This window comes from Coffea eugenioides, chromosome 1 (assembly GCF_003713205.1).
Source record: "Coffea eugenioides isolate CCC68of chromosome 1, Ceug_1.0, whole genome shotgun sequence".
Lineage (NCBI taxonomy): Eukaryota > Viridiplantae > Streptophyta > Magnoliopsida > Gentianales > Rubiaceae > Coffea > Coffea eugenioides.
This window is the reverse complement of record NC_040035.1, coordinates 38,774,858-38,846,946: the sequence shown is the minus strand read 5'-3', so window position 1 is coordinate 38,846,946 and position 72,089 is coordinate 38,774,858. Positions and strand designations below refer to the sequence as shown.

The 72,089-nt window shown below is 35.5% G+C and overlaps 4 protein-coding genes and 1 non-coding gene across 5 annotated transcripts in view; 3 read left to right on the top strand and 2 right to left on the bottom strand.

Annotated features, from left to right (window-relative positions):
• Window positions 1-317, top strand: part of LOC113772090 — a 1,721-nt gene extending 1,404 nt beyond the window's left edge. The window contains exon 2 of the mRNA XM_027316637.1: window positions 1-317. This exon is cut by the window's left edge and continues 144 nt beyond it. Within this exon, the coding sequence (XP_027172438.1) occupies window positions 1-317 (317 nt within the window).
• Window positions 318-19,583: 19,266 nt separating this feature from the next.
• On the top strand, window positions 19,584-19,690 carry LOC113752809. The gene has a single exon (XR_003464912.1). It is a non-coding gene; the product is annotated as a small nucleolar RNA R71 (small nucleolar RNA).
• Window positions 19,691-37,789: 18,099 nt separating this feature from the next.
• On the top strand, window positions 37,790-42,638 carry LOC113772083. Its single transcript, XM_027316626.1, has 3 exons — window positions 37,790-37,813; window positions 37,895-38,356; window positions 38,829-42,638. Exons 1-3 carry the CDS (start codon window positions 37,790-37,792, stop codon window positions 42,636-42,638), a joined length of 4,296 nt encoding a protein of 1,431 aa, XP_027172427.1.
• A 1,961-nt stretch (window positions 42,639-44,599) lies between these two features.
• On the bottom strand, window positions 44,600-46,193 carry LOC113772074 (spermidine hydroxycinnamoyl transferase-like). Its single transcript, XM_027316614.1, has 2 exons — window positions 44,812-46,193; window positions 44,600-44,703 (listed from the first exon to the last, which is right to left on the bottom strand). The coding sequence occupies exon 1, from the start codon at window positions 46,191-46,193 to the stop codon at window positions 44,829-44,831; it is 1,365 nt and encodes a 454-aa protein (XP_027172415.1). The 3' UTR covers window positions 44,600-44,703; window positions 44,812-44,828.
• Window positions 46,194-53,154: 6,961 nt separating this feature from the next.
• LOC113775944 (spermidine hydroxycinnamoyl transferase-like) lies at window positions 53,155-70,723 on the bottom strand. The gene is made up of 3 exons (XM_027321006.1): window positions 70,611-70,723; window positions 53,429-54,752; window positions 53,155-53,319 (listed from the first exon to the last, which is right to left on the bottom strand). The coding sequence occupies exons 1-2, from the start codon at window positions 70,654-70,656 to the stop codon at window positions 53,446-53,448; spliced, it is 1,353 nt and encodes a 450-aa protein (XP_027176807.1). The 5' UTR covers window positions 70,657-70,723; the 3' UTR covers window positions 53,155-53,319; window positions 53,429-53,445.
• Window positions 70,724-72,089: the final 1,366 nt, after the last annotated feature.

Genomic DNA, 72,089 nt, shown 5'->3' with positions numbered 1-72,089 from the left:
ATCCGAAGCTGCCTTTCAATTGGAAAAAGAGGAGTATTTTCTTTGACTTGCCATATTGGAAAGATAATGTCTTAAGACACAATCTTGACTTCATGCACATTGAGAAGAATGTTTGTGAAAATATTTGGGGGACATTGCTGGATATTGAGGATAAAGCAAAGGACCATTATAATTCCCGCCGTGATTTGAGAGAAATGGGAATAAGAAAAGAGCTGCATCCCATTGAGACAGAACCTGGAAAGGTGTACTTACCTCCATCTTCCTTTGCAATGGATAAAAAACAGAAAACTATGTTTTGCAATGTGCTAAAAAAGTGAAAGTTCCAGATGGTTATGCAGCTAATGTCTCAAGATGCGTTCGAGTAAAATCACCAAGAATTTCAGGGCTTAAAAGTCATGATAATCATATCCTAATGCAGCAATTGATGCCTATAGCTTTGAAAAAGACTTTGCCAAAATCAGTGCGCTATCCTTTGATTCGATTGAGTAGATACTTCAGGCAGCTTTGTTCTAAAGTTATTTGTCCTCAAGATGTGGTTCGTTTGGAAAGTGAAATTGCCGTCATACTCTGCGATCTTGAGAAATGCTTCCCACCAACCTTCTTCGATGTCATGGTGCATTTAGTTGTTCATTTGGCAACTGAAGTGAAATTAGGTGGGCCGGTGTATTATCGTTGGATGTATCCTATAGAGAGGTACTGCTTGTAATTCTCATTATGCCTTAAATGTTTATTCCTTTTTTGCTTTCTTTGATTTGTGGAACTAATTAGAGAGGTTGGAATGATGATACTTTAGGTACTTAGGAACATTAAAATCTTATGTTCGAAATAAAAGTAGGCCTGAAGGTTCGATTGCTCAAGGGTACTTGGCAGAAGAATGCATTAACTTTTGCTCATTGTATCTTGCGGACTATGTTGAGACAAAATTCAATCGTCCAAGCAGAAATGAAGAAGTACATAAGGAAATTGAAGATGGTTTAGATATATTCTCTGAATCAGGACATCCTTTGGGGAGGGGCAAGCCAACAGTCTTTGATGCTCATATCTTGAGTAAAGCACATCAGTATATTTTATTTAATTGTGATGCTGTCACACCTTACATAGAGTAAGTTCAACTACAACTTGATGCATTAAAATTTTATTGTAGAATTCAATGCATGATTACAATTTTGACTCATGTACTTCTAGGCAGCATCGTATATTGATAGAAGAATGACATCCTCAAATTCCACAGCATCTAAAAGAGCGCTTGCACAGCGAAAATTTTGCATGTTGGTTTGCTGAACATGTAAGTAAAATTCTGAATATTAAGTACAATTTGAATTGTAGGACTTCAAATATAGTTTCATCTTTTTTTTATTTATTTATTTACTCTTTTTTTTTTTACAGATTGACAAGTTAGAACTTCCTCAAAATGTTTCGGTGTTGAGAGAGTTGAGGTTCCTTGCTAAAGGTCCAGATGTTGTTGGAATCCAACATGACAGGTTTGTTGTTAATGGATTTCGGTTTCACACCAAAGAAGTTGAGAAGAAAAGAAAAACGCAGAATAGTGGTGTTACAGTCAATGCAACAACATCCAGTTTTGCAAGTATAAGGGATCAAAATCCAGTTTTGAGTGAACTAGTTTACTTCGGCGTCTTGAAAAATATGATTGAATTAATTTACGGAGGTCATCGGGTGGTGTTATTCGAATGTGATTGGATATCAAATGGTTCGAGAATGAAACAAGATGCTAATGGGTTTACTTTAGTCAATTTTGCAAACGTGAGGCCTCATGTTGAGCCATTTATACTCGCTTCACAAGCATCACAAGTTTTTTATGTGGAAGATCCAACTGATAAGGATTGGCAAGTGGTTATCTCTACCACTGCAAGAGCTGGATATAACATGGGCACAACTATGGATGTTGACACATATTTGCAAAGTGATGTTGGCAATCCTGTTGTTGAGAATGAAAATGAGGAAATTAGTTGGGTTCGTAAGAATGGACTTGGGATTGAAGTTGATTTGTCCCAATATAATTTGATTTAGAATCTTTTATAGCTTTGAAGCTTACTGGCCCTATTCTTCTCTGTTTTAATTGCTAGGCCTAGGCTTTATTTCCTTTTGTCGATGGTTTTAATCATTTTTTTTTGTATTTTACTAATATGACCGACATTCTTAGTTTTGAAGGCATTTACAAAGCTTTGAGTTTAGTGCTCTCGGTGTCATGTTAAGCCTTCTGACAGATGTGATAAAAGACTTGGTGCTATTAGTTAAAACTAGTGTATTAATTTGTCTCTTTAAGGCCTTTCTTTCATTGATACTCCTATGGTCTAGTTTTTGGATTTCTAGTCTTGGTTAGTAATCGTCAGTCTTATTCATAAAAATGGTATTGGAATGATTTTTCTTTTAATGGCATGACAACAATTGGCAATCGAGGCTATGATTTGGGGAGAAGAAGATGATTGGCAACGTACGGAATGTGCAAATCATTTCAGACCAAACATAAAACTATCCAACTTTCCAAGGAACCCATTACTCATTTTAAGAGCCCAATGGGCTGCATAAATACTGGTCATTATTTTATAAGCAATTCCATTAATTGTAAGCTGTAATATTACATTTGTGAATCATTATATTATGGCCAATTCTTTTTCCCAATAACCCGAGGTCTAATTTTTTATCAATAGAAATATTTTGAAACTTTAATCTATAAATTTCTTAAATAATTTTTTAATACCATGAAAAAATTATTTTTAAAACCAATAACAATACAAAAAGTTAATTCCGATTGAGCTTTCTAATCCAACTGATCTTTGATCGAATTTAATCGGTTTAGTCACAATTTTAGATTATCCTTCAAAGTGAAAAGGAGACACGATCGAACCGATCAAGCACGATCAAATCGATCAAACCGATCAATACGTTAACACAAAGTTCAATGGCAATTGCTTAGGAAAATTGAAAACATTGAATATATATATATATATATATATGTTTATGTTCAATCAATGCGTTGTAAGTGTAAGCCTAAGGTTAATTATTGAAAAATTCAATATTAAGATCTTGTAAGTGATAGGAAGTTTCGCTTGTTAACACAAAGTTCAATGGCAATTGCTTAGGAATTGAAAACATTGAATATATATATATATATATATGTTTATGTTCAATCAATGCGTTGTAAGTGTAAGCCTAAGGTTAATTATTGAAAAGTTCAATATTAAGATCTTGTAAGTGATAGGAAATTAGGAATTCTTACAGTTCTCCATATGATAGAGGGCACTGGTCTGGGAGGCAATCTAATTTTTCCAGTTCGTTTGAAAGAAGCAGAAGCGGGCGATCTTGGCATGACACATGGAGATCATATGATAATTCACATTCTAGATGGTAAAAATGCAGTGAAAGGCATCTTTGTGTTATCTCTATATTAAGATCTTGTAAGTGATAGGAAGTTTCTAATTAATACAAAGTTCAATGGCAATTGCTTAGGAATTGAAAACATTGAATATATATATATATATGTTTATGTTCAATCAATGCGTTGTAAGTGTAAGCCTAAGGTTAATTATTGAAAAGTTCAATATTAAGATCTTGTAAGTGATAGGAAGTTTCTAATTAACACAAAGTTCAATGGCATTGCTTAGGAATTGAAAACATTGAATATATATATATATGTTTATGTTCAATCAATGCGTTGTAAGTGTAAGCCTAAGGTTAATCATTGAAAAGTTTAATATTAAGATCTTGTAAGTGATAGTAAGTTCTAATTAACACAAAGTTCAATGGCAATTGCTTTGAATTGAAAACATTGAATATATATATATATTCAATGTTTATGTTCAATCAATTCTAATCCCAATGTTTGTCAATGGAAACTTCATGTATTCACAAGTTAATTTTCTTGTTTCATAAACTAATTCGATCCTTCCAATGGCTTGTTAGACTACAAGCCATACATAATTGCTAGCAGCATAAAATAAATTGAGTAAGCGAAAACATTTTGATTAAAAGAATGTTTTTTGTTAGCTTCTTTTGAATTTTTAATTATTTTTATATTTTTAGTTGTTATATTACACTATATATAGCTTTAACAAAATTTTTATTTGTTATATTTTTAGTTGTTATATAGTTGTAACAAAATTTTTGATTGTTATATTATATTGTATATAGCTCTTGCAAAATTTTTATTTGTTACATTTTTAGTTGTTATATAGCTTTAACAAAATTTTTAGCTGTTATATTATATTGTATATAGCTTTAACAAGATTTTTAGTTGTTATATAGCTTTAACGAAATTTTGCCCAAGCACACAAAAATTGCTATTAGTAGCGCGGCAAATTGAAAAATTCAAGAGGCTTGACTAATTTACTTTGGCGTCATTAGTACCGCCTTTATTTCAGACATCTTCTCCCTCTCTTGTTGTCCTCTGCCTTTGTCCTCTCTCTCTGTTTCAAGCTCGCACCACCAATTTGAGTCAATTGCCGTCCATGAACTCGCACCCATTTGGGTAACTTGGTTGAGCTCGCACCAGGCAAATCCCTAATTCGGCTGTTGTGTTGGCTTGGTGGCAACAAATCAGAAATTAGGGCTTCAAAGCTTGGGTGGTGGGTGGAGTTCAGATCTTGAAGCTTGGGGAAACCGAGAAGTTAGGGATTCAAGCCATAGTTTGAGGTAATTTCAGTATTTTGTGTCTAATTTTGCATTGCATGGTAGACATGTTCTTGCATTGCATGGTAGATTTAGTTTTTAGGCTATTCGATTCCCATCTCTGACAAGCATCTTCTCCATTTCTGAGAAGCACATTTCTAGGTAGAGTGTTTGCTTTGGGGGGTGGTGGTGGTATATTCATTATCTGGAATTGCATGTGAAATTCATGGTGAAAAATCTAATTTTAATGGCTGGAGTTTTGAGTAGGAAATCGCATGACTGTCATAACACTTTCCAGCTTAACCGATGGAATTTCTTGGAGTTGAGTGGATATTTTGGTATAAAGTTTGCTGGAAAATGCTGGTTTTATACTTATTTTGTCTGTTATGAGCCTGTGGGTGTGATTTGTGGCTGGAACTGAAATTTAAAATGATTAAAAGTTGAAGGGAAAAGAAAACTGTGATAACCGAGAGTTGTTACTTGAGTTACAGCTTGTTATCTGAATTTTCTATGGAGAATTATGCTAGGATTGCATGGAATATGTTTATCTCTGATCTTATAGAATATTTACTTGCAAAACTAGTCGGATAATTACTCCCTGCATGTTGAGTTAGGAGGAGGAAAGTAAGGAAGTTAGGGGGGGGAGGAAAACAGTCTTGTACTTGACTGTTTAGCTACTGAAAATCTGCATTTAGCTGAGGACTGAATTACGGTTGCTTTTGCTGGAATTATGTGTTGAAGGTACATATTGTTTGATCCAGATTAAGCAAGGATAGAATAAATACTGAGTGCTTAGTGTTTTCATCCAATAAAAGATGAAATGTTAATGAAACTTAGGAGGTATATTGCTGGAATTTTGTTTGCTCGCTGAAGTGACAATGAGTTGGGTTTGATATGGTGTATTTGGAAACTCTAAGGCAATCTGGTATATAACATCTTGACCCTGTCATTCATGATTCATTTTAGTAAACTTGAGACCTGAAAAGCTAGTGAATTTTGAGAGAAATTAAACAACAAAGGTGAATAAAAGTTGAGTTGGCCGAGAAGGAAGAAATGAAAAGTTTAACCAGCTTTACTCTTTGAGTTGGGTTGGAAATGATTTAATCTTAGTTTATATATCTCACAAGACTTTAAGTTTGGTGTGTGTGTGTATTTGTTGGTAGAATACATTATCCTTAAATCCTTAAGCTGCAGAGGTTGAAACAACCCTCAATTATAACTACTTAAGTGCCTCAAATCCTTAAATTCAGAGTTTACCTACTCAGTTTTGTAGAAAAATTGGTATTAAAAAAAAAGAAAATTTACATATCTCAGATCATCGGCAACTTAGTTGCTGCATTGAATCATATATTCTCCATTTGTTTCTCTGTTCTGTTGATAGCTCCATAGTCTTCCCCTGGTTTATTCTTGAAGAATGCCATTTGTTACTTGTCATGCCAGTTTATTGTTCAAGTAGTACTTCTTTATAATAGCATTTGTAAGTTAAAGAAACTATAGGTAGAGTGTTTGCTTCAATAAATTTTAAACATTTACATTTGTCCCTTTCTTCACTCAAATATTATGCAGGTATGGCCCGTAGAGGTCGAAAATGTAAGCGCGCTGCAAATGGATTGAGAGATGAACCAATTGAGCAACCTCTCTTATGTTATGAAACAAGGCAGCAGCCTCCACTTGGAACAAGCCATGAAAATGTAATTGAACAAGTGCAAGGAGAAGCTGCTCGGGCACCTCAATCTGCAATTCAGAATTCTACATTGGGAATAATGCATGAATCAGGTGACCAAGTTACTCAACAAGCTGATGGAGGTTCGCAGTCACATGAGCAGTGCCAGAACTCTCCAATTCAACAATCTCCACTTGGAACAAGGCATGAAGCAACTGAAGAAAGTCCAAATTAGGATTCTCGAGGTCCACATTCCAGTGACACCACCTTCATGTCATGCAACTCGGACAATGCAGGTATTACTAACTATTTTGAACCAATTCCAGAAATGCATTTTGTTATGTTCATAACTTGCACCTTTTTCTTAATTTATACAGGAAAAGAAACTACAAATGATTCAAGTGAAGTACATCTGAAAACCCGAGGCCCTACATTTATGAAAGAAATTTGGGGTCGGCCTAAGGAACTTCCACGAATTGAGATTAAACTCGATGACAATGGGATCCCAATAAGTGAGAAAACCTCTTTCTCTGAATTCTTGGGTAGTTTGGCTAGGAATGGTATGTATTGTCCAATAGATGTTGAAACATGGCTTAAGATGCCAAGGAAACTTAAAATGGACATGTTAGAAGTGATAAAGGTAATGGTAGCTTTTGTATTATGTATGCTTTGTACAAAAATTACTGTGAAGTTGTGTTGATTTTCTTGTTGCTAACTACGTTTCAGGAAAGGTTTGCTTTGCCTATGGGACTGGAAGCTTGGACCTTAAGATCTATTGGCAAAAAATGGAGAAGCTGGAAGACAGATTTAAAGGCTAACTATTTTGATCCTGCCGTGCCAAATGCTGAAGCTCGGTTTCAAAAGGACATAAGGGTACGGGAAGAGCAATGGATCAAACTTTGGGCTTATTGGAAAAGTGAAGAAGCAAAGGTACAAATCAGTTACAACATTCTTCATAAAGTTGTGTTTATTCAATGCTGTAATCTTGCTTTTGATTTTGAAATTTAGAAACTAAGTGAGAGGAACAAAAAAGCTAGAGGGGAGAAGAAGATGAACCACACAACCGGAAAAAAATCATTTGCTCATCTTCGGAACCACTTGGTGATACCTCATCAACTTTTTAGTTGCTAATCTTTTTGCTCGTACATGTTTCATTATGTTAGCTTGTTTTTTAATTATATGCTAAATGCTAAAACTATAATTAAAACGATTCAATTTCTTATAGTCCAAACAGTTGGGAAGACCTCCTACTAGAGTAGAAATGTTCAATAAGTTTTATACCCATGCCGATGGAACTCCATCAAGTACCATAGTTGCTGAGAATTTGGTAAGGATCCCAGAACACAAGCCTATCAATTCTACCATGGATGTTTTCAGACAGTTTTTTGCAATAACAAGTGTTTTCCTTTATTATGTAGGAAAAAATGACTGAGCTGAAAAATCAGCTTCCATCGGATTCGCAAGATCCAGTTGGTCGTGATGATATATTTGCCCAGGTGGTTGGGCAAGACAAACATGGTCATGTTCGCTTGTTTAGTGACGGTGTGAATCCAACGGACTTATGGGAAGACATTCCTAGTCGTAACACATGCTACCGTATAAGTGTTCAACAACAGTCATCATTGGTCCGTTTGGAGGAAAGGCTTCAGCGACAAGATGATGAAATAGCCAGCTTGAAGAAAATGGTTTTAGTTCAACACGGAAGGGGCTCTCCAATTGACAGCCCGAGACATCCTTCATCATCATCTAACAATGTGTCAAGCCATGCTCCATCGCGAGCCACACGACCTATTCGAGTAAATATTTACAACTTCTAAACTTTTGTATTTGTAATCTGGAATTTGGCATGAGTTTGATTCTTGTACTTGTTGGATGTTTGCTAGGTAGGGAATATGGTTTCACTAAAAAGTTTGTTTGACCCAACAAAAATCGTGGCAAAGGGATATTTACGGAGTCTGAATCCATTGGATGAGGTCGGGGGACAACCTCTTGGGCCAAACTGGTGTGAAATACAGATACAAGTTGCAATGAGTCCACGTGAGCAATTGATTAGACCGTATGATTTGCAGCAAACAATTCAAGATGCACTTGGTGCACCAGTTGCTTGGCCTTGTCATTTGGTGAGATATGCACTTAAATACATAGCAGATTTTCTGGAATTTTAGTTCTAGCTATGATGATCTAATGATCCCCTTGGTCTTTTGTGCACAGGTGGAAACAGCTGAAGAATGATGGGGACTTCATGGTTATGACTGAGGAGTCTCAACAAAATGGAAAATTTGGAAGCTACTTCTACTTCTTTCAACTTGTTAGGGATGAGAGTCTTTTAGTTTGTGCACAAGAAAGTCTTTCAAGTTATTGTAAATGACAATCTTTTGGTACTTGTTTGGAATTTTAGTACTTGCTTTTAGCACTTGTTTGCGATTTTAGTACTTGTTATCGACTTTTAATTCAATGAATTATATTTCAGTAGCGACTTCTTCTTTTACATTGCTATATGCATTCTGCTCTTTGGGATAAATTTACAAGTCCCTTGGGATTCTGGTTGATGGAATGTATAGCAGGGAGGACTAATTGCAGGTTGCTTCTATAAAAAAAAAAAAACAGAGAAAATTCTCCTGACAATTAAAAGTGTCAGCATAGCTTAAGATCCGAAATACACTAACAACAAATGGGCATGTCGTCCAACACATTGTAGATTCACATGGCTATGTGTCCTTAAAGCCATATATTAAGACAACTCAAGATGCCTTCATAAATTTGATATCCAACTGATTCCCTACTGATGTGCTACGCTATACAGACACTTTCTATTATCACAAAAAAAGGATTTTGTTGGCAGAGGTAAAGATATAGCAGCATGGTTTGCCTGACACATTTGAATGCTGCTAAAGATTTGAGGCTATCCCCACATTGGAAGGGACAACACTCGCCCTGGGTGTCAGGATAGAGAAAGTGTCAGGTTAGATATTATATACTGACACCTTTAAATGCCGCTAAAGGCCTTTTTTGTTGTAGTGTGTGTAGTTTCTTTGTAAGTTAATATCAAGATTAGCCTTTAAAGCAGCAAGTTACAAGTAATATTAGAGATGGCAACGTTACATGCGACATACGTGATACCAAACTAGTATGTTTTAGTAAATATATTATTGTTTACAAACTTCACATGAAATTACAAAAGAAAAACTATAAAGAAACATATAAGAATCACTTGACTCTTACTTGAGTTCCTTTGCAGTCATCACAAAAGATTCAACAAGGAACAAAATTCAAGTAAATATAGGTTTCTTTATCTCCGCTGTGAATGGTACTCCCAACAGGGGCAGCTGTAGTTTTGATGTTTTTTTCTGGAGTGGTCTATGGTATGTTTTAGACTCTGAGTCTAGTATCACGTGACTGTAAGAATTTTATGAATCTTAGGTAATTTTGACGATGGTCTATTAATGCTTGTTTGGTTGCTTTATGTGCTGCTGCTCTATGTTTTGCTCTTGTAGTACTAATCCGTGTCAATGAAAGACAATTAGTATGAAAATTACCCTCAAGCCATGGATGTAGGGCACAGGTAAACACTTCAAACAAACCAGTCTCAAAGAAGGTACCTCATCGTTGTATAATTGATTTTTTCTTTAGTTCAACCCTAGTTTTATTTTTTTCTCTTATATCCACCAGGTCCTTATCACAATTCACATGGAATACCAAAGGTGAAGGTGGATATCAAAACCCTAATGATCAAATATCTTTTTTTTTTTCATAAGTATTTCTAATTTTACCTCTTAGAGGTATACCTACTTACTGCTACCTCTCCTTCTTTGCCTACTTTCCAATATTAAGCTACATACTCATGAGGGTGGTGATGGGTATTTTACATACGTGCAAGCTAAAAAATACCGAATTACACCCGTTCACTGCAAGTATACAGATCAACTAGTAGTTTAGGGTATATATCGGGTCGATCCCACAAGGAAGAGTGAACAATTACCGGTATTACTAAAGCTTCTCTATTATTTAGACTATCAATGAATGATAAGAAATTTAACCTACTGCACTTATACAAGAAATTAACAAATAAAAGCTCCTTAGGTTGTGGTATCCCTAACTACTCATGCACATGTTATATTTGGATCATTGATTACTACATCTAGGCTAATTATGGTGTAATTTCCTTATGCATTTGAATCCTACTTTCGTAATGAATCAATTATACTTATAACTAATCCATACCTATTCTCATGGTTATGAAATTAGTTACAAGTTCATTTCTGCAGTGAAATTACATGAAATGAATCACTAAAAACCACATAGGTGCACCTCTACTTTCGTGAGTGTACTCCCTATGTTTAGCACTTCTTGAACTAATGTTAAATCTCAATTTTCATTGTAGAAATAACACCTTAGATAATCACAATTAATGGTACCAGATTAATCATGATTTAAAGAGCCAAAGTGCTAAATAACTTGCTCAAATCATAGCAGTTAAATAGCCAAATGATAAACACTAACACTCATAGAAAGTTCAACCAAACCCAAGGCATAAACTTTAGAAACACATAAATAACATAAATTCCAGAACTTGTATATTAACTATATTTAAGAATCCAATACAAAAGATAAAGAGTTGGAGAAGAGATAACCCATGTCACTTGAGCTTCAACTTCTCTTTCTTCATCTCCATTTTCATCCTAATCTAGCCATTATACAAGAATGGATGAACTACACTTACTACACTATCCTACACTAAGGAAATGGAAGAACTACATTTCTGCACTCTTCAAGCTTCTCCCGTATGATTTTTTTGGTCTTCCCAAATGTCTCTGCATATAAGCTGATGAAAATCTCCTCTCTAGTCCAAAATTTCTGCTCTAATGATTCTTCAAATCTCCTTTTGTTAAGATAGTCAAAAACCATTGTTTTTGACTTGAAAATAAGCCACCTTGTCTGCCCTTTTGTCTTCTGAAGCATGTGCATCGAATTCTCTTGTAGATTGTAGCTGGAAAGTAGTCAGAGCACAAGAGAATTGACTGAGCAAAATTGCAGAATTGCGGCCGGAAAACGCGCCTACACAAAACGCGGTTACAAGTCACGTTTTGTGTACTCGCGTATTCACTTTGTCCTTACTTCAGCTGCGATTTTCTCTATCATAAAGGCTGAACTGGATTTTTTGTAAAACATCAAAGTTGTAGCCATTTGAGTTAGCTTTCCAATGCTTCAAGAATCATCCAAATCTGAGCTTTGTAGCCTGAGATATGATCGAAATACTAAACACTGGTCAGAGCTCTGTTTTCCACTTTGGACAGCTGAGTTGAATTTCGGTATTTCAACTTTTGGACTATGAAAACGGCTGAATTGGACTTTGATGTCTTCATACCAAATGTAGATATATCTCTTAGCTTCAAAATAGTACCAAGATCATCTTGATCCGATCAGTGTAGCTCCAGATATAGTCAAAATACCAAAACGTGTCAAAGTTGTCAAAACCTGACTTTTCTTGATTCAAATTGCATTTTTCCTTTTTACACTTCATATTTTATTTTCACCATTTTAATCCATCTTCAATCATCCAAATATCTTCTCAATGCACTTCATTTGATGATTGAATCATTAAACCTACAAAATATGAAGTTTTTCCCATAAAAATCCATAAAATGCAATGTTTAGCCATTTTAACATAAAATGTAGTTTTTTACCAAAACCTTAGTTATTTTAGTTATTAAACTAAATAATCAAACCAAAATTAACTAATAAAACACACTAAAAATACGTAAAATAAACTCTTATCAGGTGGGCAATTGCATCCCCTCAAACTTTTAGAAACCTCTTTTTTATGATATAAATAATATTGTGGTGTCTTAAACTAGTTATATTATAATATTTTTCGTCCACTCAGACTACAAGACTTATATATTGCCCTCCCTCAAGAAAAATAAAAGTTTACTGATGCCTGGAGAGAAGGGAACATGAGTGCAGATTGTTTGGCCAAGGAAAGCTCGAGTCAAGGACCAGGATTATATAATGGGGGTGGCAACACCCGTTTAGTTTCAATGTGAAGAGCCTGGAGGCTCTCCAATGCATCCAAAAATAAAATTAGATCAATCAATACCCAATTTTTCAATGAGAAACAATTGGAACAGAATAAAAAAAGAAGAAAAAAGGTAATAGATGCATAAAAGGTCAAAAAATACCATGTTAGACTTAGAGTTATATGGAAGCATTAGCCAAATACAACTGGCATATCTAAGGAAGAAACAAGCTAGTTAAAAATGAACAGCGAGAAAAGACTTATAGTGTTTCTTTTTTAGCTAAATTTGATTTATTTCTTTTTGTGTTTGGTTGATTATCAACTAATTTACTCTTGTATGATTTGCAATTGTGTAACTTCTGTGACATGCACCTATGAGGGTAAAGATGAAAAGGTTGGAAGGAAAAATTGTAGCATGACTCTAATTTAGGGATGGTAAAAATGTAAAACATGATATTGACAATAATATGGAGGGAGTTTAACTGATTTTGATCATTTGTTTAGTTTCTTCGTAAATTAATATCAAGATTAGCTTTTAAAATAGCAAATTATAGATAACATTTAGATGGCAATGTCACGTGCGACATACGTGGTATTAAACTATTACGTTTTAGAAAATATATTCTTGTTTACCAAATTCACATGAAATTACAAAAGAAAAACTATAATGAAACATATAAGAATCATTTGAGTTTCTCTCAATAGACACAACAAGAAAGACCCTTACTTGAGTTCCTTTGCAGTCACCACAAAAGACAATAAGGAACAAAATTCAAGTAAATAGAGGAGGCTTCCTTGTCTCTGCATTGAATGGTACTCACAATAAGGGCAACTGTTGTTTTGATGTTTTGTCCTTGAGTGGTCTATGGTACATTTTAGACTCTTTAGTCTAGTATCGATCTAAGGTAATTTTGACGATGGTCTATTGATAGCTATTGTCAGCTATTGTTTTTTTTTTTAATGCTTTTTTGGTTGCTTTATGTGCTGCTGCTCCCTGTTTTGTTCTTGTGGTGCTAAACTGTGACAATGAAAGATAATTAGTATGAAAATTACCCTCGAGCCATGAATATTGTGCGCAGGTAAACACTTAAGCAAACCTCATCATTGTATAATTGGTATTTTCTTTAGTTCAACCTTCTTTGACAACTTAATTTCCAGCAAACTTGATTTCTAGTTTAGACCGAGTTGAATAGAAAATACAAAACTACTATGGGTAACTTCTTCATCCTTTGCACCTTTAATCATTGACTTTTTTACAGCCTTCATAGCCTTTGCATTCAACTTCATGCTGAACAAGTAAATATTGATGCTGTCATTTTTTCTCCACCTAAAATAAGGCTTATCCACAAAATTCCAATTACCAAACAGGCCATTAGCTTGTCTCACACTGGATTCTTCCAGTTTTTCCCTCTTCAATTTTCATAAACTGCAACATTAACAATTTCAGCTCCACAATTGGAGTCCACCTTGCCATTTTTCTCTTATATCCACCAGGTCCTTATCACATGGAATACCATAAGTGAAGGAGGATATCAAAACCTTAAGGATCAAATATCTTTTTTTCCCCATCTGTATTCCTAATTTTACCTCTTACAGGAACACGTACTCACTACTCCTTCTCTGCCTACTTTCGAGTATTAACTGATTCCTTTTGATCAGAAGTAGAGCCACATACTCAGGAGGGTGGCAATTGCATCCCTTCAAATTTTTAGAAACCTCTTTTTTACCTTATAAATAATATTATGGTGTCTTAAACAAGGTATATTATAATAGTTTGCACCCACTCAAACTACAAGACTTATATATAGCACTCCCTCAAGAAAAATAGAAGTTTACACTTACCTGGAGAGAAGGGAATATGAGCGCAGATTGTTTGGCCAAGGAAAGATTGAATCAAGGCCTAGGAAGTTCTTGAACCAGGATATAATGGGGGTGGCACCACCCCGTTTAGCCTCAATGTAACGAGCCTGGAGACTCTCCAAAGTATGCAGGACTGTTGAATGGGCAATAAGCATGATCATGCCCGAAGGCCGACAAAAATTGAAGACTGAAGCTACATGACTTTAATCATTGATTTAGATATTTTGACGAAATTATTAAGGATCCAGGGCTTCTGTAGTAACCAGTAGCAATTGCACTATATAGTTTAGACTCGGATAACAAATGTAAGTACTAAACAAATTAATGTAGACATTAAGACAACAACATGCAAAAGAACAACAATTTTTGTCAGTTATTGAAATTGTCCTTACAAATTCAATTCCAATAATCTAATTTTAAATCACTACATTTTTTACAATGAACTATTCCTTGCAATCGCCATTGTGATTTTGATTGTAGAGGATCTTGATCCCACAAGTTAGGGAGTGAAGAGATGGGATTCAGAAAGTTTGAGCCGCTTTTCTGCACTGGCTTGATTACCAAATCAATTAAATATCTGTGGAACTAAGAATTCGAATTCTTTTTTCTAACCATTTTCATATTCTTTTTTTTTTAAAAAAGGACATGTATAATGTCAAGTTGTTTGCCCAGTATAGTGATCTAGATCATACATTTAACGTAAATGAACATTAATAAATCATGCAACTATGCAATTTGACAAGTTGTTAATAGTTAATTAAACAAGATGACTTTAAATTAGTATTCAATCTTCTTTTTTTTTCTTTCTTTTTTTTGGATGAAAGCACGTTTGTTGCATGACGTAGAAATGTTCACTAAATTCTGTACTATAAAGAACATTATTTTAAATAAGAAACTATTTAAACACCTAATAATTTTCCCAAGTCAAACAAGAGCAAACATGGCATTACTTGTTTAAAACTTTCACCAATTTTGTACATTTTTTGTTGAATCTCATCTGTGACTTCTACGGCATTGAGCTACTGACAATGACAAAATTCAAGTGAATATCGAATCCAAAGTGTACTTCACAATGCAAGTAAATTGGACAGGAGTTTCATGAAAATTACTTCAAACCTCGAGTTTTGCGCACAGGTAAATGCATGGTCCCGTGCTGCTTCCCCCAGGTAAATATGGTTATTCCCGTTCCAATGCAAGTACCCAACCTGCTGTGGAAGCTGGTCCTGTTTATGGAATAACTCAAATGTCTCCTTCGGCTCCAGCTGCTGGTCCTTCAGGAAGCAGCCAGAAGGAACATGCATTTCCCCAGACACCTGGCCAACCTGAATGCCTGTATTATATATATGGAAACTGGGGACTGTAAAGTTGGGGGTTTTTGTAGATTTCATCACCCACCTGAATGTAGTGCACAGAAGGCAAATCTTGTCCTTAGCCTCAAGGGTCTGCCTCTACAGTCGATCTGCATCTTCACTTGCTGCTATGCCTTGCTCCTTTCCGAGTTGGATCTTCAAGGCTACTTTGGCTCCATCATCGGACTTGAGGACTGAACTTTTTTTTTGTATCCAGCAAGGATGCCTTCTCCAATCGAATGTCTTCTGTGAGCGGTTCCTGTGGTTCTGTTGGTTCATTGTTTTCAAAGAGAAGTATAGTCCCTCAAGCGCTCAGCAGCTTGGATAGCATGCTTGGCCGTTGCAGGTTGCGGTCACGGTTGTTCCATGTCCGTCATCGCATATAAGATTAGATATCGGATGATACACATATTACAGCACATAAAAATTTTTAAAATTCTGAAAAATTACTAAAAATAGAAAATATCATAAAATACACCATCTGAACAAATATCCAAATCGACTCCGAGTTAACTCGAATATTTTGGCCGATTTCATGTATCACGAATTCGAATCGGTTAATATTGGTCGAGTCAAAGTGAGTCGCTACAGATATAAAATTATTCATAATTCAGGAATCGGTATTGTATTGCTCGCCTCTATTTCCAGTTATGACTCGGTCGAATCGTATCGAACTCGGCCGAGATGGCTAATCATGCTGGATGGGGAATCTCTACTTCAAATGGCAGCAGTAGTACAGATGTGGAAGCGAGGTTCGCACATAGCAAAGTGAACATAAGCTACTTCAATCTTTTTGTGGATAACTCTCATGGACCCAGAGATATATTTTTTATGCAAATCACTTCCAAGGAGGCTGTTTCTCATCAGTCATCATGTTCCGTCAATCAGGTCTAGGAGATTGTAGCTCTGTTAATCTGTCCTCATAAATCATTACATGGCCACCATTTCCGTTTTCAATAAGCCATGCGCACCTCAAATGATCCAACAAACCCGGTACAGCTGGATGCTGGTTCTGAATAACAAGAAAATACCCACCTCACATTCAGAAATTCTACACCCCAGCCCAAATTTTGGAGCTTCTTGTCAGTTGTCCCCATTTATATTGGAATCTTTTTCGAAAACAAATTTGACTGTCTTCAAGGCCATTCGTCAAATTTGGAAGCAAGCTTCCAACTTGACTAAGGAATGAACAAAAATATCTCCTTGTTACTCACTTTTCTATTTTGTATGGGGCGTTTTTGTGCAAATTATTACAAAAGGGAACTGCAAGAAGGCATTTGGAGAACTGCCTTGATATGTATAATTATTACATAAACCAGTATCAAAGAAGGTACCTCATCATTCTATAGTTGGTATTTTGTTTACCTCAACTTTCTTTGACAACTTGATTTCTAGCCAACTTGATTTCCAGTTTAGACAAAGTAGAATAGAAAAATACAAAATTACTATGGGTAACATTTCATCCTTTACACAATTAATCCTCAACTGTTTCACAACCTTCACAGCCTTTACGTTCAACTTCTTGCTGAACAAGTAAATATTGGTGCTGCCATTTTTTCTCCACCTAAAACAAGGCTTATCCACAAAATTCCGATTACCCAACAGGCCATTAGCTTGTCTCACATTGGATCCTTCCAGTTTTTCCCTCTTAAATTTTAATAAACTGCAATGTTAACAATTTCAGCGCCACAATTGGATTCCATCGTGTTCTTTCTTCTCTTATATCTACCAGGTCCTTATCAGATGGAATACCCTAATGATCAAATCTCTTTTTTTTTTTCCGTATGTATTATAAATTTTACCTCTTAAAGGAATACCTACTTACTACTACCTCTCCATCTCTGCCTAGTTTCGAGTATTAACTGATTAATTTTGATCAGGGTAAGAGCCGCATACTCATGAGGGTGGGCAATTGCTTCCCCTCAAAATTTTAAAAACTTCTTTTTTACGCTATAAATAATATTGTGGTGTCCTAATTTAGTCCTCAATGTTTTAAAAGGTGAAAGTGTTGGGGGGATCATTTAGTATCCGCCCCAATGGGGCGAAAGCCTTGAGGTGTGAGGCATAAGCCCCGCGAATTTTTTTTAAAAATATATATAAATATGATATGTATTATAAAAAAGTCATTTGAAGATATAAATAAACAGAATAATTAACTGCATGTTCATCAAAGTTAATATTCAAGCACTTAAATTACAAACACATAAAGCAGAATAATTAAAATTACAAAAAGTTCAATTTTAGAAATGAACTAGTCAAAATTCAAAAGTCACCCACATTATGGAGCACTTAAATTACAAACAGATAAATTGAAGTAAACACAAACTTCAAAGGCTAATTGTTTCAATAAACACACTTAACTAGTATCAAAAGTACCAAATTAGCAACCATATTACTTATAATACATAGCAAGGAATAGCAACAATAATTAGAAATAAACTGACAAATAAAATAATACTATTCATCAAAGTCAATATCATTCATGTCATCATCTTCATATAGTGTATATATACTAGGTAATTTTCTTCCAATAGTTGATGGTAATTCTGGAATTTCCATCCCATCATAGGATCCAATCTATAGGTAACAATCTCTTTTCCTTTACCTTGCTTGCCTAACCATATATTTATATTTCAAATAAATTAATATCAAATTCACTCAATGTCTCAATATAAAAGATAGTAAATTAGTAATAAAATTGAATATTAAAAAGTTAAAAATTTAATTGATAAAGTTAAATCTTTTTTTTTTAACTTCTTTTAGTGGCCCTAGATTTAGGGACGTATAAATAGTTTTTGGCATCACATTGATTGACGCCCCTACATCCAACATGGCCTTCCTGATCAGCGTATTTCCAATCTTGCAGGGAATTGTGAACATACCTGAGTCTCCACATTTTGGTGTGAGTTTCCTTTGAAGCATAGCTGACACATTTTCTCCCACGGCCACTCGCTCATCTCCTCTTAACTTCCTTTTATGTGTGCACAGATCTTTCAGAAACTTGGCGTACTTAGGTATCTGCTTGAATGCATCCAGTAAGGGGATGTTAATCTCCACTCTTCGAAATACATCCAAAAGCTCTTTTTCCTTCTCTACTTTTTTTGTCTTTTCCAACCTGCAAGAAAAATGAGGTAAGTTAGATTTAATAGTGGATGGAGAAGTGAAGGTTACCTTAGGATTCTCGCGAATACGTCCTTCCTCTTCGATTTCCTTTTCTATCTCCTCCTCACTTTTGTTTTTTGGATTTTCCACTTTAGGCCCTTCCAGTTCCTTGCCACTCCTCAGTGTCATGGCACTTACATTCCTGAGATTTACCTCGGGTTACGATAGCAATTTCCCATAAACGTGGGACTCCAAGCGGTTGATGGCAGTTGCCAGTTGGCTTATCCGAGCATCTTGGTCCTTCATGCCCGCTTTGGTGTCCTGCTGGAGCTGAGCGGTATTCGCGGTCAAGGATCTGATCTCCTGTTGAAGTTGGGTAGTAGTCGTGGCCAGGCTTTTGACAATATCCTCCAGGGAGCTTCCTGAATTGGAGGACGAGAGTTGAGATTTTGTTTGCCATGACTGGTGGAATCCTGGTGAACGATTCGGGAATGGATTTTGTTACCTGTTCCCATAACTGAGATTGGGATGGTCCCTCCAACCCGAGTTGTACGTATTGGAGTACGGGTCACACTGCGTGCGGGGCGCGGGCACGCCTCCGGCTATGTTTACCTGTTTCGTCCCGTCCTCTTGCAAAATGGGGCACGTGTCCGTGCAATGGTCCATACTCGTGCAAATTCCACATACTTTCGCTCGCGGCGTGTCTCTCATAACTAATTGCCTAACAACAGACGTCAACTCTGACAGTTGTTGCTGTATGGATGAAGTCTCTACCTCGTTGACTCTACGGGTAGGGTTGCTCTCACGGAAGCCAAATTGCTGGGAGTTCTCTGCCATGACTTCGATAAGCTCCCACGCTTTCTTCGGTGTCTTGTTTGCCAGAGCTCCCCCACTCGCAGCGTCAATGATACTCCTATCAGTTGATTGGAGTCCTTCATAGAAGTATTGGATTAACAATTGTTCACTAATTTGATGCTGCGGGCATCTAGTCCACAACTTGTTAAATCTTTCTCACTATTCATACAAGGACTCCCCGGGATACTGTTTAATACTGTAGATCTCCTTCCTCAAACTAGCAGCCCGAAATGCAGGGAAGAATTTTTCCAAAAACTTCTTTTTCAACTGTGTCCATGTGGTAATACTACCTGCTGGTAGGTAGTACAGCCAATCTTTAGCTGCATCCTTAAGAGAAAACGGAAAGACTCTCAGTCTAATTTGCTCTTCAGTGACCCCAGGAGGTTTCATACTAGAGCAAACCATCTCGAACTCCTTAACGTGTTTGTGGGGTTTTTCACCAGAGAGACCATGGAAAGAAGGTAAGGGGTGAATCAACCCCGACTTCAGTTCGAAAGCAGTATTCTCAGCCAAAGTGGGGAATGTGATGCATAAGGGCTAGTGAGTCAGCTCCGGGGCAGCCGCTCCTTTAATGTTTGGGTGTTGGCCATGCTTACTCCGTCTTCTATTGACTCGTTTGTAATAAATAAGTGCCCTTCTTTTCGTCTCTTGGTCTCTTGCCTCCGCTTACGTACTGTCTTCTCAACCTCATGATCGTATACCAATTCACCTGTGCGAAAAGAACGAGGCATAAATTAGTAAAAATACCAAGAAGAATAGAATAAAATAAAATAAAAACTGAATTTGAAAAGAAACAAATAATCCAAACGCACGCTCCCCGGCAACGGCGCCAAAAATTGACATGTGCCAAACCTGTGCAATAATAATTACTAAAAAGTCCTAATTACCACCACAATTAATTATAGAACAAATCCAAGTACTGGAGCAGGGACCTTAGGTGAGCAATGGGTTACTTGATTCACCCTGTTCCCGAAGAGTTTGCTTGATCCGATATACCAGATTTGTCTATACAATTATTAATTTTGCGTACAATGGCAAGTAGGGTCGATTCCACAGGGAGCGGGTAGGAAATTATTTCTTTCCAAGTCAATAGAATGAAATCGGGGGATAATTAATGGGATAAAAATAAAAATGAAATAAATAAAATTCAAGAGTTAACTCAACAAGTACAATTTACTAAAAATAGCAATTAAATAAATTCTACCCAAATGATCAACTATTCAAGCACGGTCCAATTAAATGATCATCGATGTAAAGATATTTCGTCCATTCATCACTAGATTGGTTATAGTTATCAACAAGCTCTGACAACCAATTCTTCCTTACTTTTTCGACAGTCAAGGTACGACTATTGACCGCTTTTCTAATCAGATAACAATTCTAGATACGACCGTAGGAATTTAGTTACCCAATTGCATTAAAGTTAGAAGAATCCAACCCTAACCAATAAATACGCCAAGAGGGTTTATTTAAATTAGATCTTGCGTTTTCCCAACATAAAACCAATTATGGTGGTTGCCACTAGTCGTCAACTAAATGAACAATTACGGATTCAATTTAATTAACGTGGCAGTGGGCTATTATATTAAATTAAATATCCGACCGTTGATATCCAATTAATACAATACCCATGAACAATTAATTCAGGAAACGCATGAATAGTAACGAATTGAAAGAAATAATAAAGATTCGGTTAGATTTCACAGATGTTATGGACCGCGCTCTCGCGTCGACCTTTGGGTAGAGGGGAAAATTAGCCGCTTCTCATCATGTCAATCCCACGTGATTTAATTGAGTTCATTCAATTAATTGCCGAAGAATTGGGAAGGTGAATTAATTGAAGGAACAACCGAGGGGGGCCCTGACTTCACATTCGTTTTGGAGCCGCAATTACAAAGCAAAAAGCCACGAAGAAATTGTCTAGCAAAAGAGTTAAAAGTCAAAAGGAAAATAGCCGTCTGGCCTATGCTAATTGCTATTGAAGAGGAGAAAGAAAAAGGGAAAAAGCGTCTGACACCCTCAAGCAAAAAAACTAATCTAATTGATTTCTACCTAAAAGAAAGCCAACGTCTGATACTACAATCTGGGAAAAGAAAACTAAAGCTAAGGTCTTTTTTTTTTAAACTGGTTTTTCTCTTCTTTTATAGCCGCCGCAGGAGAAAAGCATTAGGAACAAGGCTCTTTGTCCAAGGGCTCTGATCTTACGCATCTGGTCCACGTAGATCGAGTTTCTTAATTGGGTCTCCTGCTATTGGTCCCGCGGATCCGGGTTTTCGGCAACATCTACCTTTTCTGGCGTGGGCACGCCCTGAGATGAAGGGTCTTCTGAAAATTTGTCTCAAGAGATTACTTTTAACGCCAATCATCTATAATTCATACAAATATGAAATATGAGCAAAACCTCAATACTTAGCACAGTAAGTAGCCAAAATTAGGACAAAATAACAGTGCAAAATGTGCCAAATAACTGCTGTATCAAATCCCCCTACACCTAGACAATGCTTGTCCTCAAGCCTTGAGTTTAGTGCAAAGTTAACTCCTTAAGCAAAGAATTTCTTAAAAGTCATCAATTTAGTTGTCATTTACACGAGTCAAAATTTTTTGACATCTTCATTGCTAGCTTGGACAAAGGCAGATAAACTACAGAATCACTCAAATACTATTTCTACAGAATCACTCAAATACTATTTTCAGTATTTTAAATTTCAATCCCTAACCGGTTTTTTTTTTTTTAAAAAAACTTTCAGTCTCTAACCGCTTTGTTGGCTCTAATACCAATTTATTAGAATTTATAGTATAACTTTATAGTATACCAATTTATAGTAATAACACTTAGTTCTGAGAAAAAAAATGGTTTATTAAGACTTTTATTGAGGGCTTAAAAAATGGATCAACTCTCTATTTATAGAGCATACAAGAAACAAATCAATATAATCTTATGCTAAAAAATCTCAACAAAAGTACTTATAATTCAAAATGTTTGAACTAGTCAAAAAAACTATAAATGTGGAACTACTCATAATAACAAGATTTATTCAACAACTAATTCATTTATTCTGGTATAAAAAGTCTGGAATAAAGTTGCATATCTCAACAGAATTTAGAGCATAAATTACTGATACTTTCTTGCCATCCACTTTTGTAGCTCCACAATACTCCAATATCAAACAGGTAAACCATCTAAAATAAGTATTTTTCCACAGAGATTCATTATCTCGAATATCATCAGCTCCTTCCACAGAAAAAGCTACAATTTAAGTCTATCTCTTCAAGGTCATTTGTTTTGGACTTTTGGATTTTATTTTTTGCTTTTTCTTTGTTTGTTAAAGTACTACCATATGGAGTTAATCTTTTGGGAGAACTGCACCAATCATCTCTCACATATCGCAGATGTGAAAATTTAGTCCCTCAAAACAAAAATGATCAGTTTTAGTTCCTAACAAATAAAAAATGATCACCTTTAGTTCATTTACACTTTTCCGAACAAATTTTGGCCAGACCTCAGAGGATCCACATATATTGACCAAATTTTAAAAGGTAAAAGTGACAAATCACCATTGACCAATTATGCGAGAGACCAACTGTGCAAAACTTTAGCATAAACATTCATAAAAAAAAAAAACACACAAAAACTAACCCACCATTATTTGCAATTCATAATTGGGGCGTCGATCGTCATTGCGCCACCTATCACTTGGTTGGGAGCGCTCATCTGCCCTTCCATTGCCCACTGTGTAGAATCCGATGTAGGACCCTGCCCAGAATTGTCAAGCCGCTGCTTGAATTTAGGAACATACTTTCCAGGGGGTGCTGCTGCTGATGCTGCTGGAGCAACAGCAGATGTTCTGGAGTCAGAACCACCCCCTCCACCATTCAGATCAGAATGTCTCGCAGGGCTGTCGCTTGATTTTCTCAGCCTTTCTTCTATTTCTTGTTCCCGTTGCCTCTGCTTTTCTGCCATACGGTCTAACGTTGCTTGGTGCTCAGCTGCTTCCTTCTTTTGCCTCTCTGCCTCTGTATATATAAATGCAGAAATTCACAAATAGAATACACAAGCAAGTACATACACCTCAGATGAATAAAGGAGATGATTTAGGCATTCCCCTTTCTTATAAACTCCAAATCAACTTAATTTCTTTGAAAAACTTATCATTCAAATAACAATAGAATCTTAAGTTGTAATTGTGGATAGATGAAAAGGGCAAAATTGTCGCAAAAACGAATAAAAAAATAAAAAAGAGGGGTATATGAATGAAAATGGGACTGCAAAAACTCTCCTAAAAAAACCATATAGAAAAAAGTTTTAACCTACAAAGCATAATTTCAAGATTTCAAGAAAACAGCTTTCAATTATAGTTTTGCAAGAGCTTGCAATGATTATAACGTTATTTTGTAAGCAGTATTACTGTATTGATTATCACAAGAAATTGTCATTGCAACAAGAAGAATCAGATTTTGGGTTGAGATGAATTGCAAATAATGGTGGGTTAGTTTTTGTGTTTTTTTTTTTTATGAATGTTTAGCTAAAGTTTTGCACAGTTGGTTCCTCGCATAATTGGTCAACGGTGATTTGCCACTTTTACCTTTTAAAAATTGGTCATTGTATGCGGGTCCAGTGAGTTCCAGCCAAAATTTGTTCGGAAAAGTGTAAATGGACTAAAGGTGATTATTTTTTATTTGTTAGGGACTAAAACTGATCATTTTTATTCTGAACGACTAAATTTTCACATCCGTGATATGTGAGAGATAGGACTGTCAATGGGGCTGGGCCAGCCCGAGCTCGGCTCGTTCGGCCCGACAGAAAGCCCGATGAGCCCGATCATTTAGTGAGCCGGTCTGAGCTTGAGCCTAAAAATTAGGCCCGAATTAAATGTGAGCCGAGCTTGGGCCTTATTAGGCTCAAACCCGATATAGGCCCGGCCCTTTAATTACCTATATATATAATATTTATATTTTGATATTATGTATAATTATATATCCAAATATATTTTTACTAAATACTAAATATATATATAAATTACAAAACACAAAAATACATCTAAAGACTCTTTCATGAGTTTTCTTGAGAGCCAATATTAGTAATGCATAACTAAATCTCTAATTTTTCTTATTGGTTGAGTAAATTTTTGTATTGGCATATTATTAGTTGATTTTTTTTTTCTCTACAAACACAAAAATCATCAAGCATATTTGGATTTAAATCACAAGATTATAAAAAAAAGTTTCAACTTTTAAAGATGTATTGGCTTATGATCGCATGTTTTATTACTATTTTTCATGCATTTTAAACCGATTAAATATAAATATTGTTGAAAAAATGTTTGGTTTATATACTTTTTAAGAACTATTATTTGTTCATGTTTAGTTTTAATATTATAGTCTTGTAAATGTTAAATTAGTTTTACAACTTAATAGTTATAGTAATTATATTAAGAAAATTAAGGAGTAATAAGTGAGCTTGGGCTAAGCCCGATTAAGGCTTACAACCCGAATATTATGTGAGCTGAGTATGAGCTTCACATTTACGAACCCGAAACTCATAGCCCGAAGCCCGAAAATGTTTCAAATTAAATGAGCTGAGCTTGAACTCATCAAAGCCCGGCTCATTAGGCCCGATTGACAGGCCTAGTGAGAGACGCTTGGTGCAGTTTTCTCTAATCTTTTTAAAGTTCGTCTTAAATGGCAGTTCGTGATTTCTTTTATGAGCAATATTTGGAAACGTCATATGCAACTAAATTTTTTCTCTTTCATTCTTTTGTTAAAATCTTTTGTAATTTCTTCAAATAGAATAATTTGAATTTGCTTTTATGGCATTATTCCATTTGCACTGAATAAAATATATGGACCTTAACTTTTAAAACAATCATTGCAGACAATATTAGAGATCATTAATATCACGTGCGAGACACGTGCTATTAAATAAAGTAGTATATTCTAAAATTTTATATCTTATTGTAATATGAATAAATATCTTACCAAATTCACGAGAAATTACAAAAGAAAAACTACAGAGAAACAGAAAAGAATCATTTGAGTTCATCTCAATTGACACAGCAACCAAGACTCTTATTTGAGTATCAATATGGTCATCACAAAAGCACATTACTCGCAACCCAAAATTACTGCACCAAGACAAATTTTCCGCGACTCATACCTTTAAAGGTTCAATATGGAAAAAATTTTAAGTAAAAACATGTTTCTTTGTCTCTGATGTCAACGGTATTCACAAAAGGGGGCAACTGTAGTTTTTTATTTTTTGTTCTTGAATGGTCTATGGTAAGTTTTAGACTCTTAGTCTAGCATATTATCAATCTTAGGCAATTTTAATCATAGCCTGTTAATAGGTATTGTCAAAAAAAAAATTTTAATGGTTTTTTAGTTGCTCTATGACGAGCTGCTCCATGTGTTTGCTTTTCTGGTACTAGTTTGTGTCAATGAAATATAACTAACATGCAAAAATTACCCTCTAGCCATGGATGTAGTGTATAGGTAACCACTTAAGCACAGCAAACCAGTCTCAAGAAAGTACCTCATCATAGTATTGTTGGCAATTTCTTTAGTTCAACATTCCTCGACAACTTCATTTCTACCATGGACAAAGTAGTAGAGAAATTAAAGAGTCACAATTGGTAGCTTCTTCATCTGCTCAAGAACCCCACAGTCGCCTATCTTCAGTGATTAGAATTGAAGTTCTGTAATCTTAGGGCTGGCCGTTTTGAAGGCATTTTACAATTCACAAATTCAGACATATTTTAGAGCAAAATATCATCCATTATGTTATTAAGGTGGCAATATTTCTTCTTATTCTTTTGGAAAGTTTAAAAAAAAACTTGTCTATTTCAAAGTATCTAACATAAGAGACAATGAGTTACAAGGGTGCGAGGGTGCCATTCAATTTTTTGAGTCTGTTTTTGGATAAGAAAGTGAGGTTACTGTAGCAATTCCAATGATTGCCAAGTGGCTTTCATTTTATTTTGACACGTGCCACATCTCTCTTTTGAGGAAATTATCTTCATTTTTTCTTTTCTTCTTTTTACTTTCTTTTTTTTTTGTCACCTTATTTCCTTTCTCCTTTCTGAATAAAAATAACTAAACAAACCCTTATTTACATTGCAACTTTTTCATTTAGTTTCTATTTTGTACTTCTTTCTTTTTTTTCCCCTTCATTCTCATCATTTATTCTGCCTTTTTTCTCTATTGGATTAGTTGATGAATTTTCTTTCAATGTTATCCATATATAACTAAATAACTGGTTTTGTAATAGGAACTGCAGAAAGAGTTTGACATTTCCTTTCTTACTAAGTCTAGTAATCATGATTCATGATTTTCTCCTCTTACCGTCTCTTTTTGTTATGTACTATTTAATATTTATTGTTACTTTTTGCCTCCTAATCAGAAACCTTTGCTTATTCTTTTTCTTACCATTTCCTCCTTCATTTGACTTCCTTTTTCCCCCTAAAAGAGACAAGTTGAAATTTGCATGTAATGTTGTGAATACTTTTTCCCCAAAAATCTAAAGAAATGTGTTTTTTTTTGTTTTTTAAAATTTTATTTATTCTAAAATTACTTTTGATCTGTTTTATTTTTGGAAAAAAAAATTCCCTAAGGCTAAAAAGAGGACTGGTGGTGATTACATGACAAATTTTCAGGTTGACAATGAAAGAATTGTAACTACATTTTCCACATAAAATAATAAATGCCATTATACATATTCATTCCAATTTTAATTTTTTAATTATTAAAATTGTTATTTGATAATAGGATAATAATGCTAGAGTGGAGGAGAAAGAATCTGACAAGTGAATGTCTAAGATAAATGATGATTGGGAAGGAAATGGTGAGACTTGCAGAATTAAAAATTAATCAAAACCTCTTAATTTGTGGATATATAATTATATTTTGATATGTTGATTTATATAAAGTTTCTTAATAATGAAAAGTGCTTATTTACTGGATAAAGTGGATGATATATAAAATAATTGTTGGGCCTTGTAATTTAGAATGTGAAGAAAATATTTCGTATCTCTTCATTTTGAATTACTAGCCTGTATCCATGATAGGTAGTTTATTTTCATAGTTTTAAATTTTAACGAATAATATTTTGAGAATAAAGAAGTGCAAAATTAAATTTCAGAATCTTTTGTCTAAAGTGGTTTATATGACTTTTCCTCTTATTCTTTTTTATTGTCCCTGATGATAGATAATGTAATTAGAATTTGAGATAATTGCTATGTGTGGAACGAGACCTATCATTATTATTTGGTTGAAGGAGTTGATAAAGTTTCTTTTGATATTATATTTTAACTAGTTGAAACGATAGCGATTGTCAATGGATTGTAGTTAGTCGTGGAAGTTACCATTAAGCCTTTCAATCTAGAGTGTCACTCAATAAAGTATTATTAGAAAATTGAATTTAAATTAAGAAGACATATTTGCTATCAAACTAATTGTTGTTTCATATTGTATATGTAGATCTGGAAATATGATAGTTCATATTTTTATCTAAAATTACTATTTGTATTCTGGAGCTATTTGGTGAGATAATGTTCTCACCTATTTGTAATGCTATTAGGTAGGATTTAAATGAGTGGATTGACTCGCTTTTTCTCTCAAGAAGAAAGAAAGATGTGCAAGTTTGTCTGTTTTTATTGATGTTGAAGACTGTGATATGTTTTGGTGGTTTTATAAGCTTTTTATATTTATTAATGTGCTAGAAATAATATGATTGTTTTTTGTTTAGTTACAACTAATATTATGTTGTTATTAAACCGACAATGCACTCATAACGGATTTGTTTTCTCTTTTTTTTTTGGTACATTATGTACACATAATGCTGGTTAAAAAATTTTTGTTCAAATCACAAAAAAAAATAGGGGACTAACTTCATAGATAGAATTTTTCTTCACAATAATTTTTTTTAATTATTTTGATACTCAATTTTCTCATATATCTCTATTCATTACATACCAAAACGATTTGTTACTATGTATTCAATTAACTTTCTAGGGTGCCCGAACCTTTAGTATTTACATATATTTATATTGATTCATGAAGGATAATTACATGTGGCCTTCATTAAGTCGGATTGGAAGGCTATCAAAAGTTACAAGGCTCGTTTGGCCTCAAAAAAGGGATGTCTTTTTTTTTCGATATCGATAATAGTTGTATAATCTATTCTACGCTAATTTACAGGGAGAGGAAGTCTAAAAAAACTTGTGTGTTAGGAACTAGTAGGTATATAAACCTGATTTGATCAAGAAAGTGCTATGGCATCTTACTTGAATTTTTTTGCAGCAGAAATCCCACCGACAGCCCGGTGGCCACTGAGCCAAGCTCAATGGTTCTCAAGAAAGGGGTGTCGTTAGGTGAATACCTTTATTGTAGGAACCTGCCTATGGTAGAAAAACCGACAGAGAGCGACACGTGTTGGGGTTGCATACAGTCCAAACGGAGACGTTAAATTGTTGCAGAGCACGTAGAGAGAAAATATACGAGAACCGTCTGCGGATGCAACCAAAAAGCATACTGACTTCCGTAGGAGTTGGGCCAGGAAGTGTTATTGCAGGTTAAAACCAGAGGCATTTATGTATTTGCAAATGTACCCATTACCAATGGAAAAATGCTGCAAATGCCTTGGACAAAAAATATGCGTAAAGAAGGTACCGAAATTTTAAGAAATAATAAATGATTATCGCACACGCGTTGGGGATAATAATTTAGAAGAAGGAAAAGTGGAGGTAAACCAAAGGATTCAAGCCTTCATTATATTTATATACATATATAAATTTAGTACCAAGTGTTGAGCTTAAGCATGTGGGAAAATGGAGTAGTAACTATCATTATGGTAAAAAAAAAACAGTTTTAGACATGATATAATAGGTTATAATAATTTTAGCAACCATTTGATTACCTATTGGACTTATCCACTTGAATAGGATTATGCGTAAAAATAAGAAAGTAAGTTTGTCATCTAAAATAGTAAGTTAACATAATAAACTAGTAACTTTTGCAGCCCAAAAGGTGAATTGAAAGTATTATGAAACATATTTTTTAAAGAGATAAATTACAATTTTTATCCTCAATATACTTTTAAGGGAGTAAGTTTATTCGAAGTAATAGTATGTTTTTATACATAAATAATCATTTTTACTTATAACATAGTAAATTTGATTAATGACAAAAACATGCTAATTTATGGCAAAAATATTCTATTATGCTTAAAATACTTATGCCAAGCCCATATTTTATTGTTATTTGAAATGACACTAAAATGTTTTATTAATGAGTAAAACTAAGTACTTTACTTAGTAAGTACTATTAATATACTTGTATAAATACTTGATTGTATGTGAATAAATTAGTATTTTTGAAATTTATACATAATTAAATTTTTTTTGTTGCAGTTTTAAAAAAAGTAAGCGAATTTTTTTTTTTGCAGAGCAGAAAAATCCACAAGTCAAAAGAGTTGGTCTGAAAGGAAAGATACAGCTGAATATCATTGTTTAAAGTACTAAATAAATAGATGTAAAATGCTGGTTAAAAGCTGTTACTTTGACATATAATAAAGGAAAGCCATAAAAAGCAGGCCATTTATGGAAAAAGTTTTCATTAATAAAAATACCAATTCTTCACGGCTTTCTTACCAGTCCTCCAAAGTATGAGCAAAGTGCCAATAATTGAAATAGTAATTTTTTTTATTTATACAGAATTAATTTGATTTTTGCATTTTAAAAAAAATAATGAAAATTTTTTATCAGAAAGCACATAAGTCAAAAGGATTGGTTTAAAAGGGAAAGAAATAACAGATATGTACAGTACTTATATTTCACGTTCGAAGGACTACAATGCTGTTTTTGAAAAATACCCCGAAAAATATGTAATCCAAACGGAACCGATTCTTCATTATTTAAAATACTAAATCTGTGATTGTGTTTTAACTGTTATCCATTAGTATTTTAAAGTTTCATTTTTCCATCAAATACCACCTCTTTAACACCCATTTTCCCTTTAAAAATTTATTTATTGGATAAAATAAAAAAAATCGATTTTTCAATAAAACACTAGCTCTTTATACCTTTCCTCCATTATAAGAACAGAATACCCATTTTTTCATAAAAAAATTTATTTATCGGATAAAATAAAAATAAACCCGTTTTTCAATAAAATACTAGCTTTTTATAGCTTTTCTCCATTATAAAAATAGAGTACCTATTTTTTCTATAGAAAAATTTATTTATCGAATAAAATAAAAATAAACCCGTTTTTCAATAAAAACACTAGTTCTTTATGGCTTTCCTCTATTATAAGAACAGAGTACCCATTTTCCCATAAAAAAATTTATTATCGAATAAAATAAAAATAAATCTATTTTCCAATAAAACACTAACTGTTTATGACTTTCCTCCATTATAAGAACAGAGTACCCATTTTTTCATAAAAGAATTTATTTATCGGATAAAATAAAAATAAACACATTTTGCAATAAAACACTAGTTCTTTATGACTTTCCTCCATTATAAGAACAGAATACCCATTTTTCATAAACAAATTTATTTATTGGATAAAATAAAAATAAATCCATTTTTCAATAAAGCACCAGCTACTTATGGCTTTCCTCTATAAATTATCTATTTTCATAAGTTAATTTATTAGTTGGATAAAATCAGAATAAAATTAGGTTGAACAGCAAATTACCCTTTAGGATAAAATTGAAATGCATGAAAGTAACCTATAGCAAGTTTTTACTCCATTTCCAATACAAAAATATGCTAGAAATTCTTTTTGCAAATGCAAGACACCTAACTCATAAAGTCTCAAGAAACCTTTATAACCGTTATGCAAAAGCAACTTATTCATTCTAAATTTTTAGCATCAATTTGATTATCTGTTGGACATATCCACCTGAATAGGATAATATGTATTTTCTGGGACACGAGACATAATAAGAATTAAACTTGTATTAATGTAGACCTAACAAAATGAGAGAAATAGCGTAACAATTAATGCAATGATAGGAATAACATAGTTGGTATAACAAAATTAGTATAGTCTAGAATTTTATTTTTTTCTGCAGATAGTTCACGAATGTGAGATTCAACCACTAAAAAAAAGACATCTCTATCTATCTATATGTATTGCAGAGGAAATTTTGAATAAGGAGCTTTCCAAATTGTCAAAAGTCTGAATACTATTTTATTAGAATTTTACATTTCTAAAATTAAGAAATGTTTATCTCACAACTAATCATATAACTGCTCGTACAAATCCAATAATCATGCTCATGTTTTTCCCACATTTCCCTCACATTTTCCCCACTAACCCATAAAATTAAAACTCCTAAATTTTAACTAACAGACAATAACCACCTATGTAAAATAATATTTGCAAATTCCAATTAATGTCTCACATTTACTGCTGACTTTACTGATAGTAATAACTAACAGTTATTACTGACATTCACATCTCACACTTACCACATTACTCATAGTAATAACTAACTGTTAACAAATTTGTCAAAACGCGTCCAAAATGGGTACTCTTTTGTTATAATGGAGGAAAGCCATAAAGAGCTGGTGTTTTGTTAGAAAACACCATTTTTTTAATTTTATCCGATATATAAATTTGTTTTCAGCCTCCAAAATGGGTACTATTTTGTTGTAGTAGAGGAAAGCCGTAAACAGCTGGTGTTTTATTCGAAAACGGGTTCGATTTTTATTTTATTCCATAAACAAATTTGTTTTTCACCTCCAAAATGGGTAATTTTTTGTTATAATGGAGGAAAGCCATAAAGACTGAAATTTTTGCCCCAAAAAAGGGTTTCATTTTCTATTTTATCTGATATACAAATTTGTTTTTTGCCTACAAATGGGTACTCTTTTGTTATAATGGAGGATAATCATAAAGAGTTAGTGTTTTATTTGAAAATGGGTTTATTTTTGTTTTATCCGATAAATAAATTTATTTATGGGAAAATAGGTACCCTGTTCTTATAATGGAGGAAAGTTATAAATAGCTAGTGTTTTATTGAAAAACGGGTTTTTATGTATTTTATCCGATAAATAAATTTGTTTATGGGAAAATGGGTGTTAAAAAGGTGGTATTTGATGGAAAAATGATACTTTAGGATACCAATGGATAACAGTTAAAACACAATCACATATTTGGTATTTTAAATAATGAAGAATCGGTTCCGTTTGAATTAGATATTTTTCGGAGTATTTTTCAAAAATAGCATTGTAGTCCTTCGAACGTGAAATATAAGTACTGTACGTATTTGCTATTCCTTTCCCTTTTAGACCATTCCTTTTGACTTATGTGCTTTCTGATAAAAGATTTTCATTAATTTTTTTTAAATGCAAAAAAAATTAATGAAAATATGTATAAATTGAAAAATATACTATTTTAATTATTGCCACTTTGCTCATACGTTGGACGACTGGTAGGAAAACTGTGAAAAGCTGCTATTTTTATGAATGATAACTTTTCCCGTAAATAGCCTGCTCTTTATGGCTTTCCTTTATTATATGTCAAGATACCTACTTTTAACGAGCATTTTGCATCTAATTTATTTGGTGCTTTAAACAATGATATTCAGATGTTTCTTTCCCTTTTAGGCCAACTATTTTGACTTGTGGATTTTTTTGCTCCAGGAAAAAAGTTTTTACTTGTTCTTTAACTGCAAAAGGAAAAATTTATTTCCCTATAAATTCCAAAAATACTTATTTATTCACATACGATCAAGTATGTATACAAGTATATTAACAGTACTTACTAAGTAAGGTACTCAGCTTTAATCATTAATAATACATTTTAGTGTTATTTCAAATAACACAAAAAAATATGGGCTTGGTATAAGTTTTTTTAGCATAATAGAATATTTTTGCCATAAATTAGCATGTTTTTGTCATTAATCAAATTTACTATGTTATAAGTAAAAATCATTATTTATGTATAAAAACATACTTTTACTTCAAATAAACTTACTCCCTCAAAAGTATATTTGAGATATAAAATTGTAATTTATCTCTTTTAAAAGTATGTTTCATATTACTTTCAATTTACCTTTTTGACTGCAAAAGTTACTAATTTATTACGTTAACTTACTATTTTAGATGAGAAACTTACTTTCTTATTTTTACCCATAATCCTATTCAAGCGGATAGGTCCAACGGGTAATCAAATGGTCGCTAAAATTTTTTATAACTTATTACATCATGTCTAAAACTGTTTTGTTTAGTATAATGATAGTTATGGCACCATTTTTCCAGATGCTTAAGCTGAAAACTTGGGTACTAAATTTATATATGTATATAAATATAATAAAGCCTTCAATCCCTTTGTGTTTCGTGTTGCCGCGGAACTACTACGTTTACCTCTGCTCCACTTTTTCTTCTTTCTTTCAAGTTATTATCCCTCACACGTGTGAGATTTACATTTATTATTTGTTAAAACTTCGGTACCTTCTTTACGCACATTTTTTTGTCGCAGGTATTTGCAGCATTTTTCCATTGCTAACGGATAGATTTGCAAATGCATAAATGCCAGTGATTCTTACCTGCAATTACTTCCCTAACCCAACCTACTACATTGGAAAAAAGAAAGTCCGAACGTGTGCTTTTTTGCTTGCAGCCACAGACAAAAATTAATGTTTGCTCTTTACGCGATCTTTCATAGGTTAACGTCTGCGTTTGCATTCCATCCAACTCTAACATGTGTAGCTCTTTACAGGCCTTCGTGTCATAGACACGGTCAAAGCGTTCCTACTTCCTACCATAAAGGTTTCCGTCGTTTTTATGTAGTATATTTGCTAGGCTCATCCAAGCAGCTGCAGAAAGATTTCTTGTATATTTACTAGGCCATGTGATAATACAGAAGGTGTCTGACTGACTTTGATGGAACCAATGGACCCTAAAGCCAGGTCTACTTCTGCAACCGATGGACATGAAAAAACAAGTGAAATGATGAAAGAATCCACATAGTAAAGGTGTTAATGAATAATGAGGGACCCAAAATCACCAGCCCATTCACAGACTTATATTGTTTGGATTTGAAGGACACTGTATCCACACTACAGTATCGGTCGTTGACAGTTCATTTGCTTCATGCTCGTTTAATAATATACTCTGCTACAAGTGGAATATTATCAATATTGTCCATCATATTTCTAAGACTACTTATATTTCATTTGCAGTGCCTTAGAAAATTTAAGTTAGACAAATTATTAATGACATTATATTAATGACAAATTATTAATTAAGAGTTCATCTTAAAAAAAATTATAAATCATGACATTACTAAATAATAAATACAAACGTGAGAATCCCAAAAACAAGGAGATAAATTATCTTTTAATTTGTTTCTATCATTTAGTCGCAATGTCACTTAGTATCAAATTTTTCATTAATTAAACAGCTAATATATCACTTGGCACTTTTATATGCATTGTAGAAGTTAATTATCTCTATGTATATGGCTCCTAAATTGTGGCATTACGCTTGGTTTGAAAATTCTTCCGGGTTTAAGGATTGTGTCGGTCATTGTCTGATTGAAAGGTGGGCTTGGGCTCCTCCCTGGTTTTCCATCTTACATAACTAGTGGTACCATGACCATAGTTATTAAACCTGATCCGGCTCGCATGGTCGAATCGGTCAAACCAATGAATTGGTCATTGGACTGGACCGAATTTCAAATTAGATCGTTTGAGCAAGGGGACTGTTGACTAGTCAACGATCGAGTGATCCAAGCAGATTAAACCGAAAACTCGGCCGGTTTTGTCCTTGAACCCGATTTTGTGGAAAAATTTTATTATCTTTGTTGGAGTTCGAACCTTGAACTTTTTCCCAATACTATAACATACTTACCACCAGGCTACTTCGAAATATGCTAATAAACTAGCTTTATTATAATATATAAATGTTTTTTCAATTCTATCTTTTTTTTTCTCTAAAACAAATATATTGGAATCTTTTAATAAAAATTTATTACCCTTCAAACTCTATAAGTTATAAAATGGATTTCAAAAATAACATATTATATAATTCATTTTAAAGACAAATATTATTTTTAATAATTTTTTGCACTTAAAATTCATAAATAAGTTAGATAATTACACTAAATATAGATAAAAATTTTACACTTGAAGTTTGGTGTATTACTAAATAACTTTATATTTGATTGATTCTTATATGAATTAATTATTTTATAACAAATTAAATTAAATGAGCTTTTGCTATGGCATTATTTATTATAATTTATATCATATATCTTATATAAAAAATTATAAAATATAATATTTAAATATATTTAGTGACCCACCGGTTCAATCACTCATTCACCGGTTGAATCAGTAATTCATTGATCCACCTCCTTCGCCAAATTTCGTCCGGATTGGATTTAATAACTATGAGCATGACACTATCAACAGGGACCAGGGAAAAATAAATAATGAATATATGTCGGCTGCACGGAAGTCCGCCACGTGTAATTTCCGATAAAGGAAGTTTCAGCTGGTTGGGCTAATTGTGTCCAATATCGTGTGGGGCTTTTGGCAGTACAGCTAGCATTAATGGTTTAGATGCGAAAATCTCAACTCTTTTGCTGCAGAAGAGAATTGGCCTCAGGCCTTTATATATGGGTTTAACGGTAAAAAAAAAAAAAAAAGAACAAGTCTATAAAACTTACAATTTTTGAATTTATTCCTTTTTTTTAAATGTAGAGATTATAAAGACCTCCTTTTAAGTTGATAAATTGGATGGCGATCTTTTTGTGACATTTACATTTACTCTCAACTTTTCCTAAAATTCTCTTGGAAAATGGATGTTGACAAAGAATAATGATCGTAATTTTACACTTAACAAATATCAATTATTGAAAGGTGGTGGGCTCCTCGAATTAAGTGTCTATTTGATAACATAAAAAAGTGCTGAAACTGAATTCATTCAGACATTCAGATGTTTTGGATGTTTGATAAATAAAAATTTTTTTGCTGAACTTATTAAGTGGTGCTGAATTTATATGTATTTTTTTCAGCACAAGAATCGTAACTGAATGCTTAATTTAATAAGAATCAAGAGATTTATTTCAACTATTCTATCTTATCTACCAAATCTATCCTTGTTTGTTAATTACATTCAAAATTCTTATCTAATTAAACAACCTAATATTCTCTTTCCAAAATCCTTATCTAATTAAACAACTTGACATTCTCTGTCTAATGGCTTTCTATTTCTATTTTCTCCCTATTGAATGACTTTTTTACAATTTCTCCATGCTACTCACATCTGTCTACTCCTTATCTTTTTCCATCTTTCTACTCTTTCATAATTTTGTCATTTTTTTCCTCCCAATTTTTTTTATTGTTACCATACTTATCGATCTCAAATTCATTATTTCCAAGGTAGCGTCAACATTTTTCCATTGAAGTAATTAAATTTCTATATAATTTGGTGTGAATTTAAAACTTGTTTATTGCAGCTTCCTTTTGCTTATATTTGGACTTTTCTTATCAAACTCTGATTTAAAAATATATTTGCACCGATATTTGGACTTTTCCATAATATATTTCTTCTTTTATATTACTTTGATTTAAAAATAAATATTATCATTTTCATACCTAACAATTTTAAACTAATTAAATCATAGGTTCTATTTCCTTTTTGGATTAAAAGATAGAAGGGCAAAATTGTACAATTTAGCTTATTTAGCATTAAGTTATAAATGTTTATCAAACAGTATAAATATGTTCAGCATTAAGATTCAGATATTCATATATCTCTTTTCAGTGCTTAATATTCAACAAATTAATTATTTCAATATTCAGAATTCAGATTCAGTTTTATCAAACGAAGCCTAAAATATCAAAGATAGAATGTACCCAAAAAGTTCAAGCTAATAAAGATATGGCATTCTTTCTTAACATTCTTTACTTCTTTTTAAAAGAATAAGAAGATGACATTTCATTACTTTGACGTCAATCTCATTCCAGCAATATTATGTATTGCCTATTTTAACATCAGAGAAAAAGGCAATTAACCAAAAAGGAATTTACAAATATGTAAGCAATTTTTTTTAAAAAAAAATAGAGAGAGAGAGAGAGAATTATGACATGGTAATGTACCTTAAAGACTTTGTAAAATAATCAAGAGTTCTATATATCAAATTTCGAAAAAAAACAAGGTTAACTTTGCATGATTATTTTTTTTCTTTTTGAGGCAGCTCTAAAAGAGTGTGTTCGACTGGTGTTGAAGTTGGAAAGAGCCAAATTGAAGTACGACTCAAAGTCAGCTGAACAGTCACAGTCTCTTGAGGGGTCGTATACATATGGACATCGATGCATGGAAAAAAGTCTCTACTAATTGATCTTGTCTGGACCAGAAGAGATACTTTTGATAAGGAAAATCGGTCAAAACATTTCGGTCAAAACAGGAGCAGAAGGGGAAGGGGGGAGTGGTGCTTGGCGCTGCTGGGCAGATTTCGTCGCCGCTTGCTGGCGGGGAGGCAGGGTCGCTGGCAGTGACCGGCGCTGGGGAGTCGGTGGTGATGGATAGGTTGGCGGAGGGGCCCCAAGAATTAGCAGCTCCTTTGCGGGTGGAGGAACAGGGGGGAGAGGACCTTTGTGGCCAGCAGTCGGTTATCCAACAGGAGCGGAATTTCGCTGGTGCGGTTGATAATCAGCTGGGAGATCAGGCTGTTGCTTCTACAGCTATGGCGGAGACAGGTTCGAGGATGGACATGTCAGAGGAGGGGAGCGAGGTCGGTGATGTGGGGTTGTCTAGTGCAGAAATTAGTGCAGGGAGCTTATCGCCGCGCGGGCAACCATCAGGTAAGCAACAGGAGGAGGGGTCTTTGGTGATTGACATTTTTAATCTTGATCCTATAATTCAGCAGGTACACGAACAGGTGAATAATGGGGAGGTTTTTAGTTTGGTAGATAAGCCTAAGCCGAGGGGTACTCGGCTCCAAATCTCGAGTGACCGTGCTTTACGTTCTAAATCGAAAGTCTCCTCTAACTCATTTGCATCCTTGTCTCATGATTAATCTGCTTTTTTGGAATATTCGGGGTATCTCGCGATCCCCAAATTTTCGTAGGTTAAAACAGTTAATTGATGAGTTTTCAATTCCTTTAGTGGCTATTTGTGAGCCTAAGGCTTTACCACGCGACATTCATTTGTTTAGTGCACGCCTCAGGATGGATAGCTGGATCATGAATAACCAGGGGTCTATTTGGGTATTTTATAAAAATTCCTTTGACTGTTCTCTTGTGGGAGAATCCTCCCAGCACGTGTCTCTTAAAATCATTTCTCCGATTTTCCCAGTTCCAGTGTATTTTTCTTTTGTCCATGCAAAATGTACTGAGCAGGAGCGAGCTTTGCTGTGGTCAGCTCTGATAGCGGAAAACCTGGCGGAGCACCCTTGGATGTTGGCAGGTGATTTCAATGTTACTGTTAGCGCGGATGAAAAGAGGGGTGGATTGCCTTTTCTGGTTGACGAAGGGGTGGAGCTTAGAACGTTCATGTCGATGGCGGGTGTTTCGGATGTTGGTTTTCTGGGGTGCCCTTTCACTTGGTGTAATAATAGGGGGGGTCTGGCCCGCATCTGGAAGCGCCTGGACAGAATGTTTGTCAATCAAACGGCCTTTCCCTCTGGGGTGCAATTTCAGGTTCAACATCTAGGGAGGGAGCCTTCGGATCATGCCCCCCTTCTAATGTCTTCGTCGACGAGGCGAGATAACAAGCCTAAACCTTTTCGGTTTTTGAATATTTGGACGAAGAAGCCTGGGCTGTTGGATGTCATTAGGAGGAGTTGGGCAGTTCCTTGTTCTGGGCGCCCTTTGAGTCGTTTAACCGCTAAACTGAGGAATGTCAAACGGGACTTGCAAGTTTGGTCTCGTGAGCAGTTCGGTAACATTTTTGACGCGGTAAAGAGGGCGGAGGGCGAGGTAGCAGCTGCAGAGGACGCTTTTGGAAATGAGCCTTGTCAGTCGCATTGGTTGGCACTCCAGGAGGCTCGTGCTAGACTGAGAAATTCTCTGGTAAGAGAGGAAGGGTATTGGCGGCAAAAGGCAAGGGTCAAATGGCTTAAGGACGGGGACAAAAATTCTAAGTATTTCCATTCGATTGTGGCGGAGAGAAGAGCTAAGTCCATCATTCACCGAATTAAGAATGACCAGGGGGAGTGGGTATCGGATGGAGGTCAGGTGTCTGCCATGGGGGTGGAGTTCTTCAAATTCTTACTTTCGGAGGAGCCTGCCAGTGGGTCATGGAGGATTTTGGATGTGATTCCTAAGGTTGTGTCCGATGTTCAAGTTGCTGATTTGGAGCGGTTTCCATCGCACGAGGAGATAAGGGAGGTGGTGTTTAACATGGATGGGGAGAGTGCGGGTGGGCCAGATGGTTTTACAGGAACTTTTTTCACCTTTGCGTGGGAGGTGGTGGGCAAGGATTTGTGCGACGCAGTGTTTAGTTTCTTTTGTGGGCATGAGTTGCCGCGGAGTGTTTCCTCGACGTGGATTGTGCTGATTCCCAAGGTAACCTCCCCGCAAGATTTTAGTCAATTTCGGCCGATAAGTCTTTGTAACTTTGTCAATAAGGTGATTTCAAAATTGTTGGCCAACCGTCTATCAAAGGTGCTGCCTGGTATTATCTCCCCGCAACAGAGTGGGTTTGTTCAGGGAAGGCAGATATCCGAAAATTTTTTATTGGCCCAGGAGTTGTTATCTGATATTCGGAAATCGAATCGTGGGGGTAACGTAGTTTTGAAGTTGGATATGGCCAAGGCCTACGACAGAGTTTCGTGGCCTTTTTTGTTACAGGTCTTGCGTAGGTTCGGGTTCGGAGAGCGGTGGATTGATATGATTTGGAGGTTGATTTCGAATGTCTGGTTCTCGGTCATGGTCAATGGTGCTCCTCAAGGTTTCTTCCAATCTAGTCGAGGGCTAAGGCAAGGGGACCCTATTTCTCCAGCTCTTTTTGTGATTGGTGCCGAGGTCCTATCTCGCCTCTTAAATTCTTTGCTTTCCTCCCCCCTCTTTTCACCGTTTAGTGTACCTCATGGATGCCCGAAGGTTACGCACCTGGCTTATACCGATGATGTGGTTATCTTTTCAAGTGGGCTGAAGAGGTCAGTTCGTTTGGTTATGAAAGCTCTGGGAGATTACTCTTCGGTATCAGGTCAGCAGGTCAACCATCAAAAGAGTTGTTTTTTGTCCCATAGCAGGTTTCCCAGGGCGAGAAAACGTATGCTTGGAGAACTCACTGGGTTCCCCTTGCGGGAGTTTCCGGTCAAATACTTGGGTTGTCCCTTATATGTTGGGCGGAGGAAGAAAGGTTATTTTTCGGAAATTTGTGATTCCATACTAGCTAGGGTGCTATCGTGGAAGGGGAGGTTATTGTCGCACGGTGGTAGGCTGGTCCTGATCAGGAGTGTTCTATCTTCTATGCCTCTTCATATTCTTGCGGCATCCACTCCTTCCAAGGCCATCTTTGGATTACTGGAGAAGACTTTTGCTAATTTTCTCTGGGGGGCCTCCGAAGGGGGGTTGCGTTTTCACTGGATCAAATGGGAGCAGTTGTGTCAGCCATATGACAGGGGAGGTGCAGGTTTGAGGTCGTTGAGGGATGTGTTCGACGCTTTCTCGATGAAACTTTGGTGGCAGTTTAGATTGCGGAAGTCTTTATGGGCTGAGTTTTTACATTGTAAATACTGCCCGAATTTCCACCCTTGCTCTGCGGACGTCTCGCCGGGGAGTTCTTGGACTTGGAAGAGATTGATATCTATTCAGGGGGTTGCTGAGCAGCAGATTCGCTGGGTCTTGTCCAATGGTTCGGCAAGTTTTTGGCATGATGATTGGTTAGGACAAGGTCCTTTATGTCGCCAGGTGGACTCTTTCCAGGAATATGCAGTATCCGATTTCGTGGAGCATGGTCGGTGGAACGTGCAGAGGCTGTGCTCTGTGCTGCCCAGCTGGTGGGTGGGGCAGATCTTGCGTGTTGAACCTCCCGCTGAGACGCATTCGGACAGAATGGTCTGGTCTCCCAGTACCTCAGGGGATTTCTCCCTATCGTCGGCCTACCAAAGTGCTCGTGGGGTTGGTAACAGGTCTTGTCTATACTCCTCGCTCTGGGGTCAGGAATTGCCGAGTAATGTGTCCTTCTTTATGCTGCGTCTGCTGGGGGCTAGATTGCCAGTGATGGATAGGTTGCAAAAGCTTGGGGTTGTCGGGCCGTCTCGCTGTTTTTGTTGTTCCTTCCCATGTCAGGAGTCTCTGGATCATATTTTCTGCACTGGAGAGGTTCCACGGCAAATTTGGGAGTCTTTTGAAGTGGTGGTGGGAGGGTTTGGTGTTTCCTCGACAATACGACATAAGGTGATTGGTTGGTGGTTGAAGCCTACTCGGAACCCGTTTCTTCAGTTTCTTTTTCGTGTGCTACCGTCTTTGATTTGTTGGCACTTGTGGAAAATGCGGAATAAGGTTGTGTTCGAGGGTCAGAGGTTGCCTGTTGCTATAGTCAGTGATAGAATTTTTTGTGATCTGCGAGACCTATTCCAGATTAGGTTTAAGAATACTGTTTCTTCTTGCCGCGGGTGGCCGAGTTTCTTTGAATCTGTGGCTGGTTTGGCACGTCATTATCATGTGCAATTTGTTCGTTGGCGGTGTCCGAAGCAGTCGGTGGTGAAGCTAAACTCTGACGGTTGCTCTAGAGGTAATCCTGGCAAGAGTGGAGGGGGAGGCATCATTCGTAACTATGAGGGAAGGTTTCTGCTAGGGTTCTCATGTTTTTTTGGGGAGCTAACAAGTTTGCAGGCGGAATTGGAGCCGCTTCTTCATGGGATTCGGTTGGCCGTAGATCGGGGATACAGTGCTTTGCACATCGAATCAGATTCATTGGTGTTAGTTCAGATTATTCGGGGAACGGTGAGGTGTCCATGGCAGTTGCAACGAGGTTTACAGGAGGTGTTGAATGCTAAGGGGTTGGTTAGAGAGATTTCTCATTGCTTTCGGGAAGCGAATAGGCCTGCGTATAGATTGGCCAATGTGGGTGTGGACGCTGGGTTTAACTCAACATATGTTTCATTTTCTAAGTTGCCTTGCCTGGTGAGGGGTGATGTTAATCTTGATCGGGTAGGCGTTCCGAACATTCGTAGGAGTAGAGCTTCTTTAGCTTGTTAGGCAGTAGTTGGTTGCTGTCTCTCTTTGTACTCTTTTCAGTTCATAAATAAAGATTAAAGTTGAAAAAAAAAAAAAAAACTTTTTCTGTATTTATTTTTTCTGTCCAAATTTAATTCGATATCTACACTTGATAATGTTTAGGATTGAATGTCTTCTTTGTTTTCAATATTCGAGTAAAAGGAAATGAATATGAGTGAAAAACTAACAATTTTTTTAAACACACACATATATATATATCTATTTGATTTTACACAAATAGCATGTAATATATCTCTATTTGATTTCGTTTGGCAAAATCAAATAGAAATATATTATATACTATTTGTACTGCTCAGGTAAAATTAAATAGATATAGTCATGGGTTTAAAAAAAAACTAGCTGCACATATAATCAATAAGGGATGAAAAAATGCATTTTGAAAAATGTGAAGAATGAAAAAATTCATTTTTGAATGTGAGGGATGAAAAAATTTATTTTGTGAAATGTGAGGGACTATGAATCGACTTATTGAAAATTTGATTTGACGATTTTGCCCTTAAAAAATGTTCACGTGCAAGGCACTTGATGGATTCCGATAAAAAACTAGTCGAAAATTTAGGTAGGGACCAAATTTGACTAATGTAAATTTGTAAGGGATACAAAATTACACTTTTAAAAAGTGAGGGATGAAAAAGTCATTTTACAAAATTTGAGGAATGTTTTGAACTATTTTCTCTTTTGATAATGTCTCAATAATTGCTTTGATATTTCAGTAGGATGCAATTCCACCACCGTGTTTGAATTTTTTGAACAAGGTCTTATCTACAATTGTTGTTTTATCAGAATAGAACAGAATTCCAATTTTCCTCTCCTTTTGTTTGTTTTTTTTTTTATTTCCTTCAACAAAAAGCTTTGTTAGAGGATGACTAGGATAGGTATACATTCATTTTGATATAAGCAAATCATCAACAGCAAATTGCATAAACTAGATGTCAAGATTTGCATTCCTTCGATTTTTCTTTCCTTTTTTCTCTCGGGCGTTGGGTGTAAAAACGTACTTATTGTGTCTGTTTAATTTTATGACACAGTTTTTTATCATTATTTTTATGTACACATATACTGTTCTAACTTGGTTGGATTTCCATTCTTGACGGAGAAATCTAGAGTTTTTTTTTAATATTTCTTTAACATATTTTTTAACTTTCTTTTAACGTCACATACACCATACTCTGTATCCGTCTGGTCAGATAGTGGTTAAGTCCCCGTCAGGTTTCCCCGACTCAATTGGCCCACTCCCTAGAGTCGTTTCCCTTAAAAAGTAAGTCCCCCCCTAGGAGTAGGAGTAGGCTAGGTTAGGCTAGAAGTTGCCGCTAGTGAAAAAAAAAAAAAAAAAAACATACACATACTCTAAAAAGTGATACAATAATTTAAAATTCCACTTGGACTATAAGTCGGATGTCTAATAGTGTACTTCTCTGCTCTATATGGGTTCTTTCCCACTTATCCCTCGTATAGCTCACTTGGACTGTTTCTATCCCTTAGAATTGGGTAAGATAGGTTATAAATGTTATTGCATATGAGGGGGAGGAAAAAAGATTTCATGGTCACCATTTTTATCTAAATAAATTCAAGTGCATGTTTGATCATTTTTTGTAGTGTCCATGGTGGTTCCAAAGCTACTCCATTCTTAGCTTAACCTAGTAGTCGATATGCCATTATACGATTACAAGCTTCCCGGTTATCTTTTTCTTTGCTATGGGATGGACAGCATATACACTAACATACATAAATATATACAACAAGTGTAAAAATTGAAATTGAGATTCAAATTCAAATTGAGATGGAGTAGTAAGTATCCATACTCGTTAATGCATCCACTTTCGATACATACAAAATTAATCCTTTTTTTTTTGTTTTACGAAAAAAGATATCATAAAAGTCTCCTTATTTGCTACTACTTTGGAGACAAATTTTTGGGTACCCTCTGCTCCATCTTCCATTTATTAAAAGTTCCACGTCCCGTTTGTATGCAATAATAGCTCTTTGAACTGTTCTCCTCTCCACCAGCTGCCAATTTGTAGGTTCCCTGTACAACAAATATATTCAAATGTTAGTGGCACCTAAAGTTTACATTATATATGACTAAGCTTTTTAGCGAGCCCAATTGAACTACACAAATTACACTAGAACCAACCTTGTAAGTCTACATCATCATATATCTTCATAGAAATACTTCTTAAAAGCATTAATATGTTCTACTTGTAGGCCCAATGGTATCAATAACGACCCATCTCCATTAGGACTAGGAATAATGAAGAGTTTTCCATCATCACCTAGTGACGCATGGGCCATGAATATTTCATCTCCCCACCCAAAATCGGCTTTGTACAAGCCCAGACCAACCCAAGTCGTAACGATCAAATTGGGATTTCCGAAGAACAACCCCTGCGGACGACCAACGGTGTGAAAATATGGACTGGTGGATACCTCCGGAATGTTCTTCATACAAACAAGATATGACCTTACATACTCATCTGTAACATTCTCTATTGCTTCCTTAATTTTGCTTGAAGCATAGCTTAGTGGCCTCGATTGGAGGTCACCTGCAATGGCTCTTGCTGGTACAGGTAAGACAGCATTTCCAAAGTACCTTCCGGGCAAGGGTAGTTTAAGCCGCTTGCGAAAATCCACAGTCACATATAGAACCGTTTCTTGGGCGGGGTTGTGCATACGGGCCTTGGATAAGCACCTCCATATATGTGCAGATACTGCTACAAACCGGCTAAAGGGCCTTTGATTGCTAGTTTTGTGAATCATCAAATCTTGGTCGTTGGCCTTGTTCCTGATCTGCTCAATTTGGTCTTTACTTAACTTAAGCATGGCACAGATGGTAGCCTTTTTACGCCCTTCCAAGCTGCTAGACCGGCCTATCAGGACGGGTAGGGGGAAAAAGTCCGAGTATTGTAATTTTGGAGCCGTTGATGATGGATGATCGTCTTCATATTTCTGAAAAATTGTTCGATCTAGAAATGGTTGATCATCAGATTTTTCACCACGTGCAATCTTTGCCCATTCGGAAACAAAATGAAACCCGCTTTGGCCGTCAGCAATGACGCGTGACACGGCCAAGCCTATAGAAACACCACCACAGGCAAACTTTGTAATTTGCACTAAAAGGAGCGGTACCTCATGAAGGGGAGTATTATTGTTATCTATAGGTGGGATCAGGGCACGGATTTGTGGCGCTGGACAGAAGTCTCCCAAATCCTGGATTTTGAGTTCAGATTGAGCTTCAACAAGTAAAGCTCCCATGGAATTGCAATGCAGCTCAACTCGGCCCCCATCTTTCGGGTATAAACGTCCAGCAAGCGGATAAAACGCCACCAAGGCTTCGCTTAGTGAGTCTTTCAAAACCTCAGTGGCATCATTCAGCAATTCTGGACTTTCTGGCTTGTAAAAATGGACGACAGTTGCATGAGTCACGGCTACACGTTGATCACACTCAGATAAAAACATTACTTTTGTAGGGATTGGTTTTGCTGGTTTGACAATGCGAGAGGCTATCAAGTTAACCATTGTGAGAAGGAAAGAGAATAATGGGTGTGAGAATTGTAAGAAGGAAAAAAGTATGGCAGCTGGGAGACTTTGTGAGAAGGAAAGGAAATTTTGAAGGTGAGATTTTGGCTGTGGTAGCAAAGTGTCGCCAGCGTAAGCTTAGGTCATCGGCAATGGTTTACACTCTCTTTAGTGTAATCCATACATCACGTCAGCATTTCACTTTTTTCTCTTTTATTATACTTTCACTCACAATGGATTACACTCCAGAAGGTGTAATAGCATGGATTCACAATTAAATCAAATATTTATTTTAATAATGCATAACTCATATCCCATAAATAAATAAAGTAATTTTTAAAAATAATTTTGTTATTTTTAAAAAATAAAGTATTAAATTTCATTAAATTTTTTACCTTTTGAATCTTTTATTTTCTACAAATAATATTATTAATTTCTAAGTTTGAATAATACATCTTTTTCTATCTCTCAAAAATAATATATTGTTATTTTTTGAAAAATAATTATGCAGAACATTAAACAAATACGTGATACCTCAAATGAATGTTGGAAAAAATGGACTCCACAATTGAAAAAAAAAAATGAACGTTGAAAACGGCTAGTTTGCTGGGCAAAATTTTTCCAACGGCTTACACGGCCACCAAACCTTAAGCTGTCAGACATTACACCGCTTATTTCACGCGGTTGAAGATGCTCTTATATAGACTCGAGATTTATAGTATATCACACGAAAATTGTGAAGGCTCTGCTAATATATTTTACAAAAGTATTTTGGTTGTTGCAATTATAGTATATATCTTACCACACTCACAAGGAATTACTAAAGAAAAGTGTTCAACGAAATATTCAAGAACCAATTTGGTTCATCTCATTAGACGCAAAAAGCAAGACCTTTTCCTGTGTCTCTTTCGGTCATTACAAAACCACGATACTTGTGCCCCTTATTTAATCCACCAAGACGTATTTCGCTCAATTATGTACTTAGAAGTTCAACAAGGAGAAAAATTCAAGTAAAAACTGGTTTGTTTGTGTATGGTTTTAATGGAACCTCATAATAGGAGCAAGTGTAATTTTTGATGTTTTGGTCCCAAGTTACTAGGCATGTAAACAAAACTAATCAAAATGAGCTAGTTGGCATGTTTGTTTATTTTAACAAGTATAGAATTTTGATTTACATTTGACTTGTTAATTGTTCGAGTCTCAAACTTTTTAGGAAGTCAACTTCTAGTAACTTAAACTCCTTATAGATGAATTTCAAGTTTCATCAGTGTCAAATCAATTTTGAAATCTTAATTACTACTAATTCAAGCTCACGTCCAACAGCATTAGTTGACAAACCAATTTTGAATGAGCTTGATTGAATAATCAATAACTTTGATTTGTATTTGAGCTAGATAATGTATTACTACTAATTCAAGTTCACTCAAACTGTTTTGTTGCCCAAAAAAATCCACTTACTTTTTAATTTTTATTTTTATTTTTATTTTTTAGATTGGAAAGCAACACTCAATATTTTTATTTTGGGAAAAGTTTACTTTGCAGAATGTGTAGAGAAAAACCAACCAAAAAAAAGTGCCATAGAGAGAGAGAGAGAGAGAGAGAGAGAGTGTGTGTGTGTGTGTGTGTGTGTGTGTAAATAGAAATTTGCAATATTCATTTCAAAGAAATTCTTTTGCCAACTTGATTAAATAGAAACTTAGTGTATTCTTTTCAGGAATTTATCCTTTCATTTATTTTGAAAACTTTTCAATAAAATAAAATTTCGACAAAAGTTTACGACTTTGTGAAATATAAAGATATATTATTTGAACAACATAGGATGTGACAAATAATTTCTTGAATTGCCTTAAGGGTTTATTAGTTCTTGAATCCTTAAATATTTGCATCGTTCTTCATTCAATTGTAAGCTATAGATTTATCTTCACATTCATCCTACATATACAACAAAAAGGACTTTTGGTTTCATTTTTGGGAAGTTCTTCCTCCGTCTCCTAAAGGGCCTTTTTAGTACTTTGGCATGCAAATGTAAATCATTCATTCAGCTTGAAGTACAACCCTTAAATTGGGATTGTCAGTGTAGGTTACTGATTTACCCTTTATCAATTCATTGTACCTGTTTAGTCCTATGGGCTTTGGCTTTGAACTGTTTCCGGTCAAATATGTGTGAGTGTTTGGTTAGGCTTTTCACCATAGTAGTGAATAGGGGTACAAACGAGTCGAGTCGAATCGAGTTTTGAATTTATCGAGTCGAGTTACACTTATTTATACACGAGCTCGTCGAGCTCGAAGAATAGAGCTCGAGCTCGGCTCGATATAGGAAAAGGAAAACTCGAGATCGACTCGTTTATGGCTCGCGAGCTTAGCTCGAATTCTGGCTCGCGAATAGCTCAAGTTTCGCTTGATTTTCTGGCTCACATGAAGCTCAAAGGCAGCTCGATTTCTAGCTCGTTAGGAGTTCAAGTTCGAACTCGAAAACAGCTCGAAAATTTCTGGAAATTTAAGCAAGAAAACAGCATTTTTGTCCCCATATTTTTGACAAAATTTGAGCATGATAACAACAATTTTTCACATATTCTTGATCTTGAGGCCTACAAATTATGCACTAATACAATCATAAATATCCAAATATCCACTAATACAAATTATCCAAAAATATCCAGATATCCACTAATACAAATTATCCAAATGTCCACAAATATCCACTAATACAAATTATCCAAATGTCCACAAGAATACCAGCTTGTGGCAAGGCATGACATGAAGCGAGAATTAGTCCACCAACTCCAACTCCAGAAAATTCCTAAAGGTTAAAAGAGTCATAAGAAAAACGATTTGGCCAAAATGCAAAAGAAAAAAAAGGAGCATTCTCTAGTCCCAAAACAGATTACTATTACTAGTAAACAAGTTAGTAGCAGTAATTATTTTCAAGAAACAAGAGGACAGCAAGTCTCATGGTATACATTTGTGCTATAGCATGGGAATAGACAAAATCTGGTACAACCAGTTACATTTCCTAATAGAGTTGGATGATGATGTAGTTGTAGTATATCTTTTGTTGTGGATGCTACTTGTGTTTTATTTTCCTTTCGGATTTCCAGGAATTATTTGAGGGTTACTACTTTTGTCAAGCTCAAAGGGAGGATTTCTTTCAGCGAGCAAAGCCTTATAAGGGACATCCAACAATTCTAATAGAAATGATGAAGCAGCTTGTTTTAATAGAAATGAGTTATTTGCTTCACATTCATTGACATTCCTTATGCAATATTTTATGCATAGTGTGCTTCTCAGAATGCAAAAGCTTACTATGAAATTTTAGTTCTCCAAAATTAAAATGCGCAATTTTAGTTCCTAACAAATAAAAAGTGTTCTCTTTAGTTCCAACAAATTTTAGTTCTGTGGACAAAGATTCATTTGCAATCCTGTTACTCATGATAGCATCATATCCTAGAAAACCAAAACTTGGTACGAGGAAAGCTAAAGAACTTCTTATATTCGAGAATTACAGGGATGTAACATCTGATACATAAATTACAGAATAAATGGGGTAAAATGCAAACTATCATCAAGACAGTATCAAAAAGTGTGACATGGGATTTCATTTACCCCTTGGTATTACTACTTGAAAGCAGAGCAAAGTGGATCACCTTCTAGATTCCAAAGAAAAAGGAAAAGGAAAAGAAAAAAAACCTCAGTACATACCTGCAAAATCTAGGGAGAAAATCCAATGGACTGATCTGAGGATGTTGGACACGGTAGGGAGTGGTGGAGATGGGCTTAGCGGGTTGCACACTTGCGACGCTGGAAAAGCTTAGACAAAGCTCGGAGATGGGAATGCGCCGAGAAGCTGGTTGAGTTCGGAAAGCCCGTCAGTCAGCCTCGCGGGAGAAAAAGAGGGAAAGCTGGTTGGGATCACCTTCCAGATCCTCGTCCGTCAATGGGTTGCGCACTCAGATTCTTGCATGGCTTGGAGGTTGCTCAAGTGGTGCTGGCGGAAGTGATAGAGATGGAGCTAGCAGTAGCAGCGATGGCAGTGATAGAGTGAAAATTGGGAGTTTGGGACAGTCGGTCGGCAGAGGAAGAAGATCGATCGAAGGAAGTGAGGAAGGAGTGAGCAGAGAAGTTAACCTAATCAAAGAAAGGAGTAAAGTTTAGACTACAGTGTATCAGAAAAAGATCGATTATAGCTTAGACTATAGTGGCCGAAGATCGATTATAGCTTGAGTCCGAGTGTGCAGAGAAATTGTAAATTTTAATTGATTCAGGGATATTTTTATAATTTCATATTTATTTGAGCCCAACGAACAGCTCGTCTAGCTATCGAACCTAAAAAATGAAGGCTCAAGCTCGTCTCGTGTATCTCAACGAACGGCTCGAGAACACGAGCTCGAGCCGAGGCCTAGTAGTGAGCCAATATCCCGTGTGACATGTACTTTGTTATCAGACCCCGCTTTTGTTTTGGGTTACGTGTACTGTGGATGCATCTACTTTGGTTATCAGACTTTTATTAATATTATCACATGTACTTATGTGACAAGGCCCGTTGCTGCCCTTTCACTACAAAGTACAAACAGCTATGGCATCGCATCTGCTGCTACCAAATGTGGGTACATAACCCCCTACGCTTCCCACGGTTTTCAATCTTGGGATTAGGTGATAAAAGATATGGTCTGGCGGAGGAGTCCAGCACTGCGTTTGATAGGGTATTATTTAAAATAATTTTTATAATATTTTTATAATATAATATATATAAAATAAAAAATAATTAAAATATATAAAAAGAATTAATTTTTTCTACACTGATAATATATATATTATCAACGTTGGATAAATGACAACTATATAAAATTTGAATTTAAAATTTTACTTTTATATACATGTCATAAATCTAACGATGATAATATATATACTATCAGTGAAAATACGATTTACTCATTAAAAAATATATTAATGATATAAACGAAATATTATATAAAATAAGTTAGCTATCAGATTTCTAGGGCTCGTGTCGGATTTCTTAATTTTCTTTCCATAGTTCATCGTTGCTTCAACCGTCATGACCATTTCTTCATTCTTAGTTTTTTTCCTCAGGTATTTCTTTCTCTGTCATCACTATTCTCGGAAACCAAATTTTTCCTCTGCCCCTCTTCTTCTTCTGAGTTTTTCTTCTTCATCTTTTAGTTAATGTGTAATGGTTTTACTGATCATTACCTCTAAATCTCTTATGCTTTTGTTTAAATTATCTAATTTTTTCCTTTTTGTTTGTCTCTGATTCTCTTATTTTTTTTCCCCTTCCCTATTTTGTTGATTGTAATTCATTGGAGTAGGGCTTCTTTTCTGCTTTTTACCTTCATTATTATGCAAAAAAGATAGTGAGATATACAATTTTAGCGTTTAATATGCTCGTTGGAATGGAAAGCTATATTTTTTATTTTCTGATAATTATTTTAGCATTTATGATTTTTGGTGGTTGTAATAAAATCTTGGTAGATTGAGTTAGAAAACTATTCCTTGGTTTTGATTCCTTTCCACATGCTTCTAATTTTTTTTGCTATCTGGAGAAAATTTAATCTCTATGCCTAATAATCAAAGTTTTGCAACTCTGATTTATGGTTGTGATTTCTTGCTTTATAAAATGTTCATGTGGCTTTGTCAAAGCCTGTGCTCTGACGAATTGTTGTCTGACAAATGCTTTTGTACTCAAACATGTTATTTTTGAAAACATATTATTATGGTTTCCACATTTGTATCGCTGTTGTTTTGTCATTTGCTTTGCTTACTCTTCTTTTTGGGGGGCCCCCTTAAATGGGGATAGCTGACGTCATAGTTGTTCTCGTCTCGGGGGAAGTGGAACTACTTTCACCAGAGAAAATGAGCTAGTAGGGTAGAATGCCAATAAGGGGAGCGGGGTGTGGGAAGTAGAATAAGAAAAAGTGGAATATCAATAACGTCCGACATATTTTTAAAACTGCATAAATATTTTTTTAATGTAAATCTATATATATACATGTTGAAAGAGCCATAAGCAAAGATTCAGGACTGAAAACATCTACTTTTTTTTTTTTTTTTTTTTTTTGTATACGTCCCAATATCTAGCGACCGCATTGAGTTCCAACTAATCAAAATTCGAATATTGTCATATTCTTTTTGAGGATGATTATCTCAACACTATTTTCTCTATTCACAAAATTCGAATCCATAGTTATTGGCATTTCATTTGCTTCATGCACGTTTAATAATTTAATAATACTTTACTACAGGAAGGGTAGAATACCAATAAGGAAAACTGGAATATTGTCCGTCATATTTCTAAAACTACATATATTTCATTTGCAGTGCATTAGAAAATTTAAAGTTAGACAAATAAATAGCATTGGAGAGATACCTAGCTACAATATATTTCTAGGAGATGTTATTAATTAAAAGTTCACCTACAAAAAACGACACTGTAAATCACGACATTACTAAATGATAGATATAAATATGAGAATTCTTAAAATCAAAAAGATGAATTATCTTTTAATTTGTTTCTGTCATTTAGTCGCAATGTCACTTGGTGTTGAAATTTTTGTTAATTAAGCAGCTAATATATCACTTGGCACTTTTATATGCATTGTAGAAGTTAATTATCTCTGTGCATATAGCTTCTAAATTGTCAGGCTGATTGCTTCAGCCAACTTGAAAGTTTATACATACTTCAATTTCCAAATAATTACCATGCCATATAAAGGTTGAAATATGGCCAGCCCTGCCTAGTGTTAGCATACATGATTTGGTTTGACAATTCTTCCAGGTTTTAAAATGCTCAAGGATTGTATTAGTACATAAGTAGTGGGATCATGATGATAAGTAGTGGACCCATCTTACATAAGAAAATGCATTTTTCCATCCTACGTAAGTAGTGGTATACCATGATACCATCAACACAGAAAACCGTCACGTGTAACATATTGAAAAGGTCATACTAGCTATCACAGGGAGTAAAAGTCTCCTCGTTTGCTACTACCTTAAGAGACAAATATTTTATTCCGTCTACTCCATCTTCCATATCTGAAAAGATCCACGTCCCGTTTGCCTGCAATAATTGCTCTTCAAACTGTTCTCCAGCAGCTGCCAATTCGTTGGTTCCCTGTCCGACAAATAAATTCAAATGTTAGTGGCTGTGCATAATGTTTACTCACATATGACTAAGCTTTTCAGTGAGCCCCATGAACTACACAAACTACATTAGAACCAACCTTGTAAGTCTGCAGCATTATATATCTTCGTAGAAATACTTCTTAAAAGCATTAATATGTTCTACTTGCAGGCGCAGTGGGATAATCAACGATCCATCCCCATTAGGACCAGGAATAAGGAAGAGTCTTCCATCATAACCTAATGACCCAGGGGTCATGGAAATTGCTTCTCCCCACCCAAAATTGACTTTGTACACGTCCAGCCCAACCCAACTCGTAATAAGCAAATTGGGATTTCCAAAGAACAACCCCTGTGCACAACCAACAGTGTGAAAATGTCGACTGCAAGATACCTCGGGCATGTCCTTCATACAAACAAGATATGACCTTACATACTCATCTGTAACCTTGTCTATTGCTTCCTTAATTTTGCTTGAAGCATAGCTTGGTGGCCTCGATTGGAGATCACCTGCAATGGCTCTTGCTGGTACAGGTAAGACAGCATTTCCAAAATACCTTCCGGACAAGGGTGGTTTAAGCCGATTGCGAAAATCCACAGTCACATATAGAACCGTTTCTTGGTCGGGGCTGTGCATACGGGCCTTGGATAAGCACTTCCATATATGCGCAGATACAGCTACAAACCGGCTAAATGGCGGATGATTGCTAGTTTTGTGAACCAAATCGTGGTGGTTGTTGACGTTGTTCTTGAGCTGCTCAATTTGTTCTTTACTTAACTGAAACATGGCACAGGTAGTAGCCTTTTTACGCTCTTCTAAGCTGCTAGACTGGCCTATCAGGACGGGCAGTGGGTAAAAGTCTGGGTATTGTAATTTTGGAGCTATTGACGATGGGCACTCTTCATATTGTTGAAGAATTGTACGATCTAGGTATGGTTGATCATCAGATTTTTCACCGCGTGCAATCTTTGCCCATTCGGCAACAAAATGACACCCGCTTTGACCGTCCACAATGACATGTGACACGGCCGAGCCTAAAGAAACACCACCACAGGCAAACTTTGTGATTTGCACTAGAAGGAGCGGTACCTCATGAAGTGGAGTATTATTGTAATCTATAGGTGGGATCAGGGCACGGATTTGTGGAGTTGGGCAAAAGTCTCCAAAATCCTCGATTTTGAGTTCTGATTGAGCTTCAAGAAGTAAAGCACCCATGGAATTGCAACGCAGCTCAACTCGGCCTCCATCTTTCTGGTATAAACGTCCAGCAAGAGGATAAAAAGCTGCCAAGGCTTCGCTTAATGAGTCTTTCAAAACCCTAGTGGCATCTTTTAGCAATTCTGGATTTTCTGGCTTGTAAAAGTGGACGGTAGTTGCATGAGTCAAGGGTTTACATTGATCACACTCAGATAAATACATTACTTTCCTGGGGATTGGCCTTGCTGGTTTGACAATGTGAGAGGCTATCAAGTTAACCATTGTGAGAAGGAAAGAGAATAATGGGAGTGAGGGTTGTAAGAAGGAAAAAAGTTTTGGTAGACTTTGTGAGAAAGGAATTTTGAGGGTGAGATTTTGGTTGTGGTAGTAAAGTGCCGCCAGCGCACGCTTATATAGACCCGAGATTTGTACTACATCACATGTGAAACTTGTGTAGACTCTGCTAATATATTTACGAAATATTCAACGAAATATTTTACGAAAGGATTCCGGTCAAATTTTTGTGGGTGTTTGGTTACCATGTGATTGCTTTGGTTAGGCTTTGTCAAAGCTTGTGTTCCGACAAGTTATTGTCAGGCGAATACTTTTGTACCCTAAAGCCCCTGCAGGGCAGCTTGGTCAATCATGTAATTCTACTTTAAAAATTGATCAGTGTTCGAGTCTCGTAATTATCGTGCTTTGAGTGGGTTGAGGTGCTCTCTTCCGAGCCACAGGGGATTAGTCGGGTCGAAAGCCTAGATATCCCAGTGTCATAAAAAAAATTATACCCTAAAACATTTTATTTTTGATCTTCTATTTCAGGAGACTATGATACTATTATGGTCTCCACATTTGTATTGCTTTTGTTTTGTCGTTTGCTTTGCTTGCTCTTTTTATTTTTGGGGCCCCTTGGATGGGGATAGCTGATGTCATAGTTGTTCTCGTGGGAAGTAGAACTACTTTGAGAGAAAAAATTTTAAAAAAAATCAATGGTTTTTTTATTTTGGAAAGTCAGGTGACCCCTCTCGTCTTTTTTTTTTTTCAAACAATAATAATATTTATATAATCTAATTTATTATATTCTATAGAAAAGGGGAGTCTAAAGAGGCTGTATAAAAAATTAGTAGGTATGCAGATCTGACTAGATCAAAGGGGTGTTCTATCATCTTTTTTGAATTTTTTCAAAATAAGTGGAATTCAAACCTCTGACCTACAACTCAAATAGGAATTTAGTCCCTTTTTATTGCCACTGAAGCTCAGTGGTTGACCCCTCTCTTCATTGTGTGCATGATGGAAAGGTTCACAACTTAATTAGGCCGGGATATCAGCACAGCAGTTTTAAACAAACATTTTCTAGCAAGCAGTTTAAATATTTTCTAGAGAAAAGATATGCTTGGTATGACTCATGAGATGCTTGAAAGATTGGAGGCAAACTTGAAGGCGAATGGTTTTCTCAAGTTCACGATGCGATGGTTTGCGCTCATTTCCATGTTCCCATGCTAGAAGATGAAAGCTCGCACAACGCGCGGGAATTGGGTGCCTCTATTTAAAATGTTTTAAATAATTTTTAAGAAAAATATAATAAAATTGAGAAAATAGAATGTATTGCAGATATAAGTTTTTTTAAAAAAACATGTATTTAAAGTAAGTATCATATCAATTGAAATAGAATTACCCATAAACAAATCATTTTATACTCTACATAAAAATAAAGTTAATTTCTAAATGCACATAGTATTTCTTCTACATACGTTAATTAAGAAACTAGAAGGAAATGTCAAAAAGGCTAACTGAATAACATAATAAGAAAACATCCAAAGTTGAAGCTATAATATATTACTTTTTATTATTTAACATCAACATAACAAACGAGAGCAAAAACTTTTTTTTATGTCAAATAGATAATTCTCATCCTTATACTACAACTCATTATAAGATTAAAAAAGTTTTAACCCTTAGTTTTGTTCTTAGCCAGTTTTATCTTATCCACATCAAATTTGACAAACCTGACACTCAAAAAGAAAGAGTCAACCTTGTAAAGCTGAAAAGTATCACACAAATAATTTGGAAGTATTAGACAATCTATCTTAACTATGATCGAGGAAGTCCCTAAGTTTTTTGTCCACATAGAATCCAAAATCCAAGCAAGTTGATGCCTAATATATTTTTGGTCTCGTCAAGCATGATGTGGATTGGAGCATAGAATTTATAATTGTTCTGATCAATAGGAAAATAGAACATAACATGATCCAAAAACAGGATTTTTAGAAGGAAATAAATTTATGAGTTCATATTGATGGAAATCCATTGAGAACTAATAACTTGAAGTTAAGAGCTAGCTCATAGAATTTATTGAGGATAATTTTTGCACTTTTGCCTCTCCTAAAGCAATCGGTAACGTCAGCACCAAATTTGTTGCATTGGACAAACAAAAATGAGTAAAACTTCTTTGGGAGTTCTTTTTTTTTTTTTTTTTTTTTTTTGTAGCAAATTGTCATCTGTATTTTATCTGCCAGGCAAACTATGTTGTAATAAGTACCATATAATAGTAACTGGAAAAAAGAAAAAGCAAGGATTTCAGCATGCTAGTCATGAAAAACTAGCTTCAATTTGCATTATACATCAGCGGAAGTAATCACATACTCATGATTTGATCTTAACCCCGTGAATCCTTCTCACATAATAGATCATGTAACTGAAAAGGATCATGGAAGTCTCAAAAGGTTTCAGTCTAGACGACGCAGAAGATATTCCACTTCAACATGTTTGGTCAGAGGCATGACCCACTCTCCATATAGGCAAGGAAGAACAGATGGATCGATCTTGCACTTTCCATTGCCAGCATCGTTGGTGAGGTTCACTTCTTGCCCAAACACCTTTGCTTTCTTCTCCACCCTCTTCTTCACCATCTCCTCGACACTTTCAAATGTCAAAAGCTTCATCAGAGCATCTCTATCCTTGGCTTGAATTGCAGGTGAATATTCTTCAGAAGCATCCTTGAATTTTACCTCAGCAACAAATTTTCCATAGTGAATCCTTCTAGAGAGTACCCAACTTCTTTGGGAGTTCAAGGTGTCTATTTCATAATGCATTCTTGAAAGGAATAAGTGACATATTGTCACAATTTAACTCTAAAGAGAATGCACTTCACACTCTCTTGAAAGATTCACACTATAAGAAAATGTGAAAATTTGTTTCTACTTTGATAGCACATCTCAATTGTAATGGTAAAATACAATAGAAAAACACCCTCATGTGAAAAGAGCTTATTTGGTAGATCAACCCCATCACGAAACCAAAAATGAGAAGAAATTGTACACATAAATTGGAGTTGGAAGCCACAGGTAGAAAGTGGTTAATGATATTTCCCAATATTTGCTTGCAGATGCAGTATTTTCACTACTAACCCTGCAATGATGATCAAACATTCACTATATATTTCAAAAATTCCATATGAATAATGAAATTGCTAGTGGAAAACAATCATACACAGAATTCTGTGAAAGCAAGCAAATGAAAATGTGGTGGAACAGAAAATACCTCGTTGGAAGGTTGTACTAAAGTGAAGGGAGTAGTTAAATCAGCAAAATTCTAATTTATCACAACTTTGATACAATTAAATCGGAAATAAAGAAGATAAATTGGAACAAATTGGCCGTGATTGTGATAATGATCATCCAACATAAAGTTTCATAATAATTTGCATTAATTTTACCTTTATATCTTTCCTTCAAATTGGCTTTTTCACCCTTATAAGAAACACAAAGAAATATATGACTTTAGAAAAAAAATTGGAAAAGACAAGAAACTGATCTTAGTTTTATAGAGTAATATACATAACTGGCCCAATTTAAGGTTAGGAAGAAGAAAGATCCTACATTCGTAAATGTTGGGGAAAAATGGAAGAGCAAGAAGCAAATGGATAAATGTGTAAATAATTAGAAACAATTGTTACTTAAATAATAATTAATTCAATTGATTGTAGGTTATGGGGGATAAAAAGAAAGAATTTTGATTAGTTGAAGTTTATTAATTAGCTCCGAGGTAGCGGGGGTTGAGACAATAATGATGAGTCCATTAGGAACTTGAAATAATGGTATGTTGAACAAAATTCTTTCTTTATTCATGCTATGCTCAATATCCAAGGATCACAGGATTATGCAGCGGGATCTTTCCTCAAAATCAAAATCAATAAGCATGCCAAAAGAGGGAGATTTTTCACAAAAAAGAAAACAATTAGTCATACCTGGAATAAAAGATGCCCGATTATCAAAACCCAAAGGCAACAGCTATTATGCAATAACAAAAAGAAATAAAAGAGGAAGAAAAACCAATGCATATTATCATAATGTTATTAAGAGGTAATTATATGATAATTAGAGAGATTCTAGTTTCCCTTAACCGTTATATCTTTACTTCACATAATGATCAGGATATTGCAATTTTAATTACCAATTCAAAATGACATAAAATCCACGAAGTTGTAGAACCTTTGAGTGTTAATTGCCATATCAAATGGCAAAGTAATTTCACACATAAATAGTGTACTAATTAATTAAATGTCACATGCATAATCACACATTCAAAGCACAAGCAAGATAATACTGCCAAGTTAACAAAATTTCATGCTTCCATTATTTGTATTCTAAGTTTCACCACATATCAATAGCTACTTTAAAATACAAACATAACCCTTAATGCAGTTGAAATTCAAAGATGAGTTTGACTAAAACTCAATCTTATAAAGTACAAGGATATTGTTTAAAGATTAGTGTACAGTATGGTTTGATAGTCCAAGACATGGGGCTGAACAGTTATCAGAAAAATCGTTTGGTAGTTCAAGACACGGGACTGTTGGACTACGGGACTGAACAGTTATCAGAAAAATCGTTTGGTAGTCCAAGACACGGGGCTGAGCAATTATCAGAAAAATCGTTCGAGTTGATTTTGTGTAAAATACATAAAACATAATTTTGTATTCATAAAGTGTAATTTACTTTCAATAACGTATAATTACAGAATAAAATTTTATAAGTTTCACGTATAATATAAAAAAATAATGTATAAAATACAATCTAGACTAGGGCTGCAAACGAGCCGAGTCGAGTCGAGTTTTGAGGTAATTGAGCTGAGCCTCGACTAAATTTTACCAAGCTCGAGCTCTAGCTCGAGCTCGACGAACTGGCAATTTTCGAACTCGAGCTCGACTCGAATCAAGTCGAACCGAACTTGAGCTCGAAAAAAATAAAAAAAAATTATTTTATTTTTTAAAAAAATAAATAAAATAATATTTTTTTCTGAATAAATAATAAAATACTAAGGATATATCCGTAATTTCACTATGAAAATAAAAAATAAAAAATATATATATATAATATACTTAATTTTATTATTAAATAAAAATAAAAAATATATATATACTCAAACTCGCGAGCCGGCTTGCAAGCTAACGAACTTATATTCTGAGCTCGCGAGCGGCTCGATTCGTTTGCAACCCTAATCTAGACCTTACATTTTTTTTTTTACCAAATTTTGACAATAAACATTTAGAAACAGTTGCTACCCTCCTCTAATACTCTCTACCATTTTTGAGGTAAAAAGCTGACACAATTGTACTTGGTATTCTGCCGCACGTCAACTCAAATTGTTCTCGTTAATTGCGTCAACTACTAACAAGTTGCCTTTTTACTTCCCCAACTCTGCCCACCATAACAAAACAAACGGATTATTTCCGAAACTCTCATGAGATTTTTTACAATTTTACTGAGTTCCTCTAAAATTTAAAAAATTATATATATCTCTCTTATTATTTAAAATAATAATTTTATTCTCAAATATTTTATGAAATTCTCTTATTTGATATTGCTTGTATTTAGAATGAGTTTTAAAATTATTTTTTCATTTTTTTCCTTCTTATTCCTTTTTTTTAAATTTTTCGCCAATAAAACTGTAAAACTACCACTATTGCCTCTAGGTTTCTATTATAACCAAATGTCAAGCTAGTAATTTTTTTTTAACGAGTTAATTTTATATGTAATCCAATGTTTTTGCTAATATTTGTTTTCTATTTTTTGGTATTAAAATTAACAATAAATCAAAAGGAAATGGCCCAAAAGCACTACTAAATTATGATAATCTCACTCTTCCAAAAACTTATAAATTCTAAATGAATTATTTCAACATTTTCTTTTTAGTCTTATAAATCTAAATTCATAATAAAATACCATTAAAAATGTCATATCATAGTAATAAAATTATTATTATAGTTGTTTATTAAATAATAGATATGAACATGAAAAATTTGATATCTTTTTCTTATAATTATACTAAATAATCCTATAATTGTATAGAAAAATAAATTAAACTCATTCCACAAGAGTATTTTTGGGTGTTCATTTAAAAAATTGTTCAAGTCAATATTGTTTTGAAGTTTTGTTAGTAAAACTATCAAAATAAGGGAGATAAGTGTAATTTTTTAAACCTTAAGGAATCTCAGTAAAATTGTTAGAAATCGCAGGGAGATTTCTGAAATTATTCCCAAAACAAAAGCTCTGCAGTTTCTGTCCTCTCAATCATCTTTATGTCCATTCAATCTGCGTCTTACAAAAGCCTTATGTTTCCCGGTAAAATTTACCCCTCATGTGCCTGATCTAAACCGCTTTGTGCCTGATCTAAACCGCTTTGACGTCAGTAATTGTATTCGTACCTTACACGTGATCTGTGCTCCTTACCAACGTATTGGTCCGGCGTAAAGACAAAAGAAAGACAAAAGAGCATGCAGCAGCAAGAAAAAACAGAACTCCACCGCAATGCTAAAGGCCTTGCCTGGATTGTATTTTTTTAAATTTTTTATAAAAAAATTATTATAACAATTTAATGTATATAAAAAAAAAATAAAAAAATATAATCATAAAAAATGATGTCCTTTTTTGTGACCGTCCAATCGAGACCAAATCGGAACCTGAGCTTGGTTTGAAGATTCTTCCGTGTTTAAGGTCATTGTCTAATTAAAAGGTGGGCTTGGGCTCCTCTCCTTGGTTTTCCATCTTACATAAGTAGTGGTACCATGAGACCATCAACAGGGACCAGGGAAAAATAAATGTATATATGTCGGCAGTACAGAAAGAAGCCACGTGTAATTTCCGATGAAGGAAGTTTCATCTGGTTGGGCTAATTGTGATTAGGCCGAAGTCCAATATCGTATGGGGGATTTGGAAGGACAATTGGCATTAGTGGTGCCTGCAAATTAGATGTTGATGGATTGAAAATCTCAACTCTTTTGCCGAAGAAGAGAATTGACCTCAGGCCTTTATATAGGGGTTTAACGGTACTTTTAAAAAAAAAAAAAAAACAAGTCTATAGTACTTAAAATTTTTGAAATTATTCTTTTTTTTTTTAAATATAGAGATTATAAAGACCTCCTTTTAAGTTGATAAATTGGATGGCGATCTTTTTGTGAGATTTACATTTACTCTCAACTTTTCATAAAATTCTCTTGGAGAATGTACCCAAAAAGTTCTTTCTTAACATTCTTTACTTCTTTTTAAGAGAAAAAGAAGATGACATTTCATTACTTTGGCATCAATCTCACTCCAGCAATATTATGTATTGCCTATTTTAACATGAGAAAAATGCAGTTTTGGTACCTAAACTTTGACGCACGAGCGGTTTTAGTCCCCAAATTTTGGACGAAAACAAATTTGGTACCCGAACTTTCAATTTTGAGCACATTAAGTACCCTTGACGATTTTTTTCCAAATTGTTACCGGAAAAAGCCATGTGACTGTCACGTGTCCGGCCAAAATGGAATTAAAAAAGGCAAAAAATGCAGTTTTGGTACCTAAACTTTGACGCACTAGCGGTTTTAGTCCCCAAATTTTGGATGAAAACAAATTTGGTACCCGAACTTTCAAATTTTGAGCACATTAAGTACCCTTGACTATTTTTTCCCAAATTGTTACCAAAAAAAGCCATATGACAGTCACGTGTCTGGCCACAATTGTATAAAAAAGGCCAAAAAATGTCAAATGCCATTATAATACTAGGTATTAAATTTAAGGACTAATAGCGTAATAAAGAAAAAATCCAAGGACTAAATAACATCACATGAGTCAACAAAACCCAAGAACCGATACAAATGAGCTCCAATTCCAGTTCATTAATCTAAGAATCAAGTCACAAAATTTGTCTGGAATTGGAGCTCATTTGTATCGGTTCTTGGGTTTTGTTGACTCATGTGATGTTATTTAGTCCTTGGATTTTTTCTTTATTACGCTATTAGTCCTTAAATTTAATACTTAGTATTAGAATGGCATTTGATATTTTTTGGGCCTTTTTTTATACAATTGTGGCCGGACACGTGACTGTCATATGGCTTTTTTCGATAATAATTTGGGAAAAAATCGTCAAGGGTACTTAATGTGCTCAAAATTTGAAAGTTCGGGTACCAAATTTGTTTTCGTCCAAAATTTGGGGACTAAAACCGCTCGTGCGTCAAAGTTTAGGTACCAAAACTGCATTTTTGACCTTTTTTTATTCCATTTTGGCCGGACACGTGACAGTCACATGGCTTTTTCCGGTAACAATTTGGGAAAAAATCGTCAAGGGTACTTAATGTGCTCAAAATTTGAAAGTTCGGGTACCAAATTTGTTTTCGTCCAAAATTTGGGGACTAAAACCGCTCATGCGTCAAAGTTTAGGTACCAAAATTGCATTTTTCTCTTTTAACATCAAAGAAAAGGGCAATAAACCAAAAAGGAATTTACAAATATGTAAGTAATTTTTTAAAAACAAATAGAGAGAGAGAATTATGACATGGTAAAGTACCTTAAAGACTTTGGAAAATAATCAAAAGAGTTCTATATATCAAATTTCGAAAAAGCAAGGGTAATTTTGCATTAATATTCTCTTCTTTTTTTTTTTTTGGAGGCAGCTCTAAATTTGAGACAAGATGAACAGGAATTGTTCTTAAGTGCACAATGTTGAAGCTAGAAGACATGAAGGGAACTCTGCACTGAGTTGATTACATAGAACCAATCTGGATTTGGGAAGCTGGCCATTGAGAAGGAATATAAAATTCCTCTTGGACTATAAGTCCTTTGCTTTAAGATGTCTAATAGTGTACTCCTCTACTTTATATGGGTTCTTTCCCTCTCACTTGGATTCTTTCTTCCCCTCAGACTAAGATAAGATAGGTTATAAATGTTATTCCACAAGAGAGGGAAAAAAAAGATTACATGGTCACCATTTTTCTCTAAATAAATTCAAGCGCATGGTTGATCATTTTTTGTAGTGTCCATGGTGGTTCCAAAGCTACTCCATTCCTAGCTTAATCTAATAGTCGATATGCCATTGTGCAATTTACAAGTTTCTTTGCTATGGGATGGAATATGACAATTAAGTACCCAACACACATTGCTCATCATAATTCAAATTTTACTATGCAAGAAGCAAGTTTTATAGATTGACACTAAAAAGTAATAATATTATGAAAAAGATTATTCATCATATTTTTTTTTAATTAATCTTATATAAGGAGGAGGAATGGGTTGGGTGATACGAGGGGAGGGAGTATAAGCAAGAGATCTTGGATTTGAATCCTTCTGCTTATACTAAAAAAAAAGGGGTGCTATTGCCCTTGCTTAAGAAAAAAATTAATCTTATATATATTGATAGTATATACAATAACAGATATAGGTATATACAACATGTGTAAAAATTGAAGTTGAGAGTCAGTTCAAATTGAGATGAATTAACAAGTATCCATACTCATTAATGTATCCACTTTTGATACATACAAGATTAATCTTTTTTTTTTTTAAGAAAAAGGACATCGTAAAGGTCATACTAGCTATCTCAAAGGAGTAAAAGTCTCCTTATTTGCTACTATTTAGAGACAAATTTTTGGCTTCCCTTTACTCAATCTTCCATTTCTTAAAAGTTCCACGTCCAACAATTTGAACTGTTCTCTACCAGCTGCCAATTTGTAGGTTCCCTGTCCAACAAATAAATTCAAATGTTCGTGGCACCTAAATCTTACATTACATATGACTAAGCTTTTTACTGAGCCCCATGAAACTACACAAATTACAAATATCTTCATAGAAATGCTTCTTAAAAGCATTAATATGTTCTGCTTGTAGGCGCAATGGTATAAAGAACGATCCATCTCCATTAGGACTAGGAATAATGAAGAGTCTTCCGTCATAACCTACTGACCCAGGGGTCATGAAAATTTCATTTCCCCACCCAAAATGGGCTTTGTACAAGCCCAGACCAACCCAACTTGTAACGAGCAAATTGGGATTTCCTAAGAACAACCACTGCGGATAACCAACGGTGTGAAACTGACGACTGCTAGATACCTCCGGAATGTTCTTCATACAAACAAGATATGACCTTACATACTCATCTGTAACATTCTCTATTGCTTCCTTAATTTTGCTTGAAGCATAGCTTAGTGGCCTCGATTGGAGGTCACCGACAATGGCTCTTGCTGGTACAGGTAAGACAGCATTTCCAAAGTACCTTCCGGGCAAGGGTGGTTTAAGCCGATTGCGAAAATCAACACTCGCATATAGAACTGTTGAGATGCCTTGAATTAGATCTTCAACCCCCGCTGAGCTGTACGGACGGTATATATTAGTTACCGTGTCTGTTTTATTTTGGATCTTGTTTTGGGTCTATTTTGGGTCCAGTCTGTTTGGTTGTATATATATACACCTTATTTTAGTTTGTAAACTATTCCGATTACAACCCTAATAAAATCTGATTTCCCCCAAGTTGTTCCTGTCTATTCTTGTTTGTTCTTCTGTTCCGCTGCATCTGTTATAACAAACTGGTATCAGAGCTCTAGGTTTGTCCTAGGGCTCGGATCACGCAACAACATGTCTGCTTTGAACATCAAGATCGACAAGTTCACCGGGAGAAATAGTTTCAGTTTATGGCAGATCAAGATGCGGGCTCTGTTAAAGCAGCAGGGCCTGTGGAGTCCGCTGACGAAGAAGAAATCGGATTCCGTTGATGAAGAGTCGATGAGTCTGGAGGAAAAGACTCACTCGACAATCATGCTGTGTCTGGCAGATGATGTCATCACTGAGGTCGCCGGTGAAGAAACTGCTGCGGGTTTGTGGGTTAAACTCGAAAGTCTCTATATGACGAAGTCTTTAACCAACAAGTTGCTCCTAAAGCAACGTCTGTTCGGTCTGCGTATGCAGGAAGGTACTCCTCTTCGAGAACATTTAGATCAATTAAATACAATTCTTCTTGAATTGCGTAATATTGATGTTAAAATTGAGGATGAGGATGCTGCGTTGATTCTGTTAGTGTCTCTACCGTTATCGTATGAGAATTTTGTTCAGTCTTTTATTGGCGGTAAAGATACAGTGACTTTAGAAGAAGTAAGATCAGCACTGCATAGTAGAGAGTTGCGCCATAAGACGGCTGGTAATGTTACAGATAATCAGGCTGCTGGATTAGTTGTCAGTAGTGGTAAAGGAAAATTGGGAAAAAAGAAGTCCGGAAATAAGAAGCAGTTCTCTAAAGGTCCCAAGCCGGATGATGTCTGTAACTATTGCAAGGAAATAGGTCATTGGAAATCTGATTGTCCCAAGAAGAAGAAACAGCAGGAAAAACAACACGCTTCAGCTTCAGTTGCAGAAAAGGAAGCTGAAAATTCAGAAGAAGACCTGGCCCTAATTGCAAACGAAACAACACATCACTCTGATGTGTGGGTTCTTGATTCTGGGGCATCCTATCGCATATGTCCAAATAGGGAATGGTTTACAACATATGAGCAGATAGATGGCGGAAATGTCGTGATGGCTAATAGCGCTGTATGTAAGGCTGTTGGAATCGGTTCGATTAAGATCAGGACACATACTGGAAAAATTGTCACACTGAACGAAGTCAGGCACGTCCCTAAAATGACGAAGAATCTGATATCACTTAGTACTCTTGACAGTAAGGGTTTCAGGTTCAGCGGAGGAAGTGGAGAGTTGTGCATCAGTAAAGGTTCATTAGTGGTTCTCAAAGGAGTTAAGCATGGCACCCTGTACATCTTACAAGGTTCTACGCTAACAGGTTCTGCTGCTGCTGCTGCTGCTGTTGCATCTTCTGAAGATCGCAGGTCTGATATGACCAAGTTGTGGCATATTAGGCTTGGTCATATGAGCGAAAGAGGGATGCAGATTCTGTCTAAACGTGATCTTCTAGAAGGCCACAAGGTCACTGATCTTGGATTCTGTGAACATTGTACTTTCGGTAAATTACATCGCAGAAAGTTTGGGAAGGCAATTCACAGGACAAAAGGCACACTGGATTACATCCATTCTGACTGTTGGGGTCCTTCACGAGTTGAGTCCTTGGGAGGCTGTCGGTATTTTTTATCCATAATTGATGATTATTCAAGGATGACTTGGGTAATCGTTATAAAGGAAAAAGGTGAAGCTTTCAAGAATTTCAAGCAGTGGAAGGCCTTAGTGGAGAATCAAACTGGAAAGAAGATCAAAAGGCTGAGAACTGATAATGGTCTGGAATTCTGTTCAAAGGAGTTCGATGAGTTCTGCAAAGATGAAGGAATTGCCCGGCATCACACAGTTCGACACACACCACAACAAAATGGTGTAGCGGAACGCATGAATCAGACACTTCTAGAGAGAGCACGATGTATGCTCTTCAATGCTGGTTTGCCAAGGAGGTTCTGGGCGGAAGCAGTGAGCACGGCCTGCTTCTTGATCAATCGTGCACCTCATACAGGTATAGACTGCAAGATACCTTATGAAGTGTGGTCTGGTATGTCCCCTACTTACTCAAATTTGAAGGCTTTTGGTTGTACTGCGTATTATCATGTCAGTGAGGGTAAACTAGAACCAAGGGCTAAAAAGGGAGTGTTTCTGGGATATGGAGATGGGGTTAAAGGGTATAGAATCTGGTCACCCTCAGAAAGGAAAGTTATACTTAGTAGAAGTGTAATTTTTGATGAAAACTCTATACTTAACCCTTCTGTGAAGGCTGTTGTTGAAGAAAGTGCAGGTGATGAAGAAAGTGCAGGTGTTGATAAACAGGTGGAGCTAAAAATCATTCAGAATGGTTTTGAATCACAACAGCAATTTAGTGATTATCAACAGCTATCCTGTGAAACTGAACCTCCTGCAGAAGTAGAGTCTCCAGAACCTACATCAGCAGAAAGGTTGACACCTATATCCCATACTGCGTCAGAAACTCAGCAGCATGGTATTGCTTATGATCGTGCAAGGAGAGTGGGAGTACAAGCTCCCAGCAGATATCGGGATTTTGTAGGTTATGCATTTCAGGTTGCTGAGGAGGTGGATTCTCCCGAGCCCTCTACCTATAGAGAAGCTATTTCAGGCAGTGAGTCAGCTCAATGGTTTGCTGCAATGGGTGATGAAATAGAGTCGTTACACAAGAATGGCACTTGGGAATTGGTCAAACGGCCAGCAGAGAGAAAGGTTGTGACTTGCAAATGGGTCTTTAAAAGGAAGGAAGGAATTTCTCCAGCTGAGGGCATCAAGTATAAAGCACGTGTTGTTGCAAGAGGGTTCACTCAAAGAGAATGAGTAGACTACAATGAGATTTTCTCACCAGTGGTCAGACACACTTCTATCAGGGTGCTACTAGCAATGGTTGCACATCAGGACTTAGAACTTGAGCAGCTAGACGTGAAGACAGCTTTCCTACATGGAGAGTTAGATGAAGAGATTTATATGACTCAGCCAGATGATTTCATGTTCCGGGAAAAGAAGATTATGTATGCAAGTTGAAGAAATCTTTGTATGGATTAAAGCAGTCCCCAAGACAGTGGTACAAAAAATTTGACGGCTACATGATTGAGCTAGGTTACAACAGAAGTCAGTATGATTGTTGTGTATATCACAACAAACTTGAAGATGGTTCGATGATCTATTTGATTCCGTATGTAGATGATATGCTCATAGCTGCGAGGAATAAAGCTGATATACAGAAGTTGAAAAGTCTTCTCAGTGCAGAGTTTGAGATGAAAGACTTGGGTGCAGTACAGAAAATTTTGGGAATGGAGATTTTCAGGGATAGAAGTCAGAAAAAGCTTTTCTTATCACAGAAGAGCTATATTGAGAAGGTACTATCCAGATTTGGCATGTCTACAGCAAAACCCTTGAATACTCCGAGTGCAACGAATACTCAACTATCAGTTACACTTGCACCACAGTCAGAAGCTGAGATGGAGTATATGGCTAAGGTTCCCTATTCTAGTGCAGTGGGTAGTTTGATGTATGCCATGGTCTGCACTAGACCTGATCTGGCACATGCAGTCAGTGTTGTTAGCAGATTTATGGCTAATCTGGGAAGGAGCACTGGCTGGCAGTGAAGCGAATTTTTCGGTACTTGAGGGGTACATCTGATGTTGGTCTCATCTATGGAGGTGATACAGAGTGTTTGGTTACAGGCTATTCAGATTCTGATTATGCTGGAGATGTTGATAGTAGGAGGTCGATGACTGGTTATGTTTTCACTCTTGGGTATTCTGTAGTTAGTTGGAAAGCAACTCTACAACCTACAGTGACTCTGTCCACTACTGAGGCAGAGTATATGGCACTGACGGAGGCTGCTAAAGAGGGAATTTGGTTAAAGGGGCTGGTTGGAGATCTTGGCCTACATCAGGATCAGGCTAATATATATTGTGATAGTCTCAGTGCAATATGTTTAGCCAAGGATCAAGTTCATCATGAGAGGACTAAACACATTGATGTCCGATATCATTTCTTGAGATCTGAGACAAGGATCAAGGTGAAGAAAATTGGCACTGCTGACAATCCTGCTGATATGTTCACCAAGCCGGTCCCTCATAGCAAATTCAAACATTGTTTGGATTTGCTAAATGTCCTAAGTTTCTGATGGCCCTTATGGGCATTCTGATGGTACTTAGAGATAATTCTCTAAGTACTTCTGGCACTTCATTAGTGCGTCTGTTACATTTTTTGGGAAAGATTCAAGTCAAGGTGGAGATTGTTGAGATGCCTTGAATTAGATCTTCAACCCCCGCTGAGCTGTACGGACGGTATATATTAGTTACCGTGTCTGTTTTATTTTGGGTCTTGTTTTGGGACTATTTTGGGTTCAGTCTGTTTGGTTGTATATATATACACCTTATTTTAGTCTGTAAACTATTCCGATTACAACCCTAATAAAATCTGATTTCCCCCAAGTTGTTCCTGTCTATTCTTGTTTGTTCTTCTGTTCCGCTGCATCTGTTATAACAAGAACCGTTTCTTGGTCAGGGTTGTGCATACGGGCCTTGGATAAGCACTTCCATATATGTGCAGATACAGCTACAAACCGGCTAAAGGGGCTTTGATTGTTAGTTTTGTGAATCATCAAATCTTGGTAGTTGGCCTTGTTCTTGATCTGCTCAATTTGGTCTTTACTTAATTTAAGCATGACACAGATGCTAGCCATTTTACGCTCTTCCAAGCTGGTAGACTGGCCTATCAGGACGGGTAGTGGGAAAAAGTCCGAGTACTGTAATTTTGGAGCCGTTGATGATGGATGATCGTCTTCATATTTCTGAAAAATTGTTCGATCTAGGAATGGTTGATCATCAGATTTTTCACCACGTGCAATCTTTGCCCATTCGGAAAGAAAATGACACCCGCTTTGGCCGTCCGCAATGACGTGTGACACGGCCAAGCCTATAGAAGCACCACCACAAGCAAACTTTGTGATTTACGCTAGAAGGAGCGGCGCCTCATGAAGGGGAGTATTATTGTTATCTATAGGTGGGATCAGGGCACGGATTTGTGGCGCTGGACAGAAGTCTCCGAAATCCTGGATTTTGAGTTCAGATTGAGCTTCAACAAGTAAAGCTCCCATGGAATTGCAATGCAGCTCAACTCGGCCCCCATCTTTCGGGTATAAACGTCCAGCAAGCGGATAAAACGCCACCAATGCTTCGCTTAGCGAGTCTTTCAAAACCTCAGTGGCATCATTTAGCAATTCTGGACTTTCTGGCCTGTAAAAATGGACGACAGTTGCATGAGTCACGGCTACACGTTGATCACACTCGGATAAAAACATCACTTTCGTGGGGATTGGTTTTGCTGGTTTGACAATGTGAGAGGCTATCAAGTTAACCATTGTGAGAAGGAAAGAGAATAATGGGTGTGAGAATTGTAAGAAGGAAAAAAGTATGGCAACTGGGAGACTTTGTGAGAAGGAAGGAAAATTTTGAAGGTGAGATTTTGGCTGTGGTAGCAAAGTGTCGCCAGCGTAGGCTTAGGTCATCCGCAATGGTTTACATTCTTTAGAGTATAATCCATATGTCACATCAGCATTTCATTTTCTTTTTTTTTTATTACATTTTTACTCACAATGGATTACACTCCACAAGGTGTAATAGCATGAATTCACAATTAAATCAAATATTTATTTTAATAATACATAACTCATATCCCATAAATAAATAAAGTAATTTTTAAAAATAATTTTGTTATGTTTAAAAAATAAAGTATTAAATTTCATTAAATTTTTTACCTTTTGAATTTTTTATTTTCTACAAATAATATTATTAATATCTAAGTTTGAATAATATATCTTTTTCTATCTCTCAAAAATAATATATTGTTATTTTTTGAAAAATAATTATGCAGAACATTAAACAAATACGTGATACCTCAAATGAACGTTGGAAAAAGTGGACTCCACAATTGCAAAAAAAATGAACGTTGAAAACGGCTAGTTTGCTGGGCAAAATTTTTCCAATGGCTTATACGGCCACCAAATCTTAAGCTGTCAGACATTACACCGCTTATTTCACGCGGTTGAAGATGCTCTTATATAGACTCGAGATTTATAGTATATCACACGAAAATTGTGAAGACTCTGCTAATATATTTTACAAAAAGTATTTTGGTTGTTGCAATTATAGTAAATATCTTACCACACTCACAAGAAATTACTAAAGAAAAATGTTCAACGAAATATTCAAGAACCAATTCATCTCATTAGACGCAAAAAGCAAGACCTTTTCCTGTGTCTCTTTCGGTCATTACAAAACCACGATACTTGTGCCCCTTATTTAATCCACCAAGACGTATTTCGCTCAATTATGTACTTAGAAGTTCAACAAGGAGAAAAATTCAAGTAAAAACTGGTTTGTTTGTGTATGGTTTTAATGGAACCTCATAATAGGAGCAAGTGTAATTTTTGATGTTTTGGTCCTAAGGTACTAGGCATGTAAACAAAACTAATCAAAATGAGCTAGTTGGCATGTTTGTTTATTTTAACAAGTATAGAATTTTGATTTACATTTGACTTGATAATTGTTTGAGTCTCAAACTTTTTAGGAAGTCAACTTCTAGTAACTTAAATTCCTTATAGATGAATTTCAAGTTTCATCAGTGTCAAATCAATTTTGAAATCTTAATTACTACTAATTCAAGCTCACGTCCAACAGCATTAGTTGACAAACCAATTTTGAATGAGCTTGATTGAATAATCAAGAACTTTGATTTGTATTTCAGCTAGATAATGTATTACTACTAATTCAAGTTCACTCAAACTTTTTTGTT

What these genes read in the sequence shown, in the direction of transcription:
- LOC113775944 (XM_027321006.1), bottom strand. Translation starts at nt 70,656, where the DNA reads ATGGTTAACTTGATAGCCTCTCACATTGTCAAACCAGCAAAACCAA. An exon ending in TGTCAAACCAGCAAAACCAA is followed by an intron (nt 54,753 to 70,610) that starts TCCCCACGAAAG and finishes CAATCCCCAGGA; the next exon opens with AAGTAATGTATTTATCTGAG.
- LOC113772074 (XM_027316614.1), bottom strand. Translation starts at nt 46,193, where the DNA reads ATGGTTAACTTGATAGCCTCTCGCATTGTCAAACCAGCAAAACCAATC.
- LOC113772083 (XM_027316626.1), top strand. Translation starts at nt 37,790, where the DNA reads ATGGACATCGATGCATGGAAAAAA. An exon ending in ACATCGATGCATGGAAAAAA is followed by an intron (nt 37,814 to 37,894) that starts GTCTCTACTAAT and finishes CGGTCAAAACAG; the next exon opens with GAGCAGAAGGGGAAGGGGGG. An exon ending in TTGATCCTATAATTCAGCAG is followed by an intron (nt 38,357 to 38,828) that starts GTACACGAACAG and finishes TGTACTGAGCAG; the next exon opens with GAGCGAGCTTTGCTGTGGTC.